Source organism: Triturus cristatus, chromosome 6 (assembly GCF_964204655.1).
Source record: "Triturus cristatus chromosome 6, aTriCri1.1, whole genome shotgun sequence".
NCBI lineage: Eukaryota > Metazoa > Chordata > Amphibia > Caudata > Salamandridae > Triturus > Triturus cristatus.
The window spans coordinates 76,243,628-76,315,716 of record NC_140589.1 but is presented as its reverse complement, the minus strand read 5'-3'; positions in this window follow the sequence as shown (position 1 = coordinate 76,315,716).

Here is a 72,089-nt window from a genome sequence, read left to right as displayed (position 1 = left end):
TGCGTCATTGTCAATCCCACAGTGGTGGGGATGAATTGGTTCTGTAGACGAAGCGCAGAAGCCAAGATGCGTTGGTTCGGAGTGCAATGAGGCGGGTTTCTCCACACAGTCAAAGGATGTGTCATAATTTACATACATGTATTGGATTGGAGTTGTGTATGTAATTCAAACAATGGTATGTACTTGTCAGATATTAGCATGAAGGTCCACCAATTGATGTGGCCTTTTGTCCAACAGTAACAGTGATGTCCCTTCTTTTATACATCCCCCAGTCATATATTCGTAGTTTGTTGCTTTTTTCTGTCTTTCCCCTCATACGTTTGTCTTCAGCACTGAGATTTTAGGAGGTTCTACGTTGCATATATTAGTCAGTGACTTGACGCAGTCCTAATAATTGACTCTGAATAATCTCCTTGCTTTATACTGGATACTTGTATATTTAAATAATTTTAGTCGGCCGGGGACCATTATCTTAATTCCCAATGTTTGATACATTTGGAATATGAGCCTTTCAATTCCTATGTCAATAGGACCGTTTTAAGATGGCGGCCAGTATCATTTATTTAAGACGTTACTGACCGTTAGCAATTCCTAATCAGGTAAATAATTCAACAGAATACTAGATATACCATATACGATATTAATAGTTCCTATTAATAATTTAAGTGACTTTGACTGTGTTGGTTTAAGTACATGTGTAATAATTAGAAAGCACGAGACCCGTGGGTTTACAAACATACCCTCAAGATGGCGGCTGAGTTCGACATGTTTGTGACTGCTTTGAAACGCACTAGTATCTTGGGGCGGCGCTATGAATAAAGCCGAACTTCCAGGTTCCCCGGTTACCTGCCGGCCATACTGAGATGCAGGTGATTTGAACTCGTACTCAGACGCTGCAGAATATAGGTAGGTCGATGCCTGTGGTCTGCCCTTTTCTGAGTATGGACTTAGACTCGTTATATCATTAAATAGGTGGTGATTTCGTGTTTGTACTCTTATGTATTTTAGTGCGTCGTTGGCTGATTTACTTTACAGCCTATATCTTAGCACGGAGTGTATACATATCGTGCGTGATCGGTAAGCCATCATTAAGCACTTTCTTTGTTCACTTCTTTGGTGGCCTTTCGTGCAGTAAGCCGTTTTTACTTGGGTTAGATTATTCCGTGGTTTTCTCTTACACACGGGAGTACTCCCGGTTATATGGGACTTTTTTTTATTAACTTTGTCAATTCAGTACTGTCCAAACCAAAGATAGTCTCCAGGTATGATGGTTATGATTACCTCTGGAGCGATGTGCTCCGTATTTCTAAGTCGGGATTTTTTTATCATATTGTTTCAGGTATCTGGTTTAACATAAACCCCACATTGGAATTTACTGCAACTTGCCCAGCCACATTTAGACTGGAATGGAATCATTAACAGTCAGAAGGTATGTTCGAGACCGCGTGGTGGTTTGATCACAATGATCAAAGTGTATCAGGAGACACAATAATAAAATATATACATTATTTATGAATTTTTTCGTTGGACTGATAGGCACCCAAGACCTTTCCATTGACTGTAAGGTAGGCATTGACTTGATATATTAGCAGTCCCTATTAAATATGCATGGGATAGCGCTTAAGTTTGGGTGACTTTCTGCATCAATAATCCTACCCATCCCCCGTTAATCTATGGGTCCTTCCCTTGTTTCTTGCTCCAGGGTGTACATCACCATTGCTTGACTTAATATGCACAACTTTATTGAACTAACACAAAAATACAGTGGTTTCTTAAAATCCTTTTGATCAGATCTACTGATTTCACTTTACTAGATGTGTTGCATCTACACCTGCTGTAGGAAATTTTGAGGTTATTGGATGAGCACAATTGAGTTTACTTTAATTCACCTCTTAATTACTGTTTCATTGATGCCTGAGTGTTTGGGCTTATATTTTGTTTTGTATATATATTTTCCAGCCCTGAGGAAGTCGTGTCTTGTCCCGGGCGACGAAACACGTGTTGGCTGGAGTCTCAACAAGAACAACCAATAAATTGTGCTTTTGTCTGTATATACTGTTTTTGTAACTGATATTATTGATATTATTCAATTCACATATTAGTGTGCCAGGTCTTGTTTCAACAGTCAAAGGATGTGTCGATCTCTGTAGAATGTTGCGGCAGCGAAGCATAGTTCTGTACATTGGTTTCTGCAGGCGCTGCTGCAGTTCTGATGTGATGGGCCGGGTTCTTCTCTTCTGCCACAGGGACAATGCATCAATTTCTGCTCATGCATTCACTTAATGCGTCTGTGCCTCTGGAGCATATATCGGGGTCCACTTCCAGTGAACTAGGCACAAGAGCAGGTGTTGAGACTTTGGTAGCCCAGAGTCTCAAGCAACACGAGGCAAACCAACAAGTCCTTGGAGAAGAATTTGGGGTGCAAAGCAGATTCCAGCTCTCCCTCATCAGGTTCAGAGAGCAGCAGGTTAGCACAGCAGAAAACCAAGCCCTTCCAGACCAGCAGTCCATGATTCAGCACAGCAGTTCTTCTGACAGAGTCCAGTTGTAGGTCCAGAGTGGTTTGCACACTTTCCATGCTACCCACTCAGGCTGCATTGCAGCCTGGATGGAGAACATGCCCAGGTTCCCCGTCCCCGTCTGAGCGCTGAACTACCACACTCAGACCAATCACAACCCTGCATTACAGCATTTTGATTGGCTTAGAGGAGCATGGTAGCCTGGGTGCTTCCTGTTCCTGCCCTGGAGTCCTGGAAGCAGGTAAGTGATTGTTTTCATTTCTTTTAAATTCAATCCCCCGCGACCTGCTCCTCCCACCGCTGTTAAATAGCAGTCGACACTGCCAGAAAGGTCTGATTTGGTAGGGTCAGAGCCCCAGTATTTATACCCAGTTGTGCCTTTGAAGTAGGGGTGACTTCAAAAAAGGGTCCTTGAATTGTACAGAGGTCCTTTCTTCCCAGTACTGTCTCCAGATTATCGGTAGGGGTTAATAAACACTTTGTGTGGGGACAGAGCTCTGCCTAGTGTCAGCCCCTCTCTTCATTCCTGCCCAGTAAGAGCCATCAGAATGAAGATGAGTACTCAGACACACCTAACCTTCCTGTGTTGATGGCTGCTTAGGGAGAATGCACAAAGTGTAGCTGTCACCCACCTCAGACATGTATTGGAGACAAGTTGCATGCCCATTGAGCTGTAAGAGAAGAGAAATGTCCACTTTTTAAAATAGTAATGTTAAATACAATTTTACCAGTAAAGAGGATTTATCATTACCATTCCAAAGATATAAAACATGAAATAGCTACTCCTTTTTAACCAGGAATTACAGCTTAAAATTGTATTAAGGAATTCTCAATGTTAACCTATGAGCGGAGCAGGCCTCACAGTAGTGAAAAACGAATTCAGGTGTTTTTTACTACCAGGACATGAAAAACTGAAAAGTTCTACCTTTTACTTACACATCACACTGCCCTATGGGCTACCTAGGGCCTAACTTAGAGGTGACATGTGTAAGAAAAGGGGATTTTCAGGTTTAACAAAGGGTTTTAAATGCCAAGTCGAAGTAGCAATAAAACTGCATACACAGGCCCTGCAGTGGCAGGCCTGAGAAATGTTTAAAGGACTACTGGTGTGTGTTGCAGGCCCACTAATATCATTTAATTTACAGGCCACGGGTATATGGTATACCACTTTACAAGGGACTTACAACTAAATAAAATATGGCAAAGGTGTATACTACAGTTTTCCCATGTTTAGGGGATAAGCACATGCACTTTGGCACTGGTCAGCAGTGGCAAAGTGCTCAGAGTCCTGAGGCCAACAAACGGAATCCAGAAAAAGAGGAGATAAACAAGGAAAATGTTTGGGGAAACCGACCTGATCAGTTGCTAGGGAATCTGCTGACAATGAAAGTTTTTACTTTTTTACAAATAGTCCAGAGTGAGGCAGGAGTTTACAAGCCTGCAGTTAAGGATGCACCTGGAAAGGATAGACACACACTTTGCTTGCGACTGGGTTACAGGTCTCAGGATGTTCTGCCCCAGGGTCCTGTGTGGTCACCAGTGATGTAGTGCAGTCTGGTCAGGCAAGGTTTTATTTGAGGGAGCAGGCCCTTGTTTGAAATGGATTCCCTCCTTTCCAGATAGCCAATGAAGTTCTTTGAGGTAATATGATCACATGCTTTCGAGCCTGCGGTAGGTCAGGTGGATGAATGTCGGATCCTTTCCTGAGGGCTTTCAGGCAAGAACCCCAAACTTCTGCAGGCCTTTAGCCAAAGCCCCAACAACTACTCAAGCAGGTGCCCAAGAACACATATCTGCTCAGTACTCCATGTTACAGGCAGTAGCCTGTGCTGCAGGTACTTTGCTGGTAGTTAGTTTTATTTTCCCAAGCTTATTATTCTCATTTTGCCTCTTTTTTGTTATTCCTCACATGTTTTCACACCTTCCAAATTACATTCACCGCTAATAACCTGCTGCTGTGACACCACGATGGAAATGAAAAAAGCAGCTGGCACCACCACCACACCCACCAGAACACAACCAACTATAGTGACTCAGCAAGCAAGGGAAGGAAATCTAACCTAATAAGCAGGGCAGCCAAGTGCCTAAAGAGAGGACAGCTGAATATTAGGTGGGGTGTTGGTTGCTTACTACTGTTTTTCCTGTTAATCAGCAGTGGTGGTTGGAAGGAAACAGGGGTGGTGGAGCGTAAAGGATGAAAGGAAAAATAAAATGACACTTGACTCCTCTGCACGGCCGCCGTCTATCCTCCGTCATCTCTCCTCTCAGATGACAGCAGCATTGTGATTGGTCTAAGCAACATGCATCGTCGCTTAGACAGGGACTGGCAGGCTGTGCATGTTCTCCACCCAGGCTGTGCAATAAAGCCCGATGTAGAACATGCTACATATGCATGTCTGTTTGGCCGGCCCAAGACGGCCGGCCAAACCACCATGCACAATCAGGTGCATCAACTACTCCTCCCCCTGCTGGCTGTGACAACAGCCAAACCCTTCCCTGTCCCAAAACTGGTTTAGCATTAAAAAATAAAAAGATAATAACAACTTGGTATATCATTTTATTTTTCCTTTTTTACACTGCTGAAAGGCAGAGGGGCGCAGCGCCTCCATCTTAGCGGCGAGCCGCCGCTGTCAGTGGGGAGGGTTGATTTGCTTCCTGTAGTGTTTGTGTGGCGTGAATTGGTGCATTGGGGAAGGGCCGGGTTAAGACTGTGAAGAAAAGAGGCCGTGAAAGAGGCAGGTGAAGAATGCGCACAGTTCAAGGAAGCAGCTCGTCAATGCATCCATGAGGGCAGGGTGAACTACAGTTCAGCTGGATGTTCACCCGCAGTTAAAGAATCTGAATAATTTAAGAGCGCGAGTCACGGGGTTCACTCAATTAAAAGACAGTGTGGAGAATCAAAGTGATAGAGATAAAGAGAGAGAGAGGGTGAAAGACTGAGTGAGCGAGGGAGAAAGAGTAAAAGGGGAAGAAAGAAAGTAAGAGTGAAGAAGAGAGGTGGACAGAAAGAAAGAGACTGAGTGTAGCAATGCAAGACAGAAGGCAGGCATAGAACAGAGACAGACAAAGAGAAGGGGAGACGAGAGAGTTAGTGTGAAAGAGAAAAAAAGCAGGAGACATGGGGCAGATTTACTAAGATTTTACATCGTGATCGTGTCACAAAAGTGATAAAAATCGGCGCAAAATCTTTTTGTCTGCTTTTAATTCCAGTGTAAAACTTGCTTATTGCTGGAAATAGAGTTCAAATAATGGGACTGAGCGCTATGAACTTCTTTGCATTACTTAGCGCCAAGGGGGCGTACCATGCATGGGTGGCGCATGGGCGTTCCCATGCAACTATCCAAGGTTCCTGACACTAAACCCAATGTAGGGCAGGGTTTAGGGTCAGAAAATAGCTCACTCTTCAACCAGGTGCTATGAAGGAGATTTTTTTTTCCCTCCTTTATTTTCTAACATCCAAATGTGTGCTGCACTGTACAGCACACATACGAAGTTGGAACATTTTATACTTGAAGGGTATCCTCCCAGTACAAACCCTATGCCTGGCTCACGGAGACACCCTTGTACTATGGTGCAATGGTGTCTCCGTGGTGCACGGCACCTACATTTCACTAAATTTGGCGCTCTCCAGCTCTTTCCTTCTCACGCAGCGCGGTGGAGCATTTGCCACTGCTGCACTGCCCGTCATGAGAAGTCGGTAAATCTGGCCCATAATATGCAGAATAGAAACATGGAAATGTGACTACAGATTACTGAAGGATGTGAGCGGGATTGACCCTCAGGAGCCGAAGAATCACGATCAGAAGTCACAAGGCTCTAATACTTGTACCCTGGTTTCGCTGGCGGCTCAGTGGGTCTTCAGCGGGCTGTAAGAAGAGACGTCTCAAGTGCTGCGGCAGCCATCTTAAGGCGCACTGGGAGGATAGAGTGGCGACAGGACCAGCGTTAGGTGCCGTGGGGGAGACAAGATGGAAGACGCACGGGAATACGATACAGCAAGGGCAGAGTTAAGAGCACAGCACAAGGTTTCAGGAAACATAAGCCTGCTGCCAATTTGCTAGTGATTAGCCTGTTCTTTCGATCCAAGAGTCTGTCATGTGAGAAGGGTAAGGAGCGGAGGCCCCATGACATTGATTCTTTCTGTCCCTTAGTGCAGTCCTTCTTCACTGTCTGCAGCCCTTTCTCAGTGTTCCGTACAAGAAGTACCTCACTGGAAGTCAGTAAAAGCATTGCCAAAAAAATGTCTTATCTAAAAAAGCATTAATAATCCACATTTGTAAAGCGCAAACAATCACCCGTAAGGGTCTCTAGGCGCTGGGGGCCGTTGGGAAAATTAAGCAAGCTATTGCCCATGGTGCTGGGCTAATCTGCCGCCGGCGATCGAACTATGATCCCCAGATTCCGGAGTCAGTCGCCCTGGCTGCGGCGCCACACCTCTTCCCCATTGTTTGAAAGCAACCACAAAGACCTATTTACATTCCGTTGAGTGCCCTGCCTTGCCATCCTTTTAGATTCCCATGGGCGTGATAGCAGAATATCGCCTGATATAAATATTATGTCTTAAATATTGTTTACAAAAATATTGTCCAATAGAAGTTGAAATGTTAACCGCGGTACTCATGGGACCTTAGGTGTCCCTATATTCTCTGCCCCTGTTAGGAAGAACGAACAGAAAGCCTCTAGGATTCCTAGAAACTAAAACACATACACAGCATGTTACCCTCACATAGGACTGTTCCTGTTGAATCATCTTTGTTTTCGAGTTGTGGCTCCTACTGAGGTTAGCTGGAAGATGAACCCAAGGTGGCCTCGCTGGAGATACCCAAACTCTGGATGGATGTAATATTGGAGTGAAGTTCTGGTGGAAAAGAAAGGTGACATATGAGATGATGAACAAGGAGTTGCCTGGAGTTTCCAATGGACCCTGGAGAGACCGTGCATACACACGCCTGAGGGTAGCACGTCTTACCTATCGAGGCCTGAACAGGTGTGCATCCGTGGACGGAGGGGATATTGAGGTATTTTTAAGTAGAGGCTGCTGGGAGCCGGAAGTGATGTCAGATGTCAGTGTACTCTGTGCAGCAGGAATCGTACTGTATATTCCCCAGCACCATTTTAGAGTGGTATCAAAATGCAAACAGTTTTAGGAGAAATATTGTGGAGTACAAACTCGAAACCATTAAAAAAATTATTATATGGAATGAAACGGACATGAACCACTCAAAGATGGTTGCATTTAAATACTTTGGGCCCGATTCACAGAACTAACTTAAGACAAAATCCTAAACGTACTACTTTTGGTATTCACAGAAGTTAGGATTTTGTCTTAAGTTTGTCTTAAGACAAACTTAAGACAGACTTAAGACAGTCTTAAGACAGACTTAAGACAGTCTTAAGACAGACTTAAGACAAACTTAAGACAGACTTAAGACAGACTTAAGACAGACTTAAGACAGACTTATGTTAGGATTTTGTCTTAAGTTTGTCTTAAGTCTGTCTTAAGTCTGTCTTAAGTCTGTCTTAAGTTTGTCTTAAGTCTGTTTTAAGACTGTCTTAAGTCTGTTGTAGTAATCAAGCCAGGATCCAAGAGGTAGTTTCACGTAGATTTATTGAGGTTGGTTACAAGATGTAGTTCAGATGAAGTAATCCAGTATTAAACAGGTGAATAACCCCAATGTAGCTCCACCAGGAGCAACCTTCCAGGTGCTCAGCCCATCTCCCACTGACCATTCCCACTCCCAACATTCCATCCAGCATCACACTATGAGCATTCCATTGGCACATCATAACCATACCAGACCAGGATACTACATATCCCCCTTTGTTCCAACAAAAACAAAAAGAAACGCCAAAATCTAGAATGACGAGAGAAAAAGAACAGAATCTAGTCACAGAAACAAGAAAACCAGAAAGAACGAGAAAGCAAAGGAAGAATATACTGAAAGAAGAAGAGAGAGAAAAACACAAACAAAACCCATCTTCCCTTCCAAGGAATACAACCGAACAAAAACACCAAAAAGAGAAAGAGATACGAAGAAAATGAAAGCACATGAGAAAAGGAAAACGTAAAACACACATCTTCCCTTCCAAAGAAGAAAAGAAGAAAACATCCATTAATGACTGTCCCCTGCATAACCACTGGCCAGGTAGAAATACAAGAAAACAGCTCACATCAGGAGAAAACAAGACGACAGAGAAAAAGCGGAAACCGAATGCTCACTCTTCCCTGACGACAGCAAGAAAAAGAAATTACAATAAATAGAGCACAACTGGGCTACAGCGTAAAAACTAAACTAAGACAATTGAAACGCCCAGAGTAACATGACCCATGCTCTGTGGCAACTTACACCACACACCCACCAAGGGTAACAACATTCGCTACAGCATGGGCGACCTCGAGTGGAGGTAAATGTGCACTGTTGTAAACAAAAGAATTGCCAACACTAAACACCTTAAAAAAAGGTAAAACGTGCACTACAGTGAAAGCAAAAAAAAACAATGATGTGATGTCCACCTGCGGACGCACCTCGACAAGAGGTCAAATACATTATGCACCAGATAATGGGAAAAGACCCCAAAACACACCTCCGGAGAGGTCAGGAATTTGTGCATTAGAACACGGGACACACGTCCGTGCGACACACCTCAACTGGAGGTCAACTGGTATGCACATGAGCTAGGGACATAACCCTAAACACACCTCGCAGAGAGGTCATTACATTACCATGTGCGAGTGGGACAAGAACCCACAGCTAACATTGTATACATAAGACAGCGTACACTCTAACAGTAGTGAAAGCAACACGAGGAACAGACCTCGTATGGGGAAAACAACATTGTGCACTAGTGAAGATAAAACAAATTGTGCACTATACAAAATAAAAAAAAAAATGTGCACTGTACTAAAGGGACGACGGCCATAGCACACACCCCGTGTGGAGGTAGGAACATTGCGCACATATCCTGAAACTAAACACGTGACGAAGAAAACAAAAACCAAGCTGTAGCTGCCTAGACACAAGTGGTTAAATACACCTATTGAATGGTGACTATAATAACGTCACTAGATGGCATAGGACAGTGAATGTGAACAACAACAAATTTTCACAAAATTTTTCACAATTCTTAACACCATTACACTCCCCTCTAGATAAGCATGCCACGTCCCATAACAACAAGTCACCGTTACACTTGTGCAACAATAATCTTGACACATATCTGTTCCCAACAAAAATAAACTCAGTCACCGGATAAGGCTCAACGTTGACGAAAATCCACAAGCAGGCAAACGATGAGGAGATAGTGTGACTTCTTGCTCCCACGATGGCTCCGCTGACACAGTGAGAATTAAATAACTTTTTTTAACCCGTGGTTGGCAAACGTGGTTGGCAACATGACTCCGCAATACATCAATACATGAACATGCCTTGAAATCTCAAGATGGCGGCACGTTTACTCACGCTGTACCGGGTGGCACAAGGCACGCTGGAGCATGCAGGCGTGAGCTGACAGCAAAACAGAACACGGACGGCGTCATGGAGAACTGAGGAAATGAAGACGCAACCGAATCACACTGCCTGCACGCGACATTAGAAGTCAGGTGAGGAGCGCGCACACGTATTTCGAATTTGAAGGATGCACTGCCGTTCGTCGTAGTGGAGATCCACCCCAGAGCTTTAAATAAATAATAAAAAAAAAATAGAGACTCTCAGAAAATAATACAGTCCTTGCCCTCACATGTGCGCATATGCTCACCCACAGTGCCGGTACTCTCGCAGAGACTTGCACGGCCAGATCCTCACAGTGTCAAACAGTGGCAACGCCGTCGCTGAATGAAAAGCAAGATGTCCCAAGAAAGTCCAAACAACAGAGAGACGCATAACCGGGTGATCAGGCCGGCAGCGTCTTGGTGAGAGATGTATCTGAAGAGGCTCTCAGAGAGTGTGTAGAACGAACGCTTCTTGTTCTGGATGCACACTTGGAACAAGACAAAGTTAAGACAAAATCCTAACTTCTGTGAATACCAAAAGTAGTAACTTTAGGATTTTGTCTTAAGTTAGTTCTGTGAATCGGCCCCTTTCTGACTTAAAATAGGGACACACAAAAGGTCCTTTGGAGAACCCAGTAGTTGTTTTATGTTCTTTCCTCTTTCCCTGTGTGCTGCGTAGAATGAGAAAAACGCCTCCATGGATTGGTTTAGTCCCTTCCTCCACAAAAACAATCCTGCCATCAACACAGGCACGCTTGCAGCACGGTGCAAGGGTGCCTGCGTTGGCGCTAGGTACCATATTGTGTGCCAGCACTGGCTGAAAGGACAGGAAAGCACTGTATGTCATAAATACGCTAGACCTGCCCTTTCCTTTTGACGCAGGACAGCGCAGCAAAGTGTCTTACTGCGCTGCCGGACAGCGCAGCAAACTGTCTTACTGCACTGCCGGACAGTACAGCAAAGTGTCTTACTGCGCCGCCGCACTTCAAAAACTCGTAGATTAGGCCCTCAATACCTATGATCTAGACAGTGGAATCTGGAAACTTACCTTAAGTCGCAAGAGATACCGTTGTCTATATAACATCAGCATAGAAACATATGATAATAACATTAAAGGGCTATTGGTGCTTTAGGGACTGAGAGAGAGGGCGCCCTAGTTCTTGTTTCCCTTTGAATTTACTACATGCACACACTCTGGGGTGATCCCTCAGGCAGGGACATGTCTGTGTGCAGGTAAAATGCTTCTGCTAAATTATGAAATAAAAAGAACTAACATTTCATTTCTAATGAAGCTTTGCACGGAGTTAAAAATAGCATATTATTGTGTCAGCAGACCAGCGAGCATGAAACGCTAGAGAATGAGAAATAAAGGTTGCCACAAAACAGTGTAGAGTAGCACATCCTTGTGCTCGCCAGCAGGGCTATCAGGGGTCACAGAGCAAAGGGGAAACGTCTGTCCCAGCACAATGTCCACGCGGATCCGTGTGAAGGAACCTAGTTTAAGGTTTCAGCTCCCGTAGTGAAATGTGCTCACGCCCCCAGTCAAAACCGCTGGGCGGCTTTACACCAAACATGGACTGAAAGAAGTACTTTACTCCGAAAGTGCTTTTGTTGGTTTGGTGCAAACTTATTTAGCAGAATCTGAGATGTAAGCATTTACAAAAGTCGCTGTGCAGGCTTCAAACGCTGTATAGGTTTGTTCGTCTTTATCATGTCAACGCCATCCTGAACTATAACTTTTGAGATCACAGGACACTTCTTTTAGATATAGAGGGTTTATTAAGTAACACCGAGAGACCCCCAGAACGACCTCCTCAGCTCCTCAGCTAAGCTTCACTGCTGGACTCTACAATCCAGATTCCAGCAGTAGAACCTCGTTGCTAGGAGATGAAGTACAAAGCATAACATGGAAACATTAAAGAAACATTACATCTAAAGAAAACATAACACATCTCCCTTTTTTAAACAATATTATGGAAGAAGATTTGCTATACACACATACACATATAATTTACTACAATACGTAAACAAATGAAGATTTCCTTGAACCTTCATGAAATTGGAACGTAACGATGCGGAATCACAAATAAAATTCTCCAATTTTTTTGGTCTAGACTTAATGCGCTCACGAGGAGCCCTTCTAGGCAAATCACTAGTTCTGCTAAACAAGTTAGGATTTTTATCCAACCACAACTTTATCTCAACTTCACTACACCTTACCACCCTACGCACATTCCACCATTTTCCGTCTGAAACCTTGATCATGTTGCCCTGAACTTCACAGACCTTCTTAGGTTCCGATAAGTTGGAACTACCTTTTTTTCCAAAACATCCTGCACTCACTCTTACCCAATCACCTTCATTCATACTAATGACAGTTTTCTTTAACTTATCATTGTGTCTCTTTTGATAAGAATTTTGGTAATTCTCCACTTTACTGCGTATGTCCCCATCATTTATAACCTTCTTACCACATCTGCCCATCCATGCTGGCACCGACACTGTACAAGGCACCCTACCCTTAAGTAAACTAAAAGGTGTTTGCCCAGTTACGGAGTGTGGAGTAGTTCTGTAATTCCATATCAATTTTTTGACTTCAGTTCTCCAACACCCATTCATAGATAGAGCCAATTGAATATTTTCACCCAGAACTCGGTTAAAACGTTCCACCAAACCATTTCCCCTGGGATGATAAACAGGAGTCTTTAAATGTTTGATGCCCAATCTGTTCAGAAAAACATCAAACTCCTCAGAAGTAAACTGCGGACCATTATCTGTCAATATCTCTGCAGGACAACCTTCTCTTCTAAATACCTCATCACAAAAGGCAACGACACTGCTAGATTTGACATCACTGACGAACGCAACTTCAGGCCATTTCGATTAATAGTCCATCATAACTATAGCATACTTTTCGGATGATGCTAAACAATCAAATGGACCACAAATGTCCATCCCCAATCTCACCCATGGTTTCTCTGGAAGCTGCATGGGAATAATGGGTGATTCCCTTAAAACATGAGACTTGTCACTACAAGTACAAGCTATACATTCTCTCACAAACCTTTCGATGTCCCTATCCATGCCGGGCCACCAGAAATCCATTCTGGCTTTTCTCTTGACAGCAGACATGCCTCCATGACCTTCAAGTAACAACCGCATTAATCTATTCCTTAAAGATTCAGGCACAACTAGTTTATCCCCTCTCCTTACAATGCCATTAACCACAGATAACTCCTCCCACACATCCTTGTAACTTCTAAAATCATCATTTATTTTCCAACCATATGTAGTGGGTAACATTTTGATGATTCTAACCAAAATCGCATCCTCTGCAATTGCCTCTTTCCACTCAGACTCGCTTATAGCTTGACACACATCCACGATGTTAGCTACCATCCATTCTTCCTCGTCTAGATTATCATGTGTATCATGACTCACCGGTAAACGTGACAAACAATCTGCATTCACGTTCCTTACTCCAGGAACATACTTTAATTCAAATGAAAATTCCTGTAAGAGGTACAACCATTTTGCAATTCGTGGAGTGGCTCTTCCAGCACCTGCAGTAGTAAAAATGTCTAATAACGGTCTGTGATCAGTATATAGTTCAAACTTGGTTCCCCAAACATAAACACGAAAATGCTGTACACCCCACCAACACGCAAGCACTTCCTTTTCAATGGTTGAATACGAAGACTCAGCACCCTTCAATGTGCGTGATGCGAATGCTACTACTCTCTCTTTTCCTTTACTTCTTTGCATTAATACCGTCCCAAGACCATATCCACTAGCATCTGTCACAATTATAGTTTCATCCTATGGATTAAACGGACTTAAAGCAGTTGCATTAGCCACGGCTTTTTGATAGCTACAAATGCTGATTGACATTCCACAGACCACACAAATGCCACACCTTTTTTCATGAGACCACGTAAGGGCTGTACCAAATCGGAAAAATTATGAACAAATTTGGCATAGTACTCGGCTAAACCGAGAAAAGATCTTAATTGGTCCTTGTCTTGAGGAGCAGGAGCCTTTTCCAGATCCTCTACTAAATTCAATTTGGGTTTTATGCCTTCAAATGACAGGGTGTGTCCTAAATAGTCAACTGTTTGTTTCCCAAATTTGCATTTTGGGAGACCAATCGTCAGTCCCGCAGACTGTAACTTAGTAAGAACTTCTTGTAAAATTGTATCATGTTGTTTTTCATCCCCTCCCCAAACCAGTACATCATCTTGGAATACTAATACATTTCTTATATCCTTCAAAATTGATTGCATCACTCTCTGAAAAACTGCTGATGCCGAGGCTAATCCGAATGGCATCCTAACAAATTGAAACGCACCTTCAGGTGTTATGAAGGATGTCAAATGCTTCGATTCTGGTTGCAAACGCACCTGATGATAGGCACTGGATAGATCAAGAGTTGTAAAATGTTTACCACCCGCCACGCTTGCCAACATTTCATTTATGCGCGGCAAAGGATGTCTATCTACCCATATACATTCGTTTAAGTCTCTCAAATCCACACACATGCGGATATTTCCGTTGGGTGTGTGTGCGATCACAATCGGACTCAACCATTCCGATGCCTCAATGGGTTCTATCACGCCCTCTTTGCATAGTCTTTGCAATTCCATCTTGAGTTTACCCCTTAAAGCTAAAGGAACATTCCATACCTTGTGTACTTTGGGCACAGCGTCTTTTTTTAAAATAATCCGGTGTTCAAACTTTTTAAGACATCCTAGTTCTTCCTTGAACAGATTTGGAAACTTTTCTGCCCACTTGTTGTCTTCAAGGTCCGTTAACAGGACTTGCAAAGGATGATTGGGATCGAGAATGATTCCCAAACTCTTTTGTTCCTTCCATCCCAATAAGCATTTCCCTACTTCAACTACATAAATTTTGGCTTCTGTTCTCCTCCCCCTGAACAATAATGCTCCATTAAAGTAACCTAACACTGGTACTTTAGTACCACAATATCCTAGTGGTTCAACGTCTGTCGGAATCAATTTTTCTGTATTTAACCCTTCCCAGTTCTGTCTATCGATTATCGTGAAGGGTGAGCACGAATCTGCCCACATGGATATACCCACATCATTTATGCTAATAATACATTTGGGAGGAACGTATACATCAGAGGAAATCGCATCAATACTGTTACTAACCACCATTACTTCAACATCAGAATAACTTTCTCTTTCTGTTTCAATCATGGCTTGTTGTGCCCCCACATCATTAATGATGTTTACAGATTTTTTTGCATTATGAAAATTTTCACCTTTACACACTCTTGAGAAATGGCCAATTCTTTTACATTTAAAACAACGACATTTAGCAGCCGGACAATGACTGGCCTCAGCAGTGTGTTTATTACTCCCACACCTGTAGCATACCTTCTTCTTTACCCCCATTTCTTGTTTCATAGCAGGATTGGTCTTGTCCTCATTATCAGTTTTTGCGGTTTTCTTAAGGGGATTCAACAAGCATATTTTGTTTCCTTCAGGATAATTTTTTTGTTTATTGTCAGCTAAATCTTTAACATACTGAGAGGTGTTCTCAATACGTTTCGCTATCTCTAATGACTTGTCTAATGTAGGATCCTTTAAATCTAACAATTTCTCTTGAATTTTAGAATTGTTGGTTCTATTGATTAATTGATCTCTGATGATCTCATCCCTTAGATCTTTAAACCTACAAGTTACAGCTAGTCTCCTTAAGGCTGCTACATACTGTTCAATTTTTTCACCTTGTTTTTGGGCCCGAGAGAAAAACTTATGTCTCTCAACTACTAAACTCAATTTTTTCCCAAAATTCTCTGACAATGCGGACAAGGCACTTTCATACACATCATATTGGTCATCTTCAGAATCAGAATTCCCATTGTCGTTATCTACGTGGAAATTTGGCAAGGTACTTAATACTTTTCTCCCTTCAACTCCCAAACTCAACTTTAGAATCGCAAATTTTCTTTTTGGCAAGAATACATCACCCCCAATGGCTTCTAAATACGTAATAAAAGCTTCTTTCCAATCCTCCCATTCCATGCACGTGGGACCCGGTTCTTGTAAAAAAGTGGGCGGGGGAGGAATGCTCTGAGTGGTCATGATTGGCAATGTTATTACTAATGTAACACTATGTTGCTTTAAAAATTACACTTATGACACAGTTTTTTTTTTTTTTTAAACAATTTGGCTTTTCTACTGTGAGCTATTCAAACATAAACACTGGTAATGGCATTCATTAGCGAGTTAACCACTAAATTCGCACGTTTAAAATTCACCCCTGTGACACTAGGTTTCCTTTTTTTAAAATAAGGTTTCTTTTTTCTACTGTGAGCTTATTCAAAAAAAAAATAAACGCTGGCAATGGTATTCGTAAGTGAATTAAACCTTAAATTCACACGTATAACCTTTAGATCATCATTATCCTAATTACTTTCATCCCCAAACAAGGCATTCACGTTGTGTTCTCCAATTCACAGTTCCGACGAGAGGAAACGAATCTCCGCGTCGCGAACGGTAACTAAGCAACACAAGACAACATTAGTCGGCTTCCTGATTGTCTTATTGCACCAATCCGGCGAGTTTATGGAGATAAGCAAACATCCAATCAGGCGCGGGCTTGCAACGTGTGTACTGATGTCATCAAAACCTGGGCGTGGACCTGAACGTAACGCTTGACACGTAATGCTCACGACGTCACTCCAGCAGTCTCAGCAGTTCCAGCGCCACTCACGAAGTATGGCCGCGCGATCGCCGCTCCACCTCACGCCTCACAGCTGATGTCCCTGATGAAGATGCGTTCAGTCCGCCACTGCCTCTACACCTCACAACGTGATGCGTTGTCTACAGCTCTCCCACGTACCACGAAGGTAAGAGTTCTCTTGGGTTGTAATGCCGCAAGTATTTCCAACACGTAGGAATCTCCAAGCGTCACGAGCAGCCACAGATCCCGCGCGCTCCCCGGGCGTGCATAATCATGTCGCTGTTGATTTACAAACAGCAACCGTCTTCCTCCTCCTAGTTAATTACCGCTGGCGCTAAACTCGCACAAAATCCGCTCTCAATCACAATCTCTTCCCAGAACAGCAGGGGAAGAAAATCAGACTCGCGATAATCCAACGGTGCAGTCTGGGGGTCTTCTAAAATGTTCAAAATGGAATAAAATTCTTCCAAGTTAATTAATGTCCAAAAATATCTTCAAGTATCCTTGTCTTCATAGGCATCCCATCCTCGTCGCCATTTTTGAGATCACAGGACACTTCTTTTAGATATAGAGGGTTTATTAAGTAACACAGAGAGACCCCCAGAACGACCTCCTCAGCTCCTCAGCTAAGCTTCACTGCTGGACTCTACAATGCAGATTCCAGCAGTAGAACCTCGTTGCTAGGAGATGAAGTACAAAGCATAACATGGAAACATTAAAGAAACATTACATCTAAAGAAAACATAACAATAACAAATGAAGCGTTCTGATTGGACAAGGGAACCTTCACTTCTCACTACCATTTGGCTGGTAATAAAAGAAAAATGCCTCTTGCAATCCCCAGTTTGGGATGCGGGGCACAATCCCCTGTTTCCTTAATGTCAGAGGTACCTAAGGGGGCATGGTGAGCACGCCCTGACCTCCATGCCTTGGCGGGGGTGGGCCCTCAAAGGGGATCCAGGTGGTTTAAATTTAAAAAATGCTCGAAAGGCGCTGCGATGTCCATGGGTCCTTGTTTCAGGATTCGCAGAACCTTGACACCTAAAACCACAGTTGGGGTCCGTGTCCCTGTCTCAGTACTGCAGACTCCGGGTGCCATGGTACCCTAAATCTAAAAAGAATTGGCTGACCGAGCAGGTTTCATGCCCAGTTACTGCGACCCCAAATGAATCACGGTTACAGCAGCGTGGGCTGCATCTATGGTACCTGCCCATGTAGCTTGCCCTGGGTGCCCAACCAAGGTCCACGAATCAAAACAAAGGAAAACATGGCCTTGCCAAAGGTCGTGCTCTGTGGGCCAACCCCTACACAGTGGAGGGTTATAAGTCTGGCTCAAACATGCAGAACTGCAGAAAATATCCAGGTATAACTCACATCACCTGCCATGCAGAGAACACAGAACAAAGCACAAAACACCTACTTCCGAATGGTACAGGAAAAAAGACTGACTACCAACAGCTAAACTGTGCAGTTGATATGAGTCATCCTGTGCATTGTGAGCAACGCCTCACTGGCAAATTTGAGTGTTTTTGCATGTTTGAGCCATATCCGTAACCCAGTTTCTAGCTGTATTTTTTTCAAGGAATAGATAGATGGATGGATGGATGGATGGATGGTTGGATGGATGGATGGATGGATGGATGGATGGATGGATGGATGGATTGATGGATGGATGGATGGATGGATGGATGGTTGTGGGTGGGTGGGTGGGTGGATGGATGGATGGCCGGCTTGCTGGACGGACGGACAGACGGATAGATAATCAAATCAAACTACCCTACCATTATAACTTATCTGTTCCACATTTTGGCATCTGAAATAAGGAGATCCCATTTTTTTGCAAATCCGAAATTATGAATTGAAAAGTATTGTAGTGAAAAACTAGGAATCCAATCTTTTTGGGTTATACCAGAAAAGACTGGAATAGGGAAGTTGGGGTGGGCCAGAGGAGAACATTTCAGTTTCTTGGACAGAGATGGCACCTAAATGAAGGGTAATCTAATGTCACTTTTATCCTAAAAGAAAGGCCCTACACAGAAAGATTGGGGGTGATGATGGCCATGGAACAGCAGGCTGTTTGTTAAAGCTCGTTCAATTTTTTTACATTTTTTTATGCCCAGGGTGCTATTCTATTCTTTTTGGGAAGACTTTAGAAAAAGACTAATGGGCATATTTATTAATTTGTTGCATCGTCCTTGTGCCACACTAATTGGGCGCAAAGGCGACGCAACACTCAAGCCACGCAAGGCCACCTTAGAAAGAGGAAAATGCCTCAAAGGATTGTTTTTGTGCAGAAAGGTGTTCCTTCAGGCACAAAAACAATCCTGTCTGCAACGCAGACACCCTTCCAATGTGGTGCACAGAGGCATGCATTGCGCATGGAAGCCAATTGTGTGCCAGCGCGAGGAAAGGATAGGGAGATGCCGTATAATGTAAAATATGGTGCATCGCTGTCCTTTCCCTTTCATGCAGCGCAGCGAGGTAGCTTGCTGTGCTGCAAGGAAAAATAATAAATCTGCCCCTAGATGGTTTGAAAACCATAGGTCAGTGGGGCAGAGCACCTATGCACACATTTCTTAAGAGGTGCCACGTGATTGAAGCCAATCCAGGAGTTCCAACCAGTATCACGAGACCAGACATGAACAAAGAAGGGCTCTGATAGGCCATGGGTACTCGCAAACACTTGCCCCGGGGCCGCAAAGTACGGTCTGTGGTGTGACCGATGGCCCCACCTATGACAGCAGGGTGGTGGTAGGGGGTCTGGGTGGGTCAGGAATTGTGTAAAGAGGTCTAAAAAATGTTTAAATAAACTGTCAAGCATTTATTTGCAGGTTACTAAATGTTTGCTCGTTTACTTAACCTTTGTTTCTGAACATTGGTGCTCAGCAACTAAACGGCAGCTCGTGCTGCTGTTCACCAGGGGGGCCGCATGTAAAGGTCAAGAGGGCCGTAAGCGGCCCCCAAGCCGTACTTTGAGTATCACTGGGCTACACAAAGTGCGATCCTATGTCGGTCCTCAAAGGTGAATGAACAAAACAGAACACAATCGTCAGCCCATCTGTGGTGTACTTGGGGGTCAGCCAAGACCCTGGACCCTCTGTAGGGCTCGGTCCCCACTCCCGGTATCCAATGCCTTGCTTGTCCAGGAATGCAGTTACCGACCTGGTGAGAAACCCTGGACTCTGGACTCTAGTATGGTGGGTAGTGTGTGTCGCAGCCACTCTGGCCACAGCGCATCACTCCTGGGTTGTTCAGAAGGTCGCGCACAGACTAGGAGTAAACCCCAATATGGTGAAAGAGGACCCTGCCCACCAGTGAGTCACTCCTGCCCTTTTTGCCTCCTGTTAACATTCCCCGCATAAGGGGCGCTTTCAGAGGCGTGTTTTCAAGGTACCTCCCCCTCCCTCCCCCCCCCCAAGTGAAAACCATTATTTGAGGCTCATTGGAGCATTAGCTGGCATCAGCCCTAAACGTGTATCACCTTAGCCCAACCTTTCCTCCCCATCCAAGACTCAACTGGACAAATAAAACAAAACAAATAATTGACGGGTATTTACCTAGTGAAAGAGCTGCAGCCATAAACCTTTCTCATTCAAAGCTCAGCTCCTCCCCCAGCAAAGTTGCTCTAATGTTGGTTGATGTTTGGATCAGCCAGGTTCCCCCGGTGCCTGGAGGGGGCGCTAGCAGGCCGGAAGACAGTGACTCCTGCTGCTGTTAACTCCACCCAGTCACCAGCTACCAGCAGTTTGTGTGCTCAGAACAGGAAATATCACACAGGACCTGGAATTACCAGGTCTGTTACCACATAGACCCATATTACTACCCTTATTCTTTTACGTGCACAAGGGAAGATGCTTTCAGAAAAGTAGTTGGGTTTAGGGGGTGCATATTGGCACCCTACAAAAGCCTGAGTGATGTCCATCAATTCAACTTGGAATGGGGCCCGCAGTGGCAACATGTCATTTGTCTGATGGTAAAGAGAAGTGAACACTACAGCCAATGAGGCAGGAGCCGGGCAGCTTCAAGAGCGACCTTCACTCCACCCACCCACAACGGATGGGAAGGAGGAGCATCCATGCAGGAGAGACTGCCGCTGCCCGCGTCCCACGCAGTGGGACATCAGCAGGGCAGCATTCTAGTGGCCGCCCGTCGGAGCCTTCCCCCCTTGCTGCCTCGCGCGCGAGGCCTACGCCCACTTGGGAAAAACCCCTATCGCGTGGAGCTGGGGGCGGGCTGGGGGGGGCGGGGGGCGCGGCTTACTCCCTACTTAGTGGGCTCTCTCGCCCAGTTCCTCCTCTGTCTCCTGCGCGCCGCAGCCAGCCTGGACACGCGTTCTGTCTCGTCGTGGCTGGCCGTATCCCGCCGTTTTCCTCACGCGGAAATTCGCCGTCGCTTGGTTGCTGAGGTTCGCCGAGGGTCGCTGCGGTCTTGGTGCCCGGAGCGCGCGTTTGGTCGTGTCGGTAGCCAGGTCAGTGCTCCCCCCCAGCCCTGTAAGTCGTCATGTCCACCACCCCCCCCCCCTCGCTTGGGGTTTCCTACCCGGGGCAGTAGAGTGTCCCCTGCTAGGCAGTTTGTGCACGTGCCAGGTTGAAGCGGCATTGTGGCTCAGGGTGGGGGGGAGAGAGCGGCGGGGGGATGCGCTTTGAGTCGCGTGGCATGGTTATGCTTTTATGGGTCGTGTTTATGGCGCTCCGACGTTGGTCTTTCGTTCCCCGGCGCGCGAGGGTTGGCGCTGTGCCCCGGGCGGGTTCCCAGGTACCGCATAGTTGGGATGGTTGCACCCGGGACTTGTAGGAGGTGTGGTCCGCCGGCTTGAAGGACTGCCGACTTTGGTGCAGGAGGCCAGGTTCGTGCCCTCGAGGTCGCGTCCACGTTGCGGTGCGCATGTGGGCGCTCCAATGCCTCCGGGCCGAGGTCGCGACATATGAATGTGCGGGCGTTTGCCCCCGCTTTACGGTGCACATGTGGGCGCATCCTGGTCAGGTTCGCGTTTTGTTGCTATGCAAATAGTTGCCCCAGTTTTGTGGCGCTCATGTGGGGGCGCCAATGCCTTCGGGTCGAGTCCGCGCCATGTAGTTGTGCACACATTTGCCCCGCTTTGCGGTGCACAAGTAGGCGCTCCGGTTTCTCCGGGTCATGTTCGCGCCATGTTACTGTGCGCGCGTTTGCCCCTGCTTTGAGACGCTCAGGTGGGCGCCCCGGTGCACGCCAGGCAGACGTGCTGGCGTTTTGTCCACGCTTCACGGTGCTCATGAGGAGCGCTCCGGTGCCGGGGGTCGAGTTCGCGCTAGATGGGTGCCGGCCGTTTTCCTACGCTGCGCGCGCAGGTTGGTGCGCCCCCTGGAGCCCCTCCAGTCTGTGCAGTGCACGCGCTGCCGGTCCGCGCGCGTCTTGGCTGCCAGCGTCGGTTTGGAACGTGCCGGACGTGTTGGGTCTTCTCCGGTGGCGGCGGCGCACCGAGGATGCCGTGCCGCGCCCCCCGCGTTTCGGCCGAGGATTGAGGGAGGTGTCATTTGCCAGCCCTCGTTTCCTTTCTTGTTTTCCTGGGTTGTGGATGTAATGCGCTGCCATGTGGGCTTGTGGCAGCAATGGCGGAGTGCCTGCCATGGGGAAGATGGGACATTGAGACGCCTGTCTGCACGCGCTTTGTCAAGGTATCGTTATCTTGATGGCAAATGTACTTGTCTCCGTTGCAAATTTGACCCACTATTCATAGCATGCGTGCCGCTGTGTGCCAAAAGTAGCTGTGTTGCACGTGTGGTTCTAGGTACAGGCCTTCATGCTGTGACGCGAGAGCTGATGGGTAAAAAGTATTCATGTTTATTACAAGGCATAAGGTCCGGCCTCGGGGTGCGTAAAGCATGATTATACAAAATGGTAGCCAATGAGATTTACTATAAATGAAATATATATATATGTTGTAGCATGATTTAAACAGGTGTCAGCCTCGCACAGTGCGTGGAATGGGTGTTACAAACTGGGTGTAAAGTACCACATATGATGTTTTCACGGTTACGCTTGGGTAAGATTGTTCATTGTGACACGGCTAATCGGCATGTTTCACGATTTAGGGTAACACTCAGGGGAATTTGCATTTTTCGTTTTTCATCCAACAATAACTCCACCCCGGTTCTGAAAAGCACGAGGTGAAGTTTGTGAATGGATAGCCAGGGCTTCTCACAAAATATTCACTGTTTTTACGAGTTCGCTGTAAAAGCCCCTGATGAAGTACTCATTAGTGAGAAATGCATTGGAAACGTCTCTAGAACACAACATGTGTGCAATGGAAGAAAGTTTAATTTATAATGAAACGTCTAAGGTGGCAGGAATGCATGCAGTGTCTGTGGGATGTAGCTGGCTGGTTGCTGTCGACCACGCTCATAGTGTGGGGGTCTGCTGTTCAGAATGCTTGTTCCACGGGTGAGGCCTTTCCCCCTTTCTAACATTGTTCCATCGATTTCTGGTCAACGTTTTGGTCAATCTGTGCATATGTGCGAGTTGTTGGACAATATCCCAGGTTATTCCTTCTCAATTTCAGAATTGTGAGATCGTTTGGGGTATATGCCGGGCCTGCACGAATGGGCATTGGCAGCACATTGTAAGTGTACCCTCTGGCGTGTTGGGGACATCTGATCTTGCCGTTTGTGGAAGGTTGATTTTGGTGTCCCAGTTCCTCGACTATGTTACTGCTATTTGGTTTTTCCTGGCCTGGTCGATTAGCTCGGTTGGTTGTAGCGTGGTGCTAGTGGCAAGAAGGTAGCGGGTGCAACCCCCGTATTGGCCAATGCTTGTGGCATCGGTCTCTGTGGCGTAATCGGTTAGCGCTTTCGGCTTTTAAAGGAAAGGTTGGTGGTTCATGCCCACCCAGGGACGCAAGATTGTAATTTTTTATAAACGGATTGGAGTGCTTTCAGTGCGCTGAGCTAGTTGTTTTTCCTGGCCTGGTCGGTTAGCTCGATTGGTTGTAGCGGGGTGCTAGTGCCGCGAAGGTGGCAGGTGCGATCCCCGTACTGGCAATGCTTGAGGCATCGGTCTCTGTGGCGCACTCGGTTCGCGCGTTCGGCTCTTAAAGGAAAGGTTGGTGGTTCAAGCCCACCCTGGGACGCAAAAAATTGTATTTTCACTCATTGCAAAGCTTTCAGTGCGCTGAGCTACCGTGTCCTGGTAAATTATACGTTCGGTCGCCGTGGAAGCTAAGCAGGGTAGGGACTGGATAGCACTTGGATGGGGGGCCAGAATGGGATATGTTGGATGCTGGTGTCGTTGCTATGAGCTAGGCCCCTCTTAGGCGGGCAAATAAATGTTTTATAGCAGGCAGTTCCTACCCACAGAAGAATCAAGTCTAACACAGGGCAATCTCCTCCTGCTCTACATCCAGGGAAACGTACAAGGGGGTAGCTAAATCACAGAATTTACATATGTAATTCTAGCCGATTTCTAAATGCACAAGGAATGCCATGATAAATTCTAAACAGATAGCGGAGGAATTGCATACAAGTGGGGCAAACTTGGACTTTAACACATATAAAATGGTGGTATACAATATTGTTGTATATAATGCTGTACTGCAATATACAATCACTGTACACCAGTGGTGTATAGTACCTTTAATTCTCTATGACGGCAACGTTTCAGCCATGACGGACCTGGGCAAGCACAATCTATCCTCTATCGTGCTTCGACCCCCCATAATGTACACCTACAATGTTAGTACCTCCATCGTACATTTGATTGATTAGATCCATTTCCCCAACAACCTGACCATGGCACTTTCGGCAAACGTTTATTAAGCTTTTAAGCACCTGCTGCAGCGTTTCTTTTACCCGCCAATTGTCAGGCCTCACATAATGGCAAGAGTGCCTGCTGCAAAGACGTGTGCCAAGTACATTACAGAGGGCATAGGATGCAAACAGATCAGCCGGTTACTGCTTTCAAAAGGGACATCCTTTGGTTACTTGCAATGTATAACTTAAAGTCCTAATATAGGATAGTGAGCTATCAACTTTCATCCTAGAACTGCATACCCGATGCAAAGTATACATTATTAGAACACCGCTCAGTGTTGCAGAACATCCTAGGACACACCTACTATATCACTTTGTTGCATTATTTTCCAGGATGATTCACATGCCTGTAGTTGCTCTAATGCTTTTAAAAGGGAGAAGATACGGCCTATCGGATTGAGCTACGCTGCGCAGAAGGGGACACTATTTACATAGGAAGGAGTCGCAATAGCATAGCGGGGAGCAGGAAGGAGTCGCAGTAACATACCTTGGTATAAACTACGCTCATCCTCGCCAGGCGAAGACTTCGCATCGGAATGTTGTCAGTGTTTGGCCCCAGGGCAAGATTGCTAGGCTTGGTAATAAAGACACTTGTCTCTCTGCTCCGGACGTATCCTTGCCTCTAGACAACTGTTGGTTTGCATATGAAGAGAGAAGTGTCAGCGCCTTATCAATATGCAGTGATTCTGGAAAATCACTTAATCTCCCTGTGTCTAATAAGGAGAGTGTGTGTCCCTGGGGTGGCGTTAGTTGGTGTGCAGGTAAAGCGCGCAAACGATACCTTGCTGCTCGTGCAGCACTACCATACATTTTAAAAGTTTACCTTGGAGGCTGTTTTCATTCCTGAGAGCCGTGAACCAGATGCCCCTTCACTATTCACACCATCGCCCCCCCAGCTTTCCTCCGATTCCTGTCTGCATGTGAACATGCATGTCTTTGATATTGCGAACGTACCCCTTGCTTTACTAGGCGATGCGGTAGATTCCCGGTAGAATGCGGGATGGATAAGCGTCAGGGATGAGGCCATGACCTTTCTGGAAGGGGCATTCTCCTTCGACCTGGTCGGACTGGGAAAGGAAGGTAGGAGGGCTGGATAACTCTTTATTCTACCTGCGGTGGCACGTCTTGCCAGGAGTGATTGGCAAAGGCTTCGCCTTCAGCCAGCCTAGGTTAACACCCATCCATACAAGCCAATTGTTCATGGTGGTATCGGGCCGCATTTACACAGCGCAGTATTTGGCCCCTGGGGCTGTCAGTGTCGCGAATTACTAAAATTCCCTGAACTGAAGGTGTGGCCGGGTTTTACACGAGCAGAAGTTTGGGAGTGCAAGCCTCCACCTAGGGGGTGGTTGGCTGAATCTGATGAGCTACTTCAAACGGCTCACAGCACTGCCGTGGGAGAGTGGCAATGCCCTGTGCATACTTCAACCAGACACCGGGAATGGTATGCCCTCACCTACATGTGCGTAGCACCTTCTGAAATAAGCAGGAACAGAGATGTGCTGCTCCCCACTGGCATTTGACAGGTTAATGGACAAGGCTAGCGGAAAAGCCAGATGTATTGTCATGAGTTAAGGTGGTCGTGACCGAGGCACTGGCTGAATTGAGACACTGCCATTTATGGGTTAGGAACGATTATTATAACTGGGGCGCACAACAAATTATTTGATAGCAATGGGACGTTTCCTTTCAAGCCATGATGTCGGTGCCACGACTTACCTACAGCACTGCAACACCGGTGTAACAAGGACTGTAGGCAAAGATATTAACTCCTTTCAGCAGCAATAGAGTCCAAAGCTAGCTGCTATTCAACAAGCAAGGAATTGGATACGCTGTCCCAGTGGAGAGTAAGGAAAGAGTGGGATAACAGCGGGACTAGTATAAGACTCTATCGTCCAATTTAAGGTAACTTAATTTGCAAGTAGAGAGGCCAAAACCGGGAGATGTTGCTAAGATATGGGCCGGTTGTAGTAAACAATAGACTAATACGATGTGAAAGGGAGCAAAGTCAGTGATGTCAGCTGTGTTTATACACGTAGGTGAAGGGGTTAACTCACACGTTACCTTCACCCTGCTTATGGTGCTGTAGCTGTTGGGAACACAATTCCGTGCCAGTTGGCACCCAAATTGGCCAATTGGAAAGTATTAAGGGGATGGCAGGTCCATAAGCGCCTATTTCACCAATGCCCTGTTACCGATGCCATATTTCCAGCCTGAAAATCAGATTTAGGTGTTACTCTTCTCGCCCAACATTTCATTGGAGCCAGGGAGGGGGGGAAACGTTCACAAATTTGGGTCCTCGAGCTGAGCGATGTACCTTCGGCAGCTCAGTCAGCCATATCGGCTTTATCCGGAGTCACGAAAGAAGCAGACGTCCATTTAGCAGTTAAAAAATCTCCTGTCCTGCTAAAGAAATCATGCAATTGCCCGCAGAAGCAGCTGTTCTTTAGGTACCATGCCGCTATCTATACATCCCGGTGTAGACAAAGCGGAAATCAACACCTTAGTGCTAGGTTATGAAGGGAAGCGATGGATTGACGAATTCAGCTATGGTTTAGTTCTGACTCCATTTGTAGGTGCTAGATCTTCCCATAATTACGATAGGAAGATCTGCAGTGGCATCGCTTAAAGGGCTAGTAACTCCAGTCACGCCTCAGCTGAGCGGCACTGGGGCCTAGAGTCATTCGTGGTTAGTCTGCCCTGGGCTTCTGAGTAATGTTGCAACTTAATGCCGTATATTTACGGTTACAGAACAGGACCCATTATTTAGCCCACTAAAGCTGGCTCGCAGGGGCGGGCACCCATAAACAGCGAAAGGAGGAAGGGGGGCTCTGGCAGCGACGGTAGCCTCCCCAGAGCTGTGGCGGAGTTACAGGGCGATCTGGATGCAGACTGGTACAGTAAGGGTACCTCTGCGACAGGCGGTACAGTAAGGGTACCCCTGTCCGGCACAGTAAGGGTGCCCGAGCCAAGGTCCAGGAGCCGAAGGGGGTTCTGGGAAGACCGCGACGGCGCCCCGTTAGTCCTTCGGGCGGTTGGGGGGCCTGACCAACCGGGGGTGGCCACAACACGCTCCGCCCCTGTCGGAAGGGGCGGGAGTAGGAGGCAGATCACGTGACCCAGTGGATGATCTGCAGCTATTTATGTGCCACACTGCCGGGCATCGACCCACCGTGTGTGCTGGCTCACCAGGCGGGCGGGCAGCAAGGGGCTGCCTGCCCTGGATCGCCCGTAAGATAACCCAATTTTATTATCATACTGTGTTGTATGAAATAAACCTGCAGCAGTTCTTCACCCACAAATAAAGTGTCAGTGTAATCTTTGGGTGATGTCTGTGTATGCGTGTTGACTGAAGCGGATGACGGTGTGGTCACTATGCCGCTGCCCGCGTCCCACGCAGTGGGACATCAGCAGGGCAGCATTCTAGTGGCCGCCCGTCGGAGCCTTCCCCCCTTGCTGCCTCGCGCGCGAGGCCTACGCCCACTTGGGAAAAACCCCTATCGCGTGGAGCTGGGGGCGGGCTGGGGGGGGCGGGGGGCGCGGCTTACTCCCTACTTAGTGGGCTCTCTCGCCCAGTTCCTCCTCTGTCTCCTGCGCGCCGCAGCCAGCCTGGACACGCGTTCTCCCACCCTTTCCTCTTACCCCGCGTGGCAGGCTCAGCGCGTTATTGGAATGTTTAATTTTTCTTTTTGCGTTGCAGGCGGAGTTACAGGGCGATCTGGATGCAGACTGGTACAGTAAGGGTACCTCTGCGACAGGCGGTACAGTAAGGGTACCCCTGTCCGGCACAGTAAGGGTGCCCGAGCCAAGGTCCAGGAGCCGAAGGGGGTTCTGGGAAGACCGCGACGGCGCCCCGTTAGTCCTTCGGGCGGTTGGGGGGCCTGACCAACCGGGGGTGGCCACAACACGCTCCGCCACTGTCGGAAGGGGCGGGAGTAGGAGGCAGATCACGTGACCCAGTGGATGATCTGCAGCTATTTATGTGCCACACTGCCGGGCATCGACCCACCGTGTGTGCTGGCTCACCAGGCGGGCGGGCAGCAAGGGGCTGCCTGCCCTGGATCGCCCGTAAGATAACCCAATTTTATTATCATACTGTGTTGTATGAAATAAACCTGCAGCAGTTCTTCACCCACAAATAAAGTGTCAGTGTAATCTTTGGGTGATGTCTGTGTATGCGTGTTGACTGAAGCGGATGACGGTGTGGTCACTATGATCAGTGGGTTCAAGCCCCTGCTGCAGAGAGACCGTGAATCGTAGAAGGTTTCAACGCTGCTGCACAGACTTCGCCTCTCTTCCTTTTGGGGTGTCTTACATACAGTGAGCGCCATTCGAGTAGGGTCATAAAATGACCAGCTACCTAAGACACGAGAACCATTTCAATGAGGGCTCCATAGATTGGCAAATCAAATGGATGTGATTAACCCTGGCAATATGTCTGCTCAGCTCACATGTCCAGCATGTTTATCCGCATGAGTACAGTTTCCAGCATCTATTTGTGCCTCATAACATCATTAGGCCAACTTCTAATCTCTCCTCAAACTCTTGCGCTCTGAATGGAATGAATGTTGCTTGCGGTGCCAGTTCTCCAAGTTGAAAAGGTTCAGTACAGCTGAGAATCCAAGCCTCAAACAGGCCGCGGTGGGTCTCTCAATAGAAATCCAGAAACAATCTGCCCCGCCATGGAATCCCGCCTGACACTTCTTAATATGAACAGCGCACCCTGCTGGGATGGGCGGGAAACACACCTCGCTGTGGGGGATCAGAAGCCAGGGCTCACATTCCACACTTTGGGGGTTCACTTCACACTGCCAAGAGGCACCAGCCTTTGGAAAATCTTGCCTTTTTCATATAGGATACCCCTTTCAGGGGACGAGAGGGCTGGGACAGAGTCAGTCACACACCAGACTACGCTTTACATGTGTCTCCCAGTATTGCAGACTTACTGGCTTTTCAAAGACTCTTGATTATCGGATAATTCAGTGCAGAAGGTTAATGTGCCTGCTGCACAGATCTGCACACAGAGGCAAGTCCACAGCATAGACTATAGCCAACAGTTCCCAGAGCCATAATACTGCAGAAAGAAAGTCAGGTAGAAGTCCTGTATTCCCTTCCTGAATGTCAGCTAGCTACTCTTGTCTGGTGCAAATTGGTTCCATAATAGAGCAGCACTAACGGAGGGGGAGGGGGAGGGGGCTCGTGCTCGTTTCATGCTTTCCCGAGCGGGGATTACTGGCATTTCTTACCATGACTGCAGGAAAGACACCCCGTTTCCAGCCCAGTCTAACAAATCGGTGGATTTTGGGTTTCGTAGTCTAAGCTGGTTTCATTTGATTACATTGTTCTACTATTGTTGCAAAACATGATTTGTGAAAGGAAATCCTCAGGACTGGAAACTTAAGGCCCTTCTACCCTGGAGAGACAAGTGTACCAGGACTTTGTTATTTGTGCGAAGTTGTCCTCCAAAACTGTGCACCGTCAATCAGTGTTTTTCCAAGTTTATTTTCCAGGCCTTTTTGTACGTTTGTTGCGGTTTTCCTTACACACACTTCTGCTCAGCAGTCAGGCGTTCGAGCAAAATTCTTCTTTTTCTTGGGGAATACCCAGGTGTATCAGAGTCACAGGGACCTTGAGGGGACCTCTCTAGAATCCTGGCAGGTGAAATTAGTTTTACTTCTAATCTTGTTGCTAAGTTTCTTGTAAGTGCTTCACGGGCCTTGTGTATCTTTAGGATCTACGTTCAAATCCAATAGCCTCAAGTCCTTTCCTCCATGGTGCACTCACAAACCCTGTTCTCCTTGGTCCCTCACTGTGTTGTGAAGGTCAGAGCCTAGAGGTCTGAGAATCCTCTCACACTAAACTCCACTCCTATGATTCCCAGGAGCTCCATCCTGGACCTACAAGGACCCCAGCCAGGGGTATGTGCGGTGGGAGACCACAAGTACTGCCTTTCTCTCGGGTTTCTCCCGGGTGCATCCTTCTCCATACTCAGGCATCCCAAATACCCTAGCAAATTTCACCCATTTAATTTTGTTGCCTTCTTTCTTCTGGCACCTACTTGTTCTATCATTGAAGTCGCCTTCTATGATGTGTAGTGAGACTCGGGTGTCCATAAGTAGCCGGCCCACTTCTCCCGTGCCCTATCTTGGAGCCAAGGGGGCATAGACTCTGATGAATGTGTATGTTTGTTGACCCTCCTCGCATCTGCCCACGTTTTCTTCACCAGCACTGCCGCTCCCTTGCCCCCCGGAAATCCTGCATTCCCCATAGGTGTATATCTACCGTTATCTAGAAAACAACACCCCATGCATTTTCTATAAGAGCACAATGTCTGGTCGTTGTGCCTTATATATTCACCTACAATTTACCAACTAATTCTGTCTCCTAATCCACTGGCGTTCCAGGTTCTTATATGAAATGTATCTTTTGTGTCTCTCATCTTCCTTGTTTCCTGAATCTCCTTTCTACCTCTTGGGGACTGGTCTACGTGTAAATTGCTTGCTCTTCCAACATGTATTCAGCTTCCAGCTAGGCTCGGTCTTGCTTTTATCTTAAGCCTCTTCCTCGCCTGTTCCGCGGTTCCCCTATAGGAACTAAACATCCCCCATAGCATCCCCAGCCCACATTTCCACAGGTGGATTTAGAACTGTCCCTCCTCTAACAATGGAAGGAAGAGTCTGTACAGCCAGCCTCTATTGGAACTGGACTGTGCCTTGTACTGGCGGTCAGTGTCGCAATGATAATTGAGGGGGCCCCCCCTGCAAGGTACGTGGAGGGGCCCTCTCCGGATTCTTTCAGGAGCTCCCCGGCAGAAGGGCAGTGCTGAGGGGGCCCCCTGCAGCTTGGGGCCCCCCCGCACTGCGGGTGATGCGGGGGCCTGTGTTACGCCCCTGCTGTCGGTCCTCCCTTATATTTGGCCCATTCTCCTTCTAGTACACACAGGGCCACTGGAATCATGCATCAGGGCAAGGCCAAATTATGCGACTGGGTGGAGTACATTATGCGACAAGAAAAGGCTTATTATGTGGCATAATACGGCACATGTTTTAAAAGTTTTACTTAATTATTTTGTACTTTTTCCACTGTCTGGGCATCGGGTGCACCTCCTTAATACCAGTTTAATACCCAAATATAGCATCAAGCAACACAGAGGTGATAAGGGAAAAGTCCTTCCACTGCGCCCCAACACGTGCTGCTGCGTTTTTAGTAACTTTTGAACAGTTTGATCTAGAAACAAAATATTATTTTTGTTCAAATCTGCACATTATGCAGCAGAAAATGGATTTTGTAGCAAATGTACAACTATGCGAAAATCGCCGCAGTCCCACACTCGCCTAATTGCAGTGGCCCTGAGTATACCTTGTGTCCAGAGTGATTTAATCTTTTTATATTCTGCCTCTGGATCCAGTCTCTCTCGATGTTGGAACCTCAGACTTGCACCCTACAAAACTCACTCACTATAATACGCCCCAGGCGGCTTTGGAAGACATTCCCTCCACCAGCCTAACTCTGGGCTTCTCATCATCTCAGGTTGGTGAGCAGAGCATGGCCTGACACCCTAAGTTGGCAGGGTATGCCCAGACATGGGTCCTTTGCTCACTTTGCCACTGGATTCAAGCTAGCCTGGCTGAACAGGGCTGTTAGCCCGAAACAGGTCCCAGGATGCTTGTTTCCGGTCCAGGGAAGACATGGCTTGGCAGTTCGGGCTGGACTGTTCCCATGAGGCACAGGGTCAAGACTGATTTGCATATAGCTGGATCTGAACTGAGGTGGCAAAGTGAGCTAAAGAATGATGATGGATTCAACCCAGATCTGTGACTGGGGGTGAGTGTTTGAAAAGTTTCAGCACTCCGTTCATCATCTCCTTGTGTTTGCTCTGTTCGCCGTAATTTGGCAGGGTATGCCCAGACGTAGGTCCCTTGCTCACTTTGCCACTGGATTCAAGCTAGCCTGGATGAAGAGGGCGGTTAGCCCGAAACAGGTCCCAGGATGCTTGTTTCTTGTCCAGGGAAGACATGGCTTGGCAGTTCGGGCTGGACTGTTCCTGTGAGGCACAGGGTCAAGACTGATTTGCATACAGCTGTGTCTGAACTGGGGTTGCAAAGTGAGCTAAAGAATGATGATGGATTCAACCCAGATATGTGACTGGGGGTGAGTGTTTGAAAAGTTTCAGCACTCCGTCCATCATCTCCTTGTGTTTACTGGGCTTCTCCCCGCCACAGGAATGGTAAGGGAGGAGAAGGCAGCCGCTCGCCCCGCCCACCCCACCGCCACCATAGCAACAGCGGGGGAAAAGAGTGAGCGTGAACAGTTGGCTCCTCAGCGGCTCTCCTTTCTCACGGTGACCTCATCTCTCTCCAGGTAGATATAATATCACAGAAAGTTTCAGCAATCTCGAAATGTCTTTACAAACTTATTCGGTGTGTCTTAGTCAAAGCACCATCAGTGGTTAACACGGCAGCAAATGCGTTAAACTTCAGAAACGAAGAGACAATCTCGACTTTTACAAGTTTTCTTAAAATATAATCAATTGAATCTCTGAGGAAAGATCTGCGAATGTTCTCAGCACGTATAAAAAATCCTTCCACTGAGATATTTTCATGAAATAAATCTTTGGAATGTGAGTTTCAAACATATACTATTTCTTTCTGCAGCAGAGTTGCGTCTTGAGTCAACAGTTTAGTAAATAAATAAGCATGCCTGATCGATGGCATCGACACTGTCTACTCTGGGAGAGAAGTGCGCACGCGCAGCAGAATTACAAGAGCAGGCCTGCAGGAGAAAGGCCTTACAATCCCTATTAAAAAAGAATGAGCGGATACCTCACCAGGTCAGCGCACCCTGCGATGGCCGCTACAGGCTCCCGTCCTTTCACTTTCCCACACCACGGAAGTGCAGTGATGGTAATTCTGAAGTATGCGAACACTGCTGTGACCGGTAATTCCAGGATGCGAAATGTGAACAGTATTAGGGCTTTCCCTCCACTGAATGGAGAATTACCACGGAAAGCGATGTTTGTGCACGGATTTCTGAAGATAATTTCTGATTTATGGACTGTTTTTTAAATTTTTTATTTCAAAATACTTTATTGATTTTCAAGAGGGAATACAGAAACAAAACTGTAACAGGGTAAGATATCAAAGGCAAAATTATCACATATACAATCATATAGTGAGGGCATTACGCCTATATGGGTAACAAGAGACTAACCCCAGTGATCAATTAAAAAAGAAGAAAAGACAGGCAGAAAGGAAGGAAAAGGGAAAGAAAGAGAAGAGAAGGAAAGGGAGAAGAGAAGGAAAGGGAGAGCGAAGGCTAGTCGAGCGATAACATTTATTTCCAAAATTCTATGCATATGTTGGCACAAGAGCAGTCCGATATTGATAGGCCTAACATATAACATCATAGTACAGGTAACAATAATTAAATACAAATATTCAAGTGATACGTCAGTAAGGGCACAGGATTTTGGGGACATATTGCCCCAGGTTATATCTGGTAAATGCGTCTTTAGAAGTCCCTCAGGGTGCTGTAATACTATACGCAGAATTACCACAAATTTCCGAATTATGATTCAGTCTGTAACTACTATTATCTCTAGTATTATCATCACGTGGCGTAGTCTCATCACACTATGTCTGTGGTGTTTGAGAGGTGCACTGTCCTCACAATGTGTCTGTGGTATTTAAGGGGTGCGCTGTCCTCACAATGTGTCTGTGGTATTTAAGGGGTGCGCTGTCATCACAGTGTGTCTGTGGTATTTTAGGGGTGCACTGTCATCACAGTGTGTCTGTGGTATTTAAGGGGTGCGCTGTCATCACAATGTACCTGTGGTATTTAAGGTGTACGCTGTCATCACAATGTGTCTGTGGTATTTAAGGGGTGTGTTGTCCTCACAATGTGTCTGTGATATTGAAGGGGTGCACTATTATCACAGTGTGTCTGTGGTATTTAAGGGGTGGCTGTCCTCACAATGTGTCTGTGGTATTTAAGGGGTGCGCTGTCATCACAATGTGTCTGTGGTATTTAAGGGGTGCGCTGTCATCACAATGTGTCTGTGGTATTTAAGGGGTGCACTGTGATCACAGTGTGTCTGTGGTATTTAAGGGGTGGCTGTCCGCACAATGTGTCTGTGGTATTTAAGGGGTGCACTGTCATCACAGTGTGTCTGTGGTTTTAAGGGGTGGCTGTCTTCACAATGTGTCTGTGATATTTAAGTGGTGCGCTGTCAGCACAATGTGTCTGTGGTATTTAAGGGGTGCGCTGTCATCACAATGTGTCTGTGGTATTTAAGGGGTGGCGTTCGTCACAATGTGTCTGTGGTATTTAAGGGGTGCACTGTCATCACAGTGTGTCTGTGGTATATCTGTGGTATTTAAGGGGTGCACTGTCATCACCTTGTGTCTGTGGTATTTAAGGGGTGCGCTGTCATCACAATGTGTCTGTGGTATTTAAGGGGTGCACTGTCATCACAGTGTGTCTGTGGTATTTAAGGGGTGGCTGTCCTCACAATGTGTCTGTGGTATTTAAGGGGTGCACTGTCATCACAGTGTGTCTGTGGTTTTAAGGGGTGGCTGTCCTCACAATGTGTCTGTGATATTTAAGTGGTGCGCTGTCAGCACAATGTGTCTGTGGTATTTAAGGGGTGCGCTGTCATCACAATGTGTCTGTGGTATTTAAGGGGTGCACTGTCATCACAGTGTGTGTGGTATTTAAGGGGTACACTGTCATCACAGTGTGTCTGTGGTATTTAAGGGGTGGCTTTCGTCACAATGTGTCTGTGGTATTTAAGGGGTGCACTGTCATCACAGTGTGTCTGTGGTATATCTGTGGTATTTAAGGGGTGCACTGTCATCACAGTGTGTCTGTGGTATTTAAGGGTTGCGCTGTCATCACAGTGTGACTGTGGTATTTAAGGGGTGCGCTGTTATCACAATGTGTCTGTGGTATTTAAGGCGTACGCTGTCATCACAGTGTGTCTGTGGTATTTAAGGGGTGCGCTGTCCTCACAATGTGTCTGTGGTATTTAAGGGGTGCGCTGTCCTCACAATGTGTCTGTGGTATTTAAGGGGTGCGCTGTCATCACAGTGTGTCTGTGGTATTTTAGGGGTGCACTGTCATCACAGTGGGTCTGTGGTATTTAAGGGGTGCGCTGTCATCACAATGTATCTGTGGTATTTAAGGTGTACGCTGTCATCACAATGTGTCTGTGGTATTTAAGGGGTGTGTTGTCCTCACAATGTGTCTGTGATATTGAAGGGCTGCACTATTATCACAGTGTGTCTGTGGTATTTAAGGGGTGGCTGTCCTCACAATGTGTCTGTGGTATTTAAGGGGTGCGCTGTCATCACAGTGTGTCTGTGGTATTTTAGGGGTGCACTGTCATCACAGTGTGTCTGTGGTATTTAAGGGGTGCGCTGTCATCACAATGTATCTGTGGTATTTAAGGTGTACGCTGTCATCACAATGTGTCTGTGGTATTTAAGGGGTGTGTTGTCCTCACAATGTGTCTGTGATATTGAAGGGGTGCACTATTATCACAGTGTGTCTGTGGTATTTAAGGGGTGGCTGTCCTCACAATGTGTCTGTGGTATTTAAGGGGTGTGCTGTCAACACAATGTGTCTGTGGTATTTAAGGGGTGCGCTGTCATCAAAATGTGTCTGTGGTATTTAAGTGGTGCATTGTTACGACAATTGTACAAATTTACCAACACTTAAAAGAGTACATAAACGAAGTAGCACTCCCTTAGAGCCTCCTACATAGTTTGTGAACTCTCCTCAAAACACCTACTGTGGAAATTTAGCTTGTAACTGAACATTATCTGCGCCATCTTGCCTCTCCCCAGCGCTACGCACAGAAAACGCACGGCAGCCATTTTAGGCACCTCACTCTCTCTCCCCGCTCATCGTCGATCACCAGCGCGTCCCTCAGGCGCTGCGAACATCCCCCGCGCGCTGGCCACCCCCGCTCTCTCTCACATGGGCCATAAAACCTCTCCTTCTGCGCGACCCTGCCAGGGAATCGCGCCCCGTGCCTGACCAACACCTCCTTTTATCCCATACATGGTCATACATCCTTTTGATAAACCCCCTTCCTCCGCGCCCGATTGTCCGAACCGATCCCAGGCCATCACCTAGCCCTACGGATGCAGTTTATTGCCCCTACTGTAAAGGAAACACCCCACATCAAAGGGATTACAGTGGATCAAGGCCCCCACCCCCTGAGACCCGACCAGTCGCACACACACCCCCGGGAATTGGCGGAATGTCCCGCCGTGTGATAGCCATCTCCTACTGTGGGTGGGGTGGAGACTTCTACTGTAGCTATGTGTGGGAACGGATCTGAACTGGGGATTCTGAGGATGTCCTTTCATACATCAAAGCGATCTCAAGAATGTGCCATGTATGATAAACCTGCAATAAAGTCATAAACCTGTGTATAAGAGGCCAGGCCTCAGAGATGCAGTTAGAGCACCTCGTGACGATACCTTGCTGTCTGACCTGATGTGTTCTCCTCCGGAGAGAATAAAACTTTGTTTCCTGCCTTCCAGTCTCCGGCGCCTGCCTCTTTGTTGGTTTATCACTGAATGGTATAAAAGGCGATTACCGCCGGGCAATACTTGAAAGGTTATCGACTGCGACTGCCGCTACCATTTAACAATTGGCGTCCCAAGCGTGGGGCCCATCAGCGACACGTGGATCCAGTGAGAGAGGTCCCAACGACAGAGTGAACGACAGCAGCGATCGGGAGAGCTCCTGCCTGATAAGACCCTCGTCTGGCAGCCGATCATCCGAACTTCACTGGTTCCGAACAGACCTCTCTCGAGTGATCTACGGTCCTGACTGGGAAGCATCAGGAGTGCCGTGGCAATAACGGAGAATAGAGGACGATCGGGCGCTGGAGGCGGAAGACGAGAAACTGTCCATGCGGTCCGGGTAAGGTCATGAAACACGACAAATTGCGAAACGATTGATTGATTGATTGAAAATACTAGTATTGCTTATTGATTGTTCTTCTTGAGATATTCACTGCCTGCAAACGGGGAAGAGCAGAAATACTCTCTCTCCATTTGCAGATAGTGAAGGGTAGGTAACGCAGACTTTTGTCCCCATTGTAACCCGACGTGCCTATTTTTATCTCCCCATTGATTGATTGTCCGAAGCATTGATTGTTTTGAAGAGTTGTTCCTCTTTGAGGTATTCGCTGCCTGCAAACGGGGAAAAGTAGAAATACTCTCTCTCCCTTTGCAGATAGTGAAGGGTAGGTAGCGCGGAGTTTTGTCCCCCATTGTAACCCGACGCGCCTATTTTTCCTCCCCACTGATTGATTGTCCGAATATTGATTGTTTTTTGAAGAATAGTACTTCTTGAGATATTCTCTGTTTGCAAATAACGTAGAATAAGAATATTCTGCCTAGTCTTTGCAAATAGTGAAGGGTAGGTAACGCAGACTTTTGTCCCCATTGTAACCCGTCGTGCCTATCTCTTTCTCACCTTTGATTGATTGATTGTCCGAACACTAGTTGTTCGATATTGGTTCTTTGGAGGTATTCTCTGCTTACAAATAACGTGTAATAGAGATATTCTATCTAGTCTTTGCAAGCAGTGAAAAGATAGGTAGTGCTGACTTTTGTCCCCATTGTAACCCGTCATGCCTATCTTCTCCCCATTAATCGGTAGTTGGTTCTGCCCGGACCGCTTATTAGAGGTGAACCATCCAGCTCCACTGGAGGACACCCCTAATAAGGACATATTTACTAAATATGGATTAGTCGCTGTAGCTTACAGCAAGCTAGGGCATAAAATCGCTATAGAGAAACAAAAATAATCTAGTGAGACCAGTAGACCGCTGATGGGATCCTTTTGACCCTACAAACACAAGAAACGCTAGGAAATAGCCCTTTACGAGGAATATGAAACTAGGGGAAGGAGCCAAGCTCACGGTCGAGGTAGCCACGAGGTAGCTCGGCTCCGTCGCTCTCGCTGCCTAAACCATGTCTGCCCTACTGCCCACCCCGCCTAATAAACACGACAAAATCCTGCACCAACGGAAGCCTGCTGGTACCCACCATCGACGTCACCAAACTGGGCTAGATCGCGCACAATTGGGCTATGTCATTTTCCGGTTGCGCAGTAACATCCTCGTGCTCGTCGCCAGATTGCAAATATGTACAACACTCCAACAAAGTAGTATAATTATAACATTTTAATAACTTATAGGTATAACAGCACGCCAACAGGGTAAACACATTAAAACACGTTTTTAAACAACTATTCACATGACAGTCCTCGCCCCTCCTCCCTCGAAATAGCAACATTGGCCTGTTTTGGGCGGTCCTTTTAGTTGGCTTTGGACTATAAAAGACCTGCAAAATCCATCGGCCTGTGAGGCGGCATCAGTGGCGAACGATTGTGCGAATAGGCCGGAGGCTACACGCAGCGCCGAGGCCCTGGCAGCGCCAAGGTGGAGTCCACCACGTTGTACTGGTCTTCCCATTCTCTGCCTCGACCGTCAGCAAAGGGTGCCCAGGCAGGGGGGGAAGCGACGCGGACGGGCCTCCCCCGCCTCCCCAGGTGGAGGCTCGCCAGCAGAGAGGGCACCCCTGCCGTTTTTACTCGCCGTCCAACGGAGTTGGCGCCCCTGCACTCACCGGCCAGCAGCGGCAGGACGGCCATCCACGTCTTGCCTACCGGACAACCACTCAGGCGCGGATTGACCAAGATTGCCATTACCGCTTTATGGAATAGGTGGGCCCCCGCAGCCGAGTGATCGAGGGACCCACCCCGGTGGCGATACCATCGAACTGCTGCTGTCGCTGCCACTGGACTCCCGAGATGGCGGTTGGTTCTTCAGATTTAGGCCCGGCCCGCTAAAAAGACGGCTCTGGACTCGGAAGCTTGTCTGCTTGGGCGTGGGCCCCACCCTTGAAAAAGCGCCCCCTCAGCTTTGCAGATTCTGCGGGAGTCATTGGCCCTCGACTCCCGCGGACTTCCGGTGAGGGCAAACCGCCGCCATTGTTCTTTGCCCCGGGCGACAACCACCTTGCCTCCGCCGGATGCAATGAAAGAGACTGATTCAAGGCGGCGGCAGCGTGACCCGCCTGCTGTCCCGCCCTGAGGACGGATCACGGCATCGCCGCGAGACCGTGGTGACGCCATGCTGACGCAAGCTCCTGTTTGAATTTTCAGAAGAGACTGTAGCCTATCCGCTCGCATCGGTTCCGGCGGAACCTCAACATGACCCAGTAGGAACAAAAACTGTGCCTCCCCCTCCCCCGAATCACGATTTATGCGGTCTGTTCTTTTCCATTGGTGCCAACGACAGTTCTCAAACTGCCGAAAGGGATTCTGGTCCGACAGCTAATTCATGGAAAGACTTAGACTATACACTGGCCCGACCTCGCCCCAAAATGGCGCCGAGACGCCTCTCACACCGTGGCCGGCCTGAACGGTTGTAGGCCCGTATTTGTATACAGACATTGTTTTCAATAAAGGGGTTTTTTTGGAAGGAATTACGGAATTAGCGTCATAACTGATCATCTAGGTTGGTAAAGGTTTTGAATAAATGATTGTTACTCCCAAACAATAGAAAATAGATAATGCAGACCCTTTGCCTAAATTTAGATTGATGAAATTTGTATCCATCACCCCTGTCTTTTTTTTCTCAGAGTTGTTAGAAAAGGGTTGACTGAAGCTTAAGGTATCTGCCGAGTACAAGGTATGGTACTTTGTCCCATAATAAATTACTGCTTGGGAAACAAATGCGCAACGAGGGAATTCGAATTTAGGGACGAATAAAATGAAGCATCTTTGTATAGTCGAAAGAAAGAATAATAGGTCTGTGGTATTACCCACTTCTGCGGCTAGACTGGTATGTGGTAAGTAGAACTTTTTCGTGTCTACGCGCGCTAATGTACTTTGAATGCTGCGCACACCCCCCCCCCCTTCTTCTCTTCCCTATAGGTTACATCGGAGTTCCGACTGAAGAATGGAGTGAACATGGACCGCACCGTGCTCAATATAGGGAAAAGCATAGACACACGTTGTGGGATGGTGCGTGGAGTACAGACCACCACTGGGAACATGAAAAACTGAATGGCATGACTGTGCGTATGTGCCCTGATTGTGCGGTATGAATGTGTATGTATTGTATAGGCCTGGGTCACTGGAGAGAACGTCGTCGTAAGGACTGAGATACTTGTCTATCGATCAAAGGGAGGGGAGTAAAAAGTCCGACACCCCCCCAAAATGAATTACGGAAAATACAGAAAAATACGCAACACGCATAGAAAAAGGGACAGGAAAAGAAAGGTCCCCTTTATCCAAATTAGCTCCGTGTCTTCGTCTTCAGTTTCTGCGCTTGGTATGTGTACTGTCACGTCCTATCCGGTATTTGTGTGTACGTGAACGTTGAATTTATGTTTTTTCCAGCCTATGTTTCTTTACGTAAAACTAACCCGTGCTACTCTGCGTTGTGTGCACACCAAGTAGCTTATAATCACACACATTTATCTCTCTCTCTCTCTCTCTCTCTCTTTTTATGTCGCACATTTATCAAATAGCCTACTTGATGCGCACGTACTCTCTCTCTCTCTCTCTCTCTCTCTCTCTCAATAAATGATGTTCTCTCTCTCTTTCTCTCTCTCTCTCTCTCTCTCTCAATAAATGATGTATTCTCTCTCTCTCTCACTCTCACTCTCTCTCTCTCTCTCTCTCTCTCTCCCCCTCACTGAAGGCTCCCTTGCCCTCTTTTTAAATAAATGACGATACTGTACCACCCCAGTAGATATATGATTGGCCTAAAAACGGCGGTGTTCGAACAAATTGACAGAAACACAAACAACCGTACTTTACCACGTTACTACCTCTCCTTTCTGCAAAATGTTGAACTTAATTGGCTAAGAAAGAAAGGACAGGTAAGACGACTGATGTCTCCCAATCTGGCCCTCGTCCGGGGGACTATATGTCAGTGGTTTTCGTTTTTAGAACTCTAACGACATCATCTCCACCGCCCAGAATTGCCCCCGCTCAATTGCTCCGAACTAGAATGTCTAAGCGCTCTGTCCTCCCAAAATCACTCCAGCCTTGTACTAGCCGTCCCAGAGTATTTCGAACAAAACGACTGATGACTTTATTTTCTAAAGGTACATCGCCTAAGCTGATGAGGGTTACCTATTGTCTCCAGCAAGAAACATGTCTAGCTTGTGTCCCTCCCCGAAATAGATACCTGTGAACCTATGACAGTAGCACCTCGCACTTTTTCATAAGCTTAACAGTCTCCGGAGAAAAATATGAATTAACAGAGCTTGTGTTAAGAAGAACGAGTCTCTACCGGAGAAGCCGGTTCGAATTTTTGATAGACCAAAAAGTTGACAGATGTCAGGCCTCCTGCCACGATTACAAGGTACAGGAATCGGCACCTAACAGGCCAGACAATGGAAAATTTGCAGGAACACCCACAGAAACCTGCACCGCAGCAATGATTAATAAACTAGTAACATGCACCGACGTAAGAGTTAATAGACATCAATCATACAGCGACCGATAAAAGCATTTCCCCGACTACTCGGTGGTTGGGAGAGAGAATGAAGTGTGTAAATGTCTTCCCTACCAGCTCTCTAAGATTTTGTTTTTCTTGTACTCATTCAAAGATAACATGCGGTCATCGGAAGAGAGGGGTCGGACGTGACGCACAGCCTGGCTGCGGACCATGGCACATCTATGGCATCGACCAAGGGGGAGCCACGAAGCAAAAGGATGCGGGACGAGGCACCATTCTCAGCGTGGAAAGCAATGGAACGAAAGGCTATCCCGAAGCCCCCTGCTCGCTGATCAGCTCGTGCCTGAAGTCCCAGCCCGTCGGGCCCGATTGATGGGCCCAGTGCTGAAAGATTCTGCTCTCCTTGGTCCGCTTTTTGATCCGATCCCACTCCACCCCCTCTTCTCTTGGCCTCCCAAAGCACCCCTATTTTTGACATTGACCTTACAAAAGAAAAATGAGAAGCGGGTACCCCGTCTCAAGGTACCTACGATAAGACCAGTCAAGGGACAGGACAGAACAGGACTGTGATCCAAGAGCAAAGGATGATCACACCCTGCAACGCGAAAAATCTGGATTTGAGCTGGACCTTAGCTCCACCGCCGGTGCTCAACAGTGCCAACGAAAGAAGAAGAAAGAGCTTACCAGTGATGGCTCACTGCAATAAGACACTGGAAAGAAGAAACTCCCCCCCCTGACTGTAACTCATGTTGAGTTGTATTCCTCTCCCAACCACTTTTTTTTTTATTTGACTATCTCCCAATCAAGTTTCCAAGATCTTTTATCGGTCGCTTCCAACTACACACTAAATAAATGAGGAAACATTAGCTTATTATAAATGACAATTGTATAGCATCAACCGTACACATGTCTATGCTGTTTAGCTTGATCCGCGTGAAGTCTAGGCCTTAAAGTAATGAGCGTAATTATCCCTTGTTTTACCGAACCTTTTTCAAGTATCAAGTTTGTGTTCAAACAAGTTTCCCTCCACCTATCTCCGTGTCTGATATATGATGCAACTGATGTAATTCTGTATACGCTACCTCCTCGACTGTCACGTCAACCACATGTAACTATGTACAATTGCGTCAGATTGCTCCCGCCCGTCCTAAGACTCTGTACTTTTAAAAGGGGAACGCATGAAAACATTTACGATATTATGGCTAAAGGGTTAACGAAGGTGAATGTCGGCCAGACAAGCTGGCGAGATATGTTAAAAGGGGGGACTGTGGAAATTTAGCTTGTAACTGAACATTATCTGCACCATCTTGCCTCTCCCCAGCGCTACGCACAGAAAACGCACGGCAGCCATTTTAGGCACCTCACTCTCTCTCCCCGCTCATCGTCGATCACCAGCGCGTCCCTCAGGCGCTGCGAACATCCCCCGCGCGCTGGCCACCCCCGCTCTCTCTCACATGGGCCATAAAACCTCTCCTTCTGCGCGACCCTGCCATGGAATCGCGCCCCGTGCCTGACCAACACCTCCTTTCATCCCATACATGGTCATACATCCTTTTGATAAACCCCCTTCCTCCGCGCCCGATTGTCCGAACCGATCCCAGGCCATCACCTAGCCCTACGGATGCAGTTTATTGCCCCTACTGTAAAGGAAACACCCCACATCAAAGGGATTACAGTGGATCAAGGCCCCCACCCCCTGAGACCCGACCAGTCGCACACACACCCCCGGGAATTGGCGGAATGTCCCGCCGTGTGATAGCCATCTCCTACTGTGGGTGGGGTGGAGACTTCTACTGTAGCTATGTGTGGGAACGGATCTGAACTGGGGATTCTGAGGATGTCCTTTCATGCATCAAAGCGATCTCAAGAATGTGCCATGTATGATAAACCTGCAATAAAGTCATAAACCTGTGTATAAGAGGCCAAGCCTCAGAGATGCAGTTAGAGCACCTCGTGACGATACCTTGCTGTCTGACCTGATGTGTTCTCCTCCGGAGAGAATAAAACTTTGTTTCCTGCCTTCCAGTCTCCGGCGCCTGCCTCTTTGTTGGTTTATCACTGAATGGTATAAAAGGCGATTACCGCCGGGCAATACTTGAAAGGTTATCGACTGCGACTGCCGCTACCATTTAACACAACAATGGGAATAAAATGAGAATATTAAGGTCATACTCATTTACAATTAGTGCAAATAGAAATGACTGTGTTCTCATAGCACTTTTATTAGCAGGGAGGTGGAGTAAGGGTATGTCAAAAAATACTTCTGTGAAACTACTTCCTGTACTCTTGATATCTCATGGTGCCATCAATAGATTGCATTTCAAGATAACAAACACCCCTGGGATATCATGTCAATCTACCGTATGTGAAATGCGTTGAGTAATTCCACTGCAAAAATGTAGGGATTTGATCTAGTGAAAATGTAGTGCAACAGGCAATGGTGTGCTTCGGAAAGAACATTTTATTGCAAATAAAGCATCCCAAGCAGAAAAATATATAACTTAGATCAATGCTATGCTTAGATTTGGTATTTCGTGTGACGCCCACCCCCCCCCCCCACCCCCCCCCCATGCCACCATCAACTGTCTTGAGCCAAAGCTGACGCTTTGCTGTTCAGTATCTGGCAGCGCCTCCATCTTGAGGTCAGGAATTCCTGAAGATTGGATCTTTTAATGACCCCTGCGCCTGTCCCCAGCCCAAGCTGAACCTTAAGTGGCCTCCTAATACCAGCAAGCAACAACAACTCCAGGACCAACATCGCCACCCGTACAATTCAGAATCAAGCTGCACCACCATGTTAGTCAGGAAGAGATTCAGACTGGATCTCGTGGTCACCCCTGTTCCTGCACTTGACCCAAGCTGACCTTCAAGTGAACTCTTTACGTGCACAAACTGAGAAGTGAGTCCCTTCGGTCACGAGTAATAGATCCAGGTCCACAACTGCCACACTGCAGTTCAGGATCAAGCAGCAATGCCATCTTGGGATCAGGCAGAGATCAAGATTGGATCTTGTGATCTCCTCTGGGCCTCCCAAGCCCAAGCAGACTCCTAAGTGCCCACTTCTCCTGCCTCGGTTAAGAAGTAAGACCCCTAAGAAGTGACGCCATGTACCCCTACTCTAGCAGCATCAGCAAGGGTGCCACTGGACTTGATAGTCAGGTAAAATGTGTCCCACAATAGCACTGATTTTTCTTCTTTGTCAACCTCTGTTTTGGGTGAATATAAGGAGTAAAAGGTAGATAGATCTTTGGGTAAAAGCAGGATGGAAAGCCGAAAGAATGAATAGATGGAAGAATGAAAGTATAGGTAAAAAGATGGCTGAAAGATGGGTGGATGTATTGGTGGGTGGATGGATGAATAGATAGGAGGATAGGTGGATTGATTGATAAATATGTTTATAAATTAGTGGAAGTAAGGGTGGATGAGACAAAGGGTGCTTGGAAAGGAGTACTTTCAGATCAATGTGTGAAAGGGTAGATGTATGGGTGGATGGAAAGGTGAAATGGATTGATAGATAGTCGGATGGGTGGATAGGAGCATGGATGAAAGGTTGAATGGATAGATGGATGATTGGTGAACAGATGTGTAGGGTGAATGGACTGGTGGATGAAAGTAAGGATGATTGATAGGTCAAAGGAGGCAAGGATGGGGATAAATATATAGGTAAATTAGTGGATGAGTGTAAGAATGGACGGATGAAAGAATATGGCGATGGTAGTGTGAAAGGAAAAGCTGGTGGGTGGGAAGGGGAAAGGATGTATGGATAGATGGAAGAAAGGAACGGGTGAAGTGTGAAGGGCACTCTTCGAGTGAAGGTCAGGCACTTTGCCCTTGCTCACTCAGTGATAATAATTGTATGCCTCAAAGTGGGGGTATTTTACAATTCTGGTGAGTCCCTTGGTCCCAGGCGAACCCGCAACAGCTACTGATATAAAGGGGGTTTGCCCTAATACTCCACCTGCATCTGGGCAGGAATACACTGGAAATATCAAAAATAATGCGGCAGAATAGATAAGAAAAAAGATTAATTGTTGAAGAAAAAGTAAATTAGTCCCTCACATGGAAATTAATATCCCAAAACTTCTTATTTAGAAACCAACACCAGAATGTGGTCCAAAGGGGTATTTATATTTATATATTTTTTAAATGGGACAGTACACACACACATATATATATATATACACAAATTATATATATAAAAAACACATATATCTGTACATAAACATCAATCTTTGTTACCCTATTTACTATTACGGATGCGGAATACTCCAAGAAACAATAATTATTGATAGCAATTCATATACAAAGCAAGAAAATAGTCCTAGGCAAAACACAACCAAGGGGAAATTTCAACCCTCTTTTGAAATTGGACTGTGCAATAATTTCCTTACAAATAATTCAAACTTTCGAAGGGCTTCTCCAAACTGTGGATTTGACATGTTTCAACCCATATGTTTTGGGCCTCATCAGGGCTGGGGCAAAAGGAAACCTACAATAAACAAATACATACTCCTATATTTATATATATACACACACACACACACACACACGCACGCGCGCGCGCGCACACACACGCACACACACATTTAAAGGATGTATTTACACAGAAAATGGTCTTTGAAAGTCATTCACATATAAGAGACAGCCCTCTCTTGGTGGAGCAGTATGTAATGAGGAAAACAACTAAATCACAAGTTAAAATATTAACCCTGTAAAAAGGAGGATGAAAGAGGGAAACCCGCAACAGCGGCAAGAGCAGAATAACATTTTATCACACCACAATCTACAGGTCAGGAAAAACCCACATAAACTCACCTCCCAGGGCATGTAGCTTGGGGTGATGCTGCAAAAGGCCCAAGCTGCTGATGTTCAGGCCTGTTTGGGACTTTTATACTGAAGGAGCGCTGTGTTTGGACCAGATAGATTGTGAGTAGCTACATCCTGAGTCATCAAGCAAGATACACAAGGCTGAAGTCCATCAGAGTATGTATGCACACCTATACAAAGAACACAGCTTAACACATGCACCAAGCAAGCAGCAGGGCTACAACACCGACAAGACTTGATGCAAGACGTTCCCTAAAAACTCCAAACGCGCTCTCTCCAACCCTAGATATTGTTAATGTATGCCTTCATACTCAAAGAGTAAATGGAAACCAAACTGCTGCAAAGTTTAATGGCTACCTCATTATCATAATCTCCACCATCAAACCTCCAATTTGTAGGCAATGTGGCTTAGAACCTCCTGATAACAGAAACATGGTTAAATCATTCCTGCAACTGATCCTTCCAATATCTTGTTCCACAAAGCTACATACTCTCCTGAATCACCAGCAAAAATTCCTAGCAGCAACATTCACAACATCAAACTGACTCTCACGCTCATTAAAATCCATCGGTCCCTTGGTATATCGATTCAAATCTATCCAAAATCTCCTCTAAGTCCTAATATCTTACAGTTTCCCTTGTGCAGCACATATCTTCTATGAAGGCTTCTATGTACTACCTAGACACAATGGTCACTTATGGACTACAGATCTCGAACCTTCAAATGTTTCGAGTCTTTTGTGCCACCTACCACAGTATTTCCTTTAAGATAGCTCTCTTCAGCTCCCAAACAATCCAAACACAGAAATAAACTATCTTCTCTCTAGTCCAAAAACATAATGTAACAGACTGAAAAACTCACCTTGCTTAATAACCTATTTAACTGCAGGAATTACTGCGCACCACCTGGTCACCGTATCAAGAGAGGCCCCGACAGACAAAATATAAATATAAAGATAATCGCAGCTTCTTGGACTCTCTGAAACTATAAAATGCTTCAGACTAGAATATGTTTTCCTCAGGTCACCATCACAGGCCACTTCATCGCCCCTGCGACATGCTAGATCTGTCTACCACAGAGGTACTTTTCTCTGCGAAAAAAGACCACTACTCTGGACAGGTCATAAAGAGTCAACACCCAATGTGAACTCTTCAACGTGGTCCAATGATTAATAACCCAGTTAAATTCATTCACAATTTCCCAGGCCCACAGCCTGTACAATTCCCTAGGCTCTGATTTCACTGACAGTGTAATAAAAATCAGAACCATTTTTACCCCAAACGTCCATATTCGAAAAGAATCCTCACTCACATTGACAATAAAAATATATGCCAGTGACTCTCAGCTTTTCAGAGGTGACCAAGACCAACATCTTCATATTCGGTGAATGCCTCAGGACGAGGACAGATGAAGGAGGGCCCTGCCCATCAGACTCCACCCCTCTCATCAAATGTAACAGCAGTCTGTAGTATCTTCCTGTTGTGTTTATAATGTATCCTGTTACCTGGTTCCTAGCTGCCCAGCCAGTGTGAGTGTTCTGTATGGAATATTGGTGTGATGGACATGAGTGGAATGCTTGGGTGCCTGGTGTGAGTGTTGACAGTTGAAGATGGGCTGAGCAGCAGGGAGGCTGCTCCTGGTGGGGCTGCTACCACTGATGTTATGGACTTAAAAAATAACTTACAAAGACACTACTTGACTACGTCTACTTCATCACCTCTATGCATGGAACTTCATCACTACATTTTTGCGACGATCTGGAGATAAACTCATGCTGTACAGCTGGTCTTAATGAAGATAAGTGATGACATGATAAAGAAGTCTTTAAACCTTAAGAAACCTACAGAAATGACAGTTCTTGACAGCACAAACACATATCCAGGAAGAAGATGATCATAAAAATAGCAGTCTGCGCAAGTACATTTTCAAGAGGAAATGGTCCAAAAGAGACGAGACAGACAGCGCAATTATATTTTTGGAAAAATGGTGGCATGTCAAAATTGTTTTCAATGCAGAAAGATCCTACCACAGACAGCGCGAGTACATTTCCAAGAGGAAGTCTTGACACAAAAGGTACAAGATCTACAAGAAACAAGTGAAATGGAGCGAGCATCACAAGAAACAAGAGAAACTGGAGCAGCACGCCTCGCAGACCCACCAGTGTCCTTCACATCGGAGAGCCCTAGCCCAGGTGTGCTCACCAACTTTACATCTTTTGGACTTGGAGTTATTAGTATTGCTTGTGTCACCAATCTTAATAATATACAGCTTGTGCCTCTTATATGCTTGGGAACACATTGTGCTTTATGAAGGCAATCCCTACACAACTGGCAGAAGTGCTAAATGGATGTATCAGTTCATCGCCTGCTTGTGCTTTACTGCTGTGTGCCTCTCTCAACTTTGCACTTTACAGATGGTGGTGAAATCTTGTATCACTCGTGAGTAATTGTTTATTTTTGGCGATTCATTTTTCAAGATGTTAGCGGTTGGTGGTTTTCAAAAGAAAATTGCCCCATTAACAGGGCGCGTGTAAAGTGCGAGGCTCACATGTCTGTGTGCTGCGCGAGGTTGTCAGTTGCTGTGGAGTCATCATGTGCTTTTACTATGCAGAGTCTTCTTCTCACAAGTGTGTAACGCGCTGTGCTACAACGTTTTGGAACACGTACGCTCCTAGAGCCACCCGGCAGGCGTCAATTCAGCGTGCCACCATTTTGGACTGTAGGCACAACGCATATCCCGGCGTTGTGTGTGGGACAGAATGTGCCAGTCAGCCAGCACTTGAGCAACATGGGTATGGATTACAAACCCGGCTGCAGCATCATGTGGTTCTCCTTCATTGTGTGTGGACATTGTGGAGATTTTTGCAGACGACAGAGTCAGTTTTATCGGTAATGTAGAGGGCTCCGGTGTTGCTCACTCAGTCATACTGACACCCCACCTTCTACTTAACCGTTCTTATTTTATCTTACATCATCTATCGACCCTGTCGGAAGCTGTTTACTCGTGAAGAGTTCCCAGTAACATTCTTCTTGTGACTCTCTCAATTGCTTTTCACCGTGGTTTGAGACTTAATTTCAGCTCCTAGGGGCACACCACATTAAAGTTTGGACTGTGTTGCTTTTCACAGGTTCATTAAGACTATGTATGATTGCGGTATACAACTGTATGTGCCAAGAGGTGTATTTTTCAGGTGAGGAGCCGCTCACCGGTGTGTTGCATAGTGTCATCCAACTTTATATGGTTATTTATATGTAATTGCTTACAGGTCTTAGTATGACTATATTGGACATGTTTTACATCTTTTCAGTGTCTGCCATGTTGTATACAAGTTGTAAAAATGCTATATTTTTGTTACCTTTCCTTTTTCATACAACTTTCACTTACTTGCTATGCTGATATTGGATTTAATTCATGTCCTACTTGGGATTGTTTCTGTATTTTGTATAGCCATTTCCTCACGTTGGGTCGGTGTATTCATCGTTACAGGAGGGTGGTTGTATTGTTCTTTATTGGTGGTTTTGGCCTGTTTTTCATGTCAGTATCCCTTTCTTGAGGAATGGGAATGGGTTTGTACCCTTATAGGAGGGGTGGCTTATGGAGTTTGTTTCCCTTTTATGCAAGGAATGGGATTTAGTCCAATTTCCACTCAGTAGTCATATGACCCTTACAGGAGGGGTGGCTTGAGAGGAGTTTTTCCCTTTTACGCAAGGAATGGGTTTTATTCCCATTTCCACTCAGTAGTCACTTGACCCTTACAGGAGGGGTGGCTGAAGGGGTGTTTTTCCCTTTTACGCAAGTAATGGGTGTAAGTCCCATCCACAGTTCCCGTTATGGGTTATGTGGTAAATTACTTGTAAGCTTTTCTTCACTGTGCTCTGATGGAATGTTGCATGACATCATGGAATGCCTGGGTGCCTCTCTAGGGGAGATTGTCAGTTGGTGTACTCAGGCTGAACTGAAAGGAGCTTGCTCCTGGTGGGGCTATCTTTCTACTATCTTACCTCTGCTACCATCCTGATCTTCTGTACTGGGACCAAGCTATCATTAAAGAAGTAACCTACATGAACAGATGGACTCCTGTATCTTCATTTACAACAATTTTGGCGACGATCTTAAGGACTGACGCGTGCACTAAGGACTTCTAGGAACTAAGGAACCAAAAGACAAGGATCTATGGACGTCAAGGACTTTCAAAATGTCAATTGAAAGTCAGAGGCGACGCCCTGGCCAGCCCCACCAGTGTCCTGTACCATCTGGACAGCCTGCAGCCTGGGCGTTTGTATCCACATCACTGTGGAACCTGTTGTCACCTGTAAGAGTTGAGGAGTCTCTCTGGTAACAAGCCTACGGTGTCTCCTTGTTTATTTCAACCCCAGCCTGCCTGCAAGTGTCGTGTCTTGTATGCGCCCTCAAGGTCTCATGGTCAGAGCAGCGATGTGTTTTTTTAAAAAGGGACTGAGACTTTTGGTGACATTTTTTGCATCTGTAACAGGACCTGCAGTGCCTCTGTGGAGACATCAGCAAGCTTGGCGGAGCGTTTTGGTGTGTCTGGCATTCGTGGGGCTGCGTGTGTTCCCCGGTTGGCTTTGCTGTGGTGGTGCCATTTCTGGGGTAAGTCCGTTGGGCGTTTGGTCGTTCGCCTTGCTGCGCAAAAATTTTGAATCTTCGTATATTCGCCGCGAGCACCAGCATGCGCGCACTTACCTCCGTCACAGACCCCTGGAGTTCTTCCGACATTCCCGCATCTCCTCACCCGCTCTTGGACGCTCTCCAGTGCATGCGTGCCGTGAGCCACCCGGCGTGGCGTCAAAAAGCGTGCCGCCATCTTGGAATTGGCACTGCATGCCGTTTTTTACCTTTTGCCAACCACGTTCGTTTTACTAGCTTCATCACCGTCTCGCTTCCGTCTTTGAAATTTGACAGTTAACAACGCTGTCGAGCGGACCAATGATGTGGCACAAGTAGGGGCATTGTTTGATGGGCACCAAGAGACTGAAGGTGAGATTGATTCCTGTGGCAATTTCCTGAGAAGTTTGGGCTGGACTTCAGTGTGCTCTTAAAGCCTGCGGGGAGTTGCATATTCTAGAAGGGTCAAGGGAAGAGAGCTGTGGTGGCTATGCGGACAACTGATCGCTCAATACGTGGACGTGCAGCTTTTCTACCGGGACACAGAGCATGCCTTGTTTTGTATGTTGTCGGCATGTGGGGATCTCGGGTGAGAAACCGCTCACCGGTGCTCAACAAGGGCTGTTTGATAATGTTTTCATCATGCATTGTTTTATTTTTATTTTGTTTGGGGTGCTCAGTGTATGACAGTGGCTCTAGCAGACTGTGAGTTCACCAGTTTTGTGGTTTTTCTTCTGTGTATCCTATTTAGGGGACCTTCTAGATTTAAACTAGTTAAGGGTGGTTATGCTTTTGCTTGTCACTGTCAGTTCTCAGGGGGCTTACCCTGTGGTGTACCCTACACTTTGTAGGGGAGGTGGCGTTGTTTCTGGGTAGTCAATGCCTATGAGCTATTTTCCAAGATTGGTCTGTTCTCAGGGTGACTGCCCTGTGGTGTACCCTACCTAGGGGATATTGTGTGTTCTGAAGTGTTTGATTTGTAGTGTTCCTGTCTCTGTGGGCAGGTCGTGGGGGTAATCTATGCCTCTAATCTAGTTTTCGGTGTTCCAGGGTTAGTACCCTGTGTACCCTTCTAGGTGTAAACTAGTTAGGGGATGTGGTTCAGGTTGCGTTTGTAGGTAGTCAATGCCTTTAAGTTGTTGTCTTTGTACATAGAGTGTACCCATTTCTTTGGGGAGGTTGTGGGGGTAGGCAATGCCTCTATTTTAGTTTGTAGTTTTCTTGGGTGTGTGTACCCTATGGTGTACTCTATTTAGGGGAGGTTGTTCTATTTTCAAGGGTTAGTACCCTGTGTTTTTTGGCGTGCTTGATTAATGTCCAGCGCTATCAATGGGTCTTCTTTTCTAGTTGACACTGTGTTCCAGTCGAAGTCCGCCTCCATGGAACTCGTGGCCAAGGGTTTCATGTTTGGAGTACTTTGAATGTGCAGTTTTGTTTAGATCTCTTTTGTTATTCCTAAGTGGATCTTAAGCGTCAGCATGCCTTCTAGCCTAATCAGGGGAATTGTTTTTGTGTCTTTCCAACATGTTTTCTCTCTAGTGTCTTTCCGGTTGTGGTTGCTCTCTTTGGGCTAACTAGAGTGATTCTAATCCTTGTTGTATCTTTTATTGGGGATGTTGTTTTCTCCCAAGGGTCTGTATTTACATCCACCTGGTTAACAGGGTGTTTTCCCTGGGTGTACCCGCTTTTGGGGAGGTTGGGTGGGTGTTCGCCCTTCTTGTTGCATTGTGTTTTTCATCTGTGCCATGCATTGTTTTCCCTAAGGGAGGGGGATGGGGCGTGTAGTAATGTTGTTTGTGATCTTTAACACATTTCTGTTCATGCCAGTCATTTTCGTGATACCTCATGCATTACACCTGAGGATAGGTGCACCTTATTGCTGCACCTTTTTGCCAAAGGTTTATTACTTTACTTCTTTTGTTCCCTAAGGAGAGAGGATGTGTGGTAAATTACTTGTAAGCTTTTCTTCACTGTGCTCTGATGGAATGTTGCATGACATCATGGAATGCCTGGGTGCCTCTCTAGGGGAGATTGTCAGTTGGTGTACTCAGGATGAGCTGAAAGGAGCTTGCTCCTGGTGGGGCTATCTTTCTACTATCTTACCTCTGCTACCATCCTGATCTTCTGTACTGGGACCAAGCTATCATTAAAGAAGTAACCTACATGAACTGATGGACTCTGTATCTTCATTTACAACAGGTTACAGTCCCATTTTCGCATGTATGGCCCCTTACATGAGGGGTGGTGAGTTGGGGAGCAGTACCTTCTTCACAGTTTGTGTGGTTTTGTTCCTTTTTATACGGAAACTATTCATGGGTGAAGTCCACCCATAGTGTTAGAGTTCTAGGGGTGCTTTACTCCCATGTTTCTCTTCACAGTGTTAGAGTTGTCGGAGTGTGTTTCTCCTGTGTTTCTCTTCACAGTGTGTCATGTGTCTTTTCATGTGGTGTTATTTCACTTTGTGTCAGTGAGCTTAACTTTCTCTAAAAAATTCCTTTTGTTTTAATATTAAAGGAGGATGATGTGTGATATTTCGGTGTATCTTTTCATTCTTCTTTCCTCCTTTGTTTAGTCCTCTTTTCCTCTCATGATGTGGTTTTTACCATTCATCCCTGGGTTATGAACTATTGACTTCATTTGTACATTGTTGTGTATAGTTGTTTACATTTTAGTTTAGTTTAATTAATTTTCAATTTTATGGGGAGAAGATAATGTAGTATCTTCCTGTTATGTTTATAATGGTCCCTGTTACCTGGTTCCGAGCTGCTCTGCCAGTGTGAGTGTTCTGTTTGGAATATTGGTGTGATGGACATGAGTGGAATGCTTGGGTGCCTGGTGTGAGTGTTGACAGTTGGAAGATGGAAGATGGGCTGAGCAGCAGGGAGGCTGCTCCTGGTGGGGCTGCTACCACTGATGTTATGGACTTAATAAATAACTTACAAAGACACTACTTGGCTACGTCTACTTCATCACCTCTACGCATCGAACATCATTACCACCCATCATAAACAAATTTCCACAAACAGAGGAAGCCAATACCTCTCTAAAACAATTGCTGGTGCCCCTGCTCTGCAGAAAAACTATACCAGACCGATGCCACACAATAACTACCATCCACGGCAGGCCTTCCTTGGATATAGGATGGGAAAGCTGTCACCTCTCAGGTTCTATCCCACTTAGAACCTACAGAATAGTACACACCAGGCAATCACTTTTCCATCAAAACCTTGGGACCTAACGTACCATTATAAATGTCTCAATACACGTTTGAGAGATTGCTGACTGGGGCTTCCTCCACATGCTGATCCTACTTGACCTGTTAACCACCTGCGACATGGTGAGCCACATCTTTGCATCATCTGATGGCCCTGGTCAGAGGCCAATCACAAAAAAGAAGAATCAAATCCTTTCTTGAAGACTGGTCACTAGAAGCCAGATTAGGTGAGTTTTCATCCCCTTCACGGATGGTGACTTGCATTTTCCCTCAATGACCCAAACTTTCAGCAATACTCTTTCATCAATATACTCATAAAACCTCTTCAGAACCTCTTAAGAACTCATAGCCGCCTTTTCTACTCCTCCTCCATGATAGACAAGTATATCTGCGAGTTACAGCGGGAGGGCCAACTGAATACGTCTCAAATGACCTTAAAGCAGTTGTAACCCAGATGAGTCAAAACAGGCCAAAACCCAAGTGCCCAAGACTGGAAACCTGGCTCTAGGTCCACCCACCATCTGCTTAAGATAATTCACTCCTGGCTTCCAACCCCACAGGTGTGTTAAGAGTAATTGCCCTGTTCAATCAAGATAAAAAATCTAGGTACCCTGTGGGACACTAACCAGAGCCTTAAAAAACAAATAGGAGAAATGGTAAAATTATATGTCCAGCAACTACATTTTCTGCTGAAGCTTACACTGGACGTGCTGAAAACCAGGTACCTACAAAATACTTTTGCCTGACCCCAGGAATCTTAAAAGGCTCTGGGCCAACGGGCCTATGGAATGTAACCAAGAGATACACCTCTTCCACACCCCATCAATCACCCACAAGCCACATTACCAACTCCCACAATCCCCTGGGATATATGCAAATACTGAAATTCATCTATTTTTTTTTCAGTGACGGGTCCTCACACCTCCCTATAACCGCCTTCTTACAAGGCCACAGAAGCAATTCAGTTATGCAGTGCATGCTATACAAATATTATTAATGAATAAAATATATGTGCGGGGGGAGGAATATATGATTTAACTGAGATTACAAAATTAGGGAGTGACATAGGTGACAGTGGGAACATTGAATCTGGACAGTGCTATCCAGCACATTTAATATTTCTGCATCACACATAGTTCCAGTTTGTGGTGGTGTGAGATACAGTAGTGCGCCTAAAATTGGAATTTTTTTATTCACGAGCTGATGTCAAGGTTAGAACCGAGATATCTATGATGAAACAGAAGGTGAACAAATATGCCAGGAGAGCCTGGGTGTCCAACTTTGGGGCATGATAGATGGATTAATGACAGATGTTTAGGACTTCTGCATTAGGGTTGTGCTTAATTAATTTAATTCGCTCTTGCATAATTACGAGAAATTACATTAAAATTCTGATCAATTGTATGAAATGAAAAATCTGTCTTTTTGTGCAATACTTTAAATATTGGCACAAAAGCGCATTTTGCGTTAAAGTGTAAAATATAAGCATGATGAACAGCTGCTCATGTTCTGTAGGTTTGTTGTAAATTTTTACAGCGAATGGTGCATAATTATGCAAAGTGGTGGAATGGAAACATTTCAGGAAACTCGGGTAACAAGTGCAAAACAACACCAAATTCCCCAAATTATGAACTAATTTAAATTTCACTCAGGACTGATCCACACAAGATATGTTTACATACAAACAGTTTCAGTGGAATCATGAACACAGGCTCATCGTCAATATGTGGCCTTGTCTGGTTATTTGGGACCTCCCTGCACTAAACCTCTACGCAAACCATGGGTTTAATCATTTGACAGTTATATTTGGGAAGAGTGGGTGTAACTCACATAATTTGCTGTAGAGTAATTGCACAACATTACAGCAAAAGTACACTTGAATATGCAGAATTACATGAGGAGCATAACCTAGCATTTAGCGCTATTTTCTAATTGCGCAAATGGGTTGTAGGAGAGTAGGATCTGCACTTATGTTGCCCCCAATTTTTTTCTGATGTTTACACTGGTTTCTGGCTATAGTCCGGCTGGGTCCCAGCTAATGAGGGCCCCAGCCTCGCTGTTCTCTCTAAACAACTTGGAGTGCATATAAGATGCACTAGTGATTGGATACTGTGGTACCTTATGATCCCCTAGTATATGGTACCTTAGGTACCAAGGGCATAGGTACTTCACAGGCCTACCAGGGGCTGAAGCATGTATTATGCCACCTCTGGGAAGCAGACTAAATCTGACACCACAGGCCTGCTACTGCAGCCTGGGTGAGGTAGTGTTAGCACTCCTCACTGAGGTATAGATTCCCTATATCTCACCTTACACACACAGATATAAACCTATCAGTCACCCCTAAGGCAGGCCCTAACAATCCTCAGGGCAGGGTGCTTGGTTTCCATGTGAGGGGGTGCCTCTGCCTGAGCAGGGCCCCTCTGCAGCTCTCAGAGTCCATTCTCTGTAGCTGTTTGTGGATGCGGTTAAACCATATACTCTTAAGTGCAGTATAACCTAGCGGTAAATGGTAACTTTGGGATGGCTGCATCAAAACATGTTGTGTTTGGTGTCAAACGCTTTGGAATCATACCCCCACACCAGTAACTGGTGTGGGAGTATGATCCCACCCTTCTAGAGGGATAGACCTGTACCCACTGTGGAAACACAGTATAATCCTGAAGAGCCCTGGCATCACAAAATGGATGGCACCAGCACGGACACTGGGATGCCGTCCTGCTGCTGACCGAAACTCGCAATGGAGGAGGCCCAACAATAGGCATCCTGTCACAGGGAGGTGTAACCACCTTCCAGACAGGATTTCGTGTATTGGGGCTGGGTGGGTGCACTCCTAGAGTGCTTTGAAGTCCTGCACTGGGGGAGCAGTAGGCTCCTCTGTGCATATGCCAGCTCAAACCGGTTCAGGGGCTAGCAGCCCCTGCTCTGGCGCGAAACTGGACAAAGGGAAGTGGGTGTAGCCACCCACTCCCCTGACCCTCCCATAGGAGTGGTCATAGAGCTAGTCCCTCCCTTCCTTGTAGTACAAGTTAGGGAACCTTGCCATTGCAAACTAGATATCCCTGGACGACGCTCTGAAGAAGAATCCTGGACCTTCAATGTTCCACTACCTTTGGAAGACTGAAGAATCTCCCTTGGAGTCAAGGAGTGACTCCCCTGCTTGGCAGGCACCAAAACTTTGCATCAACGGTCGCAAACTTTCCCGCTCCCGCCGGAGTCCGATGTCCCTGTAGCCCCAGAAGTGAGTTTCCTGACTTCTCCAAGGCCATTGTCAGTCCCCAGCGAAGCTGAGGCAAGTGGACCCCACGAGTGATGAGGAACAGCAATACCCGGGTACCGTGCACTATTGTCGAGTGCAACCCCTTCACGATGTTCTACGAACTTGTGCTTTGGACCACGTGTATTTCCTCCAAAGATCAGAGGCCTACCTTGTCCCGAGTGACCGTGGGCTCCTGGTGAGTGAATCCTCTTGAGGCGTCTTTGCGATCCCTTGCTGGTTGGCTTGTGGGTCCCCAGAAGACTTTTCTACAGAACCAAAGGGCTCCCCTGGTTGCTCCAGGCCTGCCCTGACTTACCCTCGCTGGGTGAGTCCCTCAGACCTTGCTAGTCTGCACCGCTGACTTTCTTCACTTTCCACAAGACTTGCTGTTGCCAAGGCTTGTTGGCTCCAATCCGGTTGCCGACATCTCAGTAAGCTGCAGACTTTGTGGGATACGCCGAATCCAGCTCCTGGTCATCGACGACACCTCCTGGACCTCGTGGCTGAAGAGTCAAGACACCCGTGATCACCTGAAATCACCCGACTACTGTGGGCATCCAGCTTCCTGGCCCCAGGTCACTGGCACGTGACTTTGAACACTGTCTCCTCTGCTTTCAGGTCTTCTTTCTTCTGAATCCAGCCTTGGATTCCACCAGACACTTCTCCTGTCTTCACAAGCAGCAAGTCTTCTTTGGCTCACATTGAAAATGACGCTGCGACCCGACACCAAAAGACACCTATGCACCCGGCTTCCCTGGGTGAGGTAACTCCAGCACTACGGTGCTCCTGTGGGTGTTGGCTCTAGAACTACTTACCCTGTAAGTGACTTGCTTGTAGACTCTCCCGAAGTATCCTAAAACTTTAAAATTACAACCGCGACTTGCTCCATTGAAGTCTATTGGGATCCGCGGCTGTGTTCTCACACTGCATGCGTCTCCCGTGGGTACTTTACTTACCTGCCTTGGGTGGATTAGTGAGGCCCCAGTGCTTCTACAGGCCCTAGGGCTTGTCTCCTCGCAAGTCGATATTCTTATACCTCTTTTTTTAGTATATGGTCTGGTACGCCCCTAGGGCCCCAGCCATATAAGTGCTTAATTTGTTGTGAAACGTTGATTTGTGCATATGTCCTTGACTTCTAATCTCATAAAGAGATTAGTAGAGTGTGTTAGAAATAAATACATATATATTTTATATATATATACCTGTGTGGTGTCCTTTCATTTAGTGATTCAAGAGATTATAAGGTAAAACAAGCTGCTTTACACTCCTCTTAAGACTTAGCCGGAAGGCTGCTCTCCACAGCTACCACTAGGATAGCTTTCTTTAAAAGGTTGTCTTAAACCTATCTACCATAGGAGTCGAATTGTACTGGTGCAAGGTGGCCACTTTAACTAGTGACCAGCATATACCAGGCCAACTTCTCACATGGGTGTACTTGCATAATTATTCAGATTACTCCGGGGTAATAATATTTCTCCCAGGCCTCGTTTTAAGAGCTAGTCAAAAGTATATTTTGCCAGATAAGTCCATTTGTGTTGTTTTGAAAATACCAATGCATACCTCTCCCCAACTCAAAGAGGGCAAAGAGAAGGCCTGTGTTTTACCAATGTCATTGTGACGGAGTAACCCATCCGCCAAAATATAAATCAAGCCAATAGCCATGCAGAATGATTGCATTTTCGTAAAAAATAAATAAAAGGAGTTTCAGATGCCATAAATGACCCAAAATACCTATGATGCTGACAATTGTGCTGGAGGGCCTTACTTCACCTCACCCATTCCGTGTCACAACTTTTCCTTCTTCTTGTTCTTTGCCACTAATAGCCAAGAATACCATATCTATTTTACTGCTCTTAAAATTACCAATACAGTCACTGTCAGTAATTTCAGGATGCTGGAATTCTGTGGTATTGCGGGTAGAGTGCTGAGGCCGCTTTAAAATGAGGATTTACTACTAAAATATGGTTACTGGGATAATTCCCCATTTTCAGTCAGTTTTACTTGCAAATTTCACCTACTTTCACATGGTGAAATGTGAATATGGGAAATGCCAGAAATGTGGCTTTCCTGCATCTTTTGTAATTTATGTTTTTTGTTGGTAATTCCCATTTCCGACTTGAATGGAGAAGGACGAGCCACTTGTTATGAGGGTCAAAGCAACTACAACACCGTCTTTGTGCTGTTTTCAAATGTTTAAACCGCTAATGCGGGCAAAGCTCATTGTTAATTTCACATGTTCTCAAGCTTTATAGTAAAGGAGTCACCATCATCACCTCTATGCGCGTTCCCCTCATCACTTCCCTGTTCTATCTGAAGTGCTCTTTATGTGATATATTATTTCACTCAGCATGTGCCTGTTGCATCAGAGAAAGCCATTAAAAGAGAAAAAAGACTACAGCTAACTATGGGAGTAAATTTAAGATTAAGTACAAGAACATCATCTATTTACAGTGTTGGACACTCCACCACAGCCACATGAGATGGCTTGAAAGGGTCAGTGTGCACGCCATTTAAAAAAATTCTGTCAACTCCAACGGTACCCCCAAAAAAACTATCCAAAACACTTGCCCTTTCGAGCTGGCACATTAAAAATGAAAGAGTGACCGACAGGCTAGACCAAAAATGACTACTTGCATATCAATCTAAAAGTAAATTTTAAGCGTAAAGTTACTACTGGTAACTTTTCACATGCAGGCAAAGATCTCCATCACTGGCAGAGAGATCTCCCTAGGGTAAAGTATAGCAGAAAATAATAATGTTTATCAATTTATTTAAAAAAAACTAAATTATTTTAAAGTAAAATAAAAATATAAATTCATTAAGATTTATAAATTAATGTAAAATATGTATTGATAACATAGAACTAATAAATTAAAATGATACAGGACACAAAAGTATCAAATTCAATACTTATTAATTGTTTAAAATAACAAAATATATTAGTTTTTCAAATATTTTGTAAATGAATTATAAACCAACCCACCCACTCATGCGTATTAATCTTTAATTAATGTTTATTTCATTTTCTAATGTTTGATACATTTTTAAAATGTTTATTTATTTTATTTGTTAAGATAGGTTAATTAGTCATTCTTAAAATTATATTATTTTTATATAATATTCTTTTTGTAAACTAGCATATGTATATATTTATATATATATACATATATATATATATATATACATATGTAAATATATATATAAATATATAATTATATAGTATTATATATATAAATTTAATATTCAAGTCAAAATCATTAAATTAATTTAGCATTATTTTCTATTGGTTTATTGTAAGTCCCTGCCTCCATGATTTCCTATGGAAGTTTGCTTCAGCTGCTGTGAGTCGCCACGTGTGGTGCCAGGCTTACTCCAAGACTGGGCTGGAATGCATTCATGACTGTTTTGTGGCCATCTGGGCTATAGTAACTTTAGAAGTGTAGTTTATGTGTGGCAATGGGCTTCCTTTATTATGGGTGAATGGTAGCGTTAGCATGTTCCTCCTCAAATCCCTCTTCACTTCTCCCTAAAACCTACTTATCCTTCCCTAAACTCCTTCTACTTTGTTATAAGTATTCTCAATTTTCCAACCTCTAACCCTTTCCCTCCCATATTTACTACAGAAATGTATATTTACCTGTGCGCCTCTTTAGTGGAGATCTCTGCATAGAAAAGCTGGAGGAGGCAATTGTGGAGCTGTCTGTCCTTGATGTGCCAATTGGTACAGTGTCTTTCTTTATGTGGGGGACAGGTAATATTATCCTGTGCTGTCTGGTGCAAAATGTCGCATTTTGCAAGATTTTGCCGTATTCAGCGGTGGCCAAAAAATTGGTCGATTGAAGTTCGGATATTAACGTATACATTCTTCTCAGGTTTGGAGCACTGCTGATTTTATTAGAGAAAAGGGTGGTATTTGCTAATTTAATTGGTTCTTCACCATCAACAACCACATTGACTGATCGTCAACTCAGGACTTTGCAAAGGGGCATTGGGAGTTTAAGAGCTTTGCCCATATTTTAGTTAAGTAAAGTAAAGTCTCAGGTTCAGTTATGAGTTGTCACCTAGAGAATCAGGAAAAACTGGGATTCAGTGGAAATGAACGTATCTATGTTAAAATGTCTCTAAAACCTTTTCTAGTGTGCTACTTTGCTTGACTGAGTTCATCCCAACCAAGGGGTAGTCATGAGGAATGGAAATCTAAGGTATAATAATAATAATTCATTCATATTTGTAAAGCGCAAACATATCACCCCTTAAGGGTTTCAAGGCACTAGGGGTCATTGGGTGATCCATAACAAATTAGGGCTAAAGGTTGTTTTCAACATATCGCACACCTGAGGGGGTAAACCAAGGTCAAGCAGGTGTTTTGAATGTTGATGGAAAGTATCTGTCAGTATTTTGAAACTGAAGATATCTGGTCATTTTAAAGGTTTAGCGTCGGTCCCTTGGGATCCCCCAACCAGAAGTTAATATCCCCAAGAAGACCACATGTTCCTTTTCCACTGTAAGTGACCCAATTTCCTCAAATAGTTCTGGGTTACAGGTGAATGGGCAGGGTGATATCAACAGGAAATTGAGGCATAGCTTGATTAATTTAAAGTCCAGCACTAATAACTCCCCATCAAAATCCCAATATCAATTGGTAATGGTCAGCTGGAAATCTTTTATGAATTAGGACTGTACTGCCGCCCCTATTCCACATATAAAGCAGAGCAAAAGATGGATATCTTTTGGGTAACCATTCATCTAATATGTGAGCGCACGCTTCAGCCAATCAGGTCTCAGTTAAATATAATAGATATAATACTAATAATAACTTACCTTTGTGAATACCGAAAAGTAGTAAAGTTAAACTTTTGGTCTAAGCTTGACTTTTGGTCCAGTCTGGGGAGGGTGCCCATGGGCGGGTTAAAGGGTTCACAGGGTGGGGAGCAGTGGGAGAAAACAAAAAATCAGTCCTCGTTAGATACATTAGATATATCATTAGGGTCCATTTTTAATATAGAGAAACAGAGATCCACGGGTCCAAGAAAATGGAGGTACTATAAGATAAATGGTCGGGAGGGACAATAAGGTACAAATTGCAACCTGGAACATAAATGGCCTAAGATCTAAAAATAGACAGAGGCTGGTAATGAGGTACTTAGAAGAATATAAAGCCAATGTAATTATTATACAAGAAACCCACCTAACGGTGTCAGAGATTAGGGGGTTATATCTAAAACAAAAATGGGTAGGGAATTATGTTGCTTCAGACCAAACAGAATACACAAAGGGAGTCGCAATAATCATCAGGAAAGGGGCAGGTATTGAGATGACCGCATGTAACACTGATAGTTCAGGTAGATGGGTCATGGCCACGCTTAAATGTTTGGGCTCTGGTTTTGTATGTACCGTTTTTTACGGTCCGAATTCGGACGACCCGCAGTATATAGTAGATTTGCAATTAAGGTTAGTTGGGGAAACGGCACCAATAATAATATAAAGTGATTTTAACACCCTTCTAGATCCTAAATTAGATAGATCCAGGAGTAGGAGGGGGGCCCAAGCCCAATCCCAAGCGCCAAAGACAAGACAGGCCCTTAAGCATATGCTATATGAGCTTGGCATGCACGAATCCTGGAGGCACCTAACGAAAGGGAAGAGAGGCTATACTTTTCATAGTAAGAAGCACCATCACTTCTCGCGTCTGGACTACCTGCTAGTTGATAGAGAGTGGGCTGGGAAAATTGAAAAGGTCCAAATACTTCCAGGGCAAATTTCTGATCACGCCATGGTCAGTATTAAATTGAAGGAAGTTAATACGAGGAACAACACTAGATGGACGCTGAAAAGGTCCATACTATCGGATTTAGATGTGGCTGTCCTCTTGAAAAAAACAGCAGTGGAGTTCTTTCAGATTAATGCACACTCGGCTTCAATTGGTGTCATCTGGGACACTTTAAAGCCTATACTCAAGGGGTCCTACAAAGTCAGGTCTCTTTTAGGAACAAAGTGGAGTGAGCTGAGTTAAGGAAGTTGGAGGAGGAGATTGGGATATTAGACGGAAGGATGCAGCAGGATTTACAGTACAGCGAGGAGACGGTAAAAAAGCTGGAGGAAGCTAGATTGAATTATAAGATTAAATTAGAAACAAAGGGGCATATCAACAAGGGCTTTATCTCTGCTTTTTTGGCTTTAAAAGCCAAAAAAGCAGAGATAAAACTAGCACCCTATCAACAACAGGGTGCTAACACGCAAATTTGCATGTTAGCACCCTTTTACTCTACGCTTCCCCTTGCATCTCTAATGAGATGCAAAGGGGGCGTTCCAGAGTTAAATAATAGGAGAAATGTCGCTAAGCGACATTTCTCCTATTATCAAGAATGTCGCTAACCCTGTTAGAGACAAAAAAAGCAGCGCTAACCGCGGTTAACACTGCTTTTTTACGTCTGGTATTTTTCTGATTTAGCCATGATATCCTATGGAAGGAGGATATCATGGCTAAGTTTGCCTGTCCCTATCAACAAGGTAACGTGTGATTATCGCTGGGTTTCCAGCGATAATCTCACGTTAGCCTGTTAGCGTGAGAATTTTTATCGCTATTGAGATAAGCGTTGCTAATAGCACGCTATCTCAGCGATAAAAATTCACGCTAGCCGGCGATAATTATCCTCACGCTAAGAGCGCTGAGCGATAATTATCGCCGGTTGTTGTTGATATGCCCCAAAGTGTAGGGAAAAGTGGGCTGCGGGACACATGCAACACTTCGAGTACGGCGAAAAAGCTGGAGCACTATTAGCCTGGAAGGCAAGGGCTGATAGAGCGAGAAATCACATAGGAGAGTTGGTCATCCATCCTGAGGGGGATACTACGAACAAAGAGGAGGAAATAGAGGAAAGTTTAGTTAAACTTTTCTCAGAACTATACGCAGAATCAGAGAGTTCAGGCGAAGAGGTTTTAAAGTGTTGTTTGAACAACGTAGGCCTCCCGCCCTAACAACAGAAGGAGGGAACAGAGTTGATACCCCCATCACGGAAGGGGAAATAAGAGAACAACTGCAACATATGAAGAATGGCAAGGTGGTAGGCCCTGACTCTGTACCGTTTGAGGTCTACAAATTGTTGTTTGAGGAGATAGTACCGGAAATGGTGGTTCTCTTTAACTCTGTTTATAAGGAGGAAGGGCTGATCCCGAATTCTTGGAATGAGGCCATAATTATATTGATTTTAAAACCGGCTAAGGATCCGAGGAGGGCCGATTCATATCGACCAATCTCCCTACTAAATGTGGATCATAAAATTTACATGGGTATTCTGGCCCGGGAGACTGGCCAAAGTGGCCCCTTCGCTGATACATACAGACCAGAAAGGTTTTGTCCCTAAGAGACGAATACAAGAACTTACATTATCATTAACAGGGACTATAGACTTAGCAGTTGCTCGATCGATCCCGTTGGTGGTGATCACCATAGACGCCGCCAAGGCTTTTGATCGTGTCAGCTGGGCATTTCTTTGGGCCATTCTAAGTAAAATGGGCTTTAGCACTGATTTTATTAGGGCTCTACAAAAATTATACTAGCACCCTATGGCAAAATCCTTCTAAATGGTTCTCTGACAAGGAGTTTTAAGATCTATAGAGGGACGAGACTGGGTTGCCCCTTGTCCCCCCTTCTCTTCGATATAAATATCGCACCTTTGGCGCATATTTGAAGAACAGATGAGCAGATTATCCCTATACACCAGATTCCGACGCACAGCGAAATTGCATTATATGCGGACGATTTGGTAATTTACACCTCTGACCCAGCTCAAACACTAACTAAGGTAGAACAATTGACGACTGAATTTGGGGTGTTTTCTGGGTACTCAGTAAATATATCAAAAACAGAAGTAATGTGTTGAAACATGAAAGAGTGGGGTGGTAGAGTCTGTTCAGCGATGAAATACTTGGGGATAATAATTGCAGATAAAATTGATGAGATTCCTTCCCGCAATCTGAAGAGAGTGATGAAGGAGGTGGATAGACTGTGGTAAATATTTCATTACCGGTACTATTTTTTATGCGGTAAAGTCTAGTAAGAATAACTCAGTAAATATAAGAGGCAGAATCCGTGGTATTAGAGGTTTTAAAAGGCTTTATTCCTATACAAAGGAATACAATTTGAATTGTAGGCTTCTATTCCATCACCACGAAAGTTCAGGAAGGAAGGGCATACATTATTGACAGATAATCGGTTTTATAGGAAAATGCATTACAGTGAAACAGATGCAAGAGGCGTAACAGCTGATAATACAGATAAAATGTGCATACGTAACTAATAAAGGCGGTCATATGGGCGTAATTTAATAAACGTCATTATACATGATGTCACAAGTGGGTGGATCCATAAAAGAATCCTGCGATGTCAGCAGAAATATTTGGCAGAGATGCGCGCGCAGCCGCATGACGTGTGATTGACGTGCAACTAGAGGGTGAAGGGGACTTGACATTTAGCTCTACATGTGGAGACAAAAGTCTGGGGGTTATGTCAACCTAATCCCAAATCATATCTAATATCCTATGTTTAAAGAACTGTGTTATCCAAAAGGAAAGGTCTCTAGGATAGAATCTATTCTATACTGACTGTTAGTGCGTGTACAAGCGTCTAAGTGTCTACATGAGATGCGAGGGGGTAGGAATATTCCATGGTAACGGGGCTATGAATTACTTGCATGTGGACAGCGAGGCCTGGCCCTTTGCACGGTAGCTGGAGGAATGTTTACCTAAACTGCTAGACAGGAATGCATCGGATGAGGAGCGGAGTAGATAATCTTGAAGGTGAAATACAGTTTTTTGGCAGGCAACAGGCTGGATCAGGCACCGTTAGCCGCGCAGGGAGTAGGACAAAGTTCATGGATACAGATGCAGGCTCAGACTGGAGCTTTCAGAGGCAGAAGGCAGGAAAAGGCTTGATGACAGAATTCAGGGCCTACTCGCCTGAATCTGTAAAATGCGGAAAGTGAACCATATAAAGTCGGTGGCCTTTCATACTTAGGAATGAAATATCTGACCCATTCTTGGCGGATCTGAAAGAGGACATGTTGACGGTGGACGCACATATATTTGCGTCTTCAAAACTGGAATTGGAGGGAACATACATGTACGTATAGCATGCACATAGAGCCGTTGGGGTCTACGATAGGGGACATAACTGATCACAAAATTCATATTTCCTCATTCCCTCCTTGTCCCCTACGGACCCTCAGGAGATATCGATCTTCATCAATCCATCGATCTGTTCATATAGCATCATTTGTTCTTCTTTCTTCTTCCGGGATCTTGAACGAAAACGTGGATGTGGGATACACGATGTGGCACACAGACCACAAATCGCTGGCCCACATTGTAGACATAAGCAGCAACTGAATAGTATGAGAAAGCCAATACCTAGGAAGGATAGGATTCTCCATCCCCAGGCTGACAACACGCCCCAGAACCAACCGGACCAAGTCCAGGTGCCTGGACTCTGGTGTATCTGGCTTATAATCTTATGAAGGCGGGTTATGGCTTTATATACTGACGGCGAATTTTCTGGTATGAAAATGCAGCAACTTGATCCGATGACCCTACAAGCTCCGCCCCTATCGGCCAGGATGACGTCAAGGACAAGACGATTTTGAAGCACAACAATCCGCATAGCAGACTGCTCTTCTGTTAAATTGCCTAAGGCGGAAATAGTCTCGTTCACTACTGCTTCAAGGGTTCTGGTTAATCTACGTATCAGCTTACTATTAGTGACTGTACCTATATAGGGAAAGAACCCTTTATTGAAATCTGTGTATTTTTCCCATGCTGTTTCAGTGTAATCGACAATTGGGAGATCTCTCTGTTGTCTATTGTGTACTAAATGGGTATTTCTGTGATAATCAGGAGGAGCTAGGAAAACAGGTGGCAGAAGGAATGCTATGTAACAGGTACCATCCCAATCTAAAGGTAGACATATATATGCGTTCTGGCCACATATGAAGTAGGAATGATGGGAAGCTCTAAATGTAGACTTGCCTTGATCACTGAATTTTATTACAGTGGTGCATTTACTATGGCCCATGTGTATGGAACCATTCTTTCTTACACATAATTCCCCTTTTACTGGGAATACTGACATGGCGGGCAAGATTGGTGTAGCTTCAGATTCAACGTTCAGGATCATGAGGTTAAGTGTAAAATTACCTAATCCATATACTTCATTTTCTAGATCAGTTCCTGTTCTTTTGGGGAGTCCCTCCTTGTTAGGGTAGCAGACTTTAAGCAAAACTAGGTTCAGGTTTCCCCATACCCAGTTGTCTTGATAAACTGCGGAATTTGAATCTAAGGAATTAATCAAACTAAACCATGCTCCACAGGAGCCATTGTGTGTGAACGGATATGGAAAGAGGGGCAAAACTCCCTTATAGTTTTGATAGGAAGGGAGTCGGCCACATATCCAACAATTTGTGGCATTGCTGGTCTGATGGGAATGATGTAACATACTAATGAATGTGTTGTTGCGCAGCGCAAATCTATAGGACAACTCATGCGGAGGTAATTCGCTAAAAGAATGTTCTGCAGTTACATTGTAAGCACGCTTAAGAATAGGGTAATACATATGCAATAGTATGCTGAAAATAATGATCAGAAGACTTAGAAAAAACAAAATTAATAGTGTTACTGTGCAGTGACTACGAAGTGATTTACAATACGCATGCTTTTTAAGCTGCATCTGTTGATTTCTTTCTCTATTCCGGTCTAGAGGATACATGTCAGAGACAAATTCAACCGATTCACCTTGGAGAGGACTTAAACAATCAAATTGTCTGACTTGCTAGACCTCAATTTTAGTTTGTAAAGTTCTGGTTTTGACTGCTCAACCAAGGGGAGCTTTGAGTCTGTCTGTGAGGGAATACAAGGTTGAGTATTCACACTGGGTGGTAGTCCATAAAATTTCTTGATATGACTCGAGTGCAACCACCCTTTACGACCCTCAATCTTCACGGCTGTCCTTGTAGTTAGTAGAACTAGCTTCGGCGACTTCCACCTAGGCTCCAGTTGGGTCTTCCGGTCGAAATTCCGGACCAGAACCAGGTCACCAGGAACCACGTCATGGGGCTTCACCTCAGTATTATCGGGAAAAGCTGCGGCTACCTGTGAACGACAAGATTGTAGTGCAGACATCAAGGAAGCTAGGTAATCTGTCAGCATATTACAGTCAACATCAGTGATTTTGCGAGGTACAGGCGTCCCCCACATATTTGGTGGTCTACCGAAGATCACCTCATACGGGGATAGCCCTGTTCGAGAATGTGCTACCATTCTCATGTAAAAGAGCGCAACTGGTAAGGCTACTATCCAATCGACACCTTTTTCTCTACATATCTTGGACAATCTAATTTTCAGGGTTTGATTATGACGTTCCACGAGACCTGCTGCCTCGGGATGTCGGACACAGTGGAATTTCCATTGGTAGCCTAACAAAAGGGAAACGTGTTTCATTAGTTCGGATGAGAACGGCTGGCCGTTATCTGAGTAGACAACACGTGGTAAACCGTACCGTGGGAAGAATTCTCGAACTAACTGTTTGGCAGTAGTCGGGGCAGTGTAATCTGAAACCGGGTAGGCTTCTGTCCAACGGGAAAGAGCACAAACAACTACAAGAACATATTTGAATCCTCGACATCGTTCCATCTGGATATAATCCATCTGGAGGACTTCAAAAGCATGATCGGGAGGTTGAAATCCACCCTGCTCTACGGGGATGCTTTTACCTGGATTAAACTGACAACATATCATACAGGTACGAACTTTTTGTTTAGCTGCTGCTCGCAAGTGTTTGTTGAACCAAATGTGTTGAATGCTGTCTAGCATAGCTTTCTCTCCTAGGTGCGCTGGACTATGTATTGTATTAATGATGACTTGAACCATGGAATCGGGAAGAAACCATATAGATTTTTCCTTCGTCATCCATCCTTGATCCGTTTGGATCCCTCCTAATTCAGTCCATTTCTTTATTTCTTCTGGTGTAGCATGTGTCTGTATGTCAATTACATCAAGGGCGGGATCCTTAACTGTCATGCAATGTGTTGGTGTCGGAACTATTGTCTTTGTTATGTCAGTTGTGTGAGTCTGATTCTGAGCAGTCTGTTTAGCTGTTCTGTCAGCTAGGTCATTACCCTGAGAAATGATATCGGTAACTTTTGTGTGGGCTTTGCATTTCATAATCGATATTGCAGTAGGTAGATGAATCGCGTCTAATAGGGCTTGAATGAGGGGTCCGTGTTGGATGTGGGCACCGTGAGAAGTTAAATAACCTCTCTCTCGCCACAGTACGCCGAAGTCATGGACGACTCCGAATGTATAACGTGAATCTGTGTATATGTTGACTTTCTTATTTTTGGCTTGAATACAGGCTTGTGTCAGAGCGATGAGCTCTGCTGCTTGAGCTGACAAAGTGTTAATACGATTTGTTTCAATGACTTCAGTGTCTGTTGTGACTGCGTAGGCGGCCACTAACTCTCCTGTACTTGTTCTCATACATGACCCATCTACATACAATGTCAAGTCTGGATCTGACAAAGGGATATCTGTCAAGTCTTGTCTGGGTTTCGTCGTAATAGTAATGACTTCGACACAATCATGTGCCAATGGATCTGTTCCGCCCACTGGTAACAGTGTGGCAGGATTTAACGTATTACAACGTCTGATTTCTATGTGTGGCTGAAATAATGTCAATTCGTAACTGGTGAGTCTCGCTATAGTCAAGTGTTGTGTTTGTGTGCGGTTCAAAAGAACCTCTACTGCGTGTGGTACTTGTACTGTACTGTCAATTGGTGTCCTAACACTATGGCATCGCTTTGTCTGATAGCTAAAGCTGTTGCTGCCACCGATTTCAGGCACGCAGGAAGAGCCTGAGCTACTGGATCTAATGTACTAGAGAAATAAGCACATGGTTTGTGTGATCCTGCTTGTTCCTGAGTGAGTACTGACAAGGCAGTACCTTCGCGTTCTGTAACAAAGAGTGTAAACTGTTTACTGTAACATGGTGTTGCTAAAACAGGTGCTTGGCATAAAGCTTTCTTTAAGCTTTCAAAGGCGTGTGTATGTTCTTGAATCCAAGGGAGGACAGTCGATGTGGCTGCCTCCTGTGTTGTCAACTGGATGAGTGGTTTTGCTAGAAATGCATATTGAGGGATCCACTGCCTACAGTATGAAGTGAGGCCTATAAAAGCCCGCACCTCCTTTTGTGTCTTGGGTGGTGGCATGTTAGCGATTAACTGGATGCGGTCGGGTGTAAGCTGCCTTCCCTCCTTGGACAGCGAGTGCCCAAGGTAAACAACTCGCTGGACACAGAATTGCAGCTTAGAAGGGGACACCTTGTGCCCCTTGTCGGCCAGAAATTTTAAAACCGTCAGTGACGCTTTTTCACATTCATGTTCGCTTCGGGCGGTGATCGGCAGATCATCGACATATTGAAGCAAGGCAGTGTTAACTGGCATGTGGATACTGTCAAGTTCTCGTTTCAGTGCTTGGCTATAGATGCTGGGGCTTTCTGTAAATCCTTGAGGTGCGCGTGTGAATTTAAAGCTTCGTCCATTTAAACTGAATCCGAACAGATATTGACTTTCCGGATCTATTGGGACGCTAAAAAAAGCATTCTTGAGATCAATTACAGTGAAGAACGTTGCTTCTGAGTCAATAGCTGTTAGTAATGACGAGATATCTGGGACCACAGGGTATTGTGGTACAATACATTTATTTAATTCGCGTAGATCAATAACTAATCGATATACTGATGGTGCTTTTGGATCCATTCTTTTAAGAATCGGAATTATCGGGGAATTACATACATTGGAGTCGGTTTCGACAACCACTCCTTGCGCAATGAGTTCGTCAATGATTTGCAGCAAGGCCACAACAGCATCGGGTGGTAACTTGTATTGTCGCATTCGTGGTAGTACTACTCCCGTTTTCAGTGTGACTCGATATGGTGTAATGTTCATGCAACCAACATCAGTGGGGCCTTGTGCCCATAAATGTGTAGGTAAATTCTGCAGTCGGTGATCCATGTCTCTGGACACGTAGTAACCTTTGAAGTCACGTAGAAATAGTCGTACTCCTTCCGGAGAACAACATATTATGGCTCCTAGAGCTTTCAATGTTTTTAT